Source organism: Podarcis raffonei, chromosome 1 (assembly GCF_027172205.1).
Source record: "Podarcis raffonei isolate rPodRaf1 chromosome 1, rPodRaf1.pri, whole genome shotgun sequence".
In the NCBI taxonomy this organism is placed as follows: Eukaryota; Metazoa; Chordata; class Lepidosauria; order Squamata; family Lacertidae; genus Podarcis; species Podarcis raffonei.
In genome coordinates, this window is record NC_070602.1 from 57,084,584 (window position 1) to 57,145,531 (window position 60,948).

At 42.9% G+C, this 60,948-nt stretch overlaps 2 protein-coding genes across 2 annotated transcripts in view; both read left to right on the plus strand.

Annotated features, from left to right (window-relative positions):
• Positions 1-3,956, plus strand: part of ELF5 (E74 like ETS transcription factor 5) — a 21,940-nt gene extending 17,984 nt beyond the window's left edge. The window contains exons 6-7 of the mRNA XM_053388192.1: positions 2,145-2,340; positions 2,878-3,956. Of these exons, the coding sequence (XP_053244167.1) occupies positions 2,145-2,340; positions 2,878-2,974 (293 nt within the window). The 3' untranslated portion in view covers positions 2,975-3,956. The remainder of the gene's footprint in view (positions 1-2,144; positions 2,341-2,877) is intronic.
• A 27,070-nt stretch (positions 3,957-31,026) lies between these two features.
• Positions 31,027-60,551, plus strand: LOC128413739 (catalase-like). The gene is made up of 13 exons (XM_053388142.1): positions 31,027-31,234; positions 47,045-47,216; positions 48,018-48,128; positions 48,662-48,792; positions 49,960-50,064; positions 50,844-50,969; positions 51,255-51,446; positions 51,562-51,714; positions 54,943-55,081; positions 56,019-56,149; positions 57,760-57,867; positions 59,662-59,748; positions 60,404-60,551. The coding sequence occupies exons 1-13, from the start codon at positions 31,169-31,171 to the stop codon at positions 60,407-60,409; spliced, it is 1,527 nt and encodes a 508-aa protein (XP_053244117.1). The 5' UTR covers positions 31,027-31,168; the 3' UTR covers positions 60,410-60,551.
• Positions 60,552-60,948: the final 397 nt, after the last annotated feature.

Consider the following 60,948-nt stretch of genomic DNA (forward strand, 5'->3'; position numbering starts at 1 on the left):
GAGACGAGTTTCGTTCTCACAAGTCTGCCACAGGCATATATCCCTTTACTGCTTTTTTAAAAAAGATCTATTTATTTGAAATTGTTGAATAAGCTGTAATATGTGTGTGTGTGTGTGATTTTTTTTTATAAAAAACCCAGCTCTTATTATTTGATCTGATTTTGCAATTTAGTCTCAAATATAGCAGAGCAAAACCTGAGTTTATTATGTACGCATACAGACTCTTCTTATTAAAATCTGAAGTGGGGCCATTACATTTCAAGTTCTGATTTAGGGAATAGAAGAGGTTCAGCAGAAATTATCAGCATTAGCTTCCTGCAGGTGTAAACCTCCTTGAACTCAAGAGATGATGACTCAAGCACACTCATAGTTCATTCATTTCCTTAAATTGTTTGTTCTCCAGCTTCATGGGGATGGGGAGTTCAACAGTTAATTTCAATAGAAGTGTCAACACTCAAGCACAGCTGGGTATCAACCCATAAGCAATGAGAATGCCATAATAATCACATTGTACATTGTATATACTGTATGTATGTACCGTATTTATGCAAATCTAATGTGCCATAGAATCTAATGCACACCTCAATTTTCAAAACCTTGAAAACAAAAAAGTATTTGCTGGCACCATCAAATCTAATGCACACCCTAATTTTTGTGAGGTCATTTGGCCAAAATGGTGCACATTCCATTCAAGTAAATATGGTATGTATAGTGATGGATAAATGAGATGAATCAATATTAATACCAACAGTTGTGCTGCAAAAATGAGGGTACTGAGAAATGAAAATATTTAGGGGAAAATATCTAAGGGGGTCTTTGTCCATGGAGTTTTCTTGGCAGGGATACTGGAGTGGCTTGCCAGTTCCTGCTCCAGGTGGATCATATTTGGTCAAAACTCTCCACTATGACCTGTCCGTCTCGGGTGGCCCTGCACAGCATAGCTCATAGCTCCTCTGAGTTATTCAAGCCCCTTTGCCACGACAAGGCAGTGATCCATGAAGGATCATGGGCTCCATGAACATTGCAGATGGTGACAGCAGTCACGAAATTAAAAGACGCCTGCTTCTTGGGAGAAAAGCAATGACAAACCTAGACAGCATCTTAAAAAGGCAGAGACATCACCTTGCCGACAAAGGTCCATATAGTTAAAGCTATGGTTTTCCCAGTAGTGATGTATGGAAGTGAGAGCTGGACCATAAAGAAGGCTGATCGCCGAAGAATTGATGCTTTTGAATTATGGTGCTGGAGGAGACTCTTGAAAGTGCCATGGACTGCAAGAAGATCAAACCTATCCATTCTTAAAGAAATCAGCCCTGAGTGCTCACTGGAAGGACAGATCGTGAAGCTGAGGCTCCAATACTTTGGCCACCTCACGAGAAGAGAAGACTCCCTGGAAAAGACCTTGATGTTGGGAAAGATTGAGGGCACAAGGAGAAGGGGACGACAGAGGATGAGATGGTTGGACAGTGTTCTCGAAGCTACCAGCATGAGTTTGACCAAACTGCAGGAGGCAGTGGAAGACAGGAGTGCCTGGCGTGCTTTGGTCCATGAGGTCACGAAGAGCTGGACATGACCGAACGACTAAACAACAACATCTAAGGGGGTAAAAATATTCAGAAATAGCCCAGTGATGACTGAGAATGCCCAGAGGCCATGGAATTCTGAATGTCCATATGTGGGGGGGAGGGTTTGCAGGAGAAAATATTACAAAAACCAAGAGGAAACAAAGTGAATGTATTATCCTGAAAGTATGATTGATGGCTGGAACACTAAGCAGAAGCACTCCACATTTGTTACAGGTCCCAGTTGTCACTGCTGATATTTGAGAACCGATTGTGGCTTCTACACAGTAGTGAGGAAACAGCATTTTGCATGTGCTCAGTGGCATTATTACCTTTTAGTCTTCACAAGTCCCTAGGGCGACACCTAAAGGGGTCTAGTCAAATCCTGTTTAGCACTATCTCCAGCCAAGCATGGTTATTTTTGTAATGGCCCATGTCAGCTTGCTCTACAGATTTGCAGTGTAGTGTGCAACTCCCCTTCCCTGCATCATAGTCCTCCTACCCAAATGGAATTCTCAAAACCCTTGCTTCTGAAATGAGTTTTTACTAGTAAAAGCTATGTGCTGCTTTTAATTCTTGTAGGTCTACAGAGCTCTCACTTGTGGGAATTTGTAAGAGACCTCCTCCTGTCTCCTGAGGAGAACAGTGGTATTCTGGAATGGGAAGACAGAGACCAAGGCATCTTTCGAGTTGTTAAATCAGATGCTCTAGCAAAGATGTGGGGGCAAAGAAAGAAAAACGATAGAATGACCTATGAAAAACTAAGCAGAGCACTCAGGTAAGCTATTTATTTAATCGGTATTATATAAGACAGCTGATTTCACAGTTTAACTCGTTCCAAATATATATATATATATATATTTATGCTGTATAATGCAAAGGTCATGAGACACAGCTATGGCTCTTTTGATTAAAGATAGGATCATGTTGCCAAATCTGTGAGTTGAATAAATGAGGATAATGAGACATTAGTCAACAGATCATTTGCCAACCTACCCAATGAATATGCCGCTTAATACTATTACCTTACCATTTCCCTTGGCAACAATCCTAGAATTTGACTCTGAACTGTTTTCTTAGGAAAACAAATGTAATGCACAGTGTTTCAAAAGGAGGGAGTTGAACTTCAAGGTGTCTGGGAAAGTGTTGAACTCTGAGCAGTTTAACTGTGCTGCATGTGTGCAAGTTCCCCTTCGCCAGAAGACTAGAGTGATCTCTCAAAAAGAATGTCTTATTGACTAGCATAGTAAAACATTTAACGTAGTACTGTATGTTAAAGCTGTTTCTAAGTCCAACTTCAATTTTGTTGTTGCAGATACTATTATAAAACTGGTATTTTGGAACGAGTGGACAGGAGGTTAGTGTACAAGTTTGGAAAGAACGCACATGGATGGCAAGAGAGCAAGCTATGAAATACCCTTTTGCTTCAGACTCACTGTCAAATATGCAACATGAAGTCACCAAGGGAAGCTCTTTGCAGGACCTCTCTAGATTCATAACTGGATAAAATAGCAACAATAGACTTTGAGGATTGTATTGGGGAATTCACTGTTCTCCATATTTTTTGGACTAGCATCATCAAATGCTTGACACTTATCAAAATAACACCCAAAAACTGCTCTGTAGACTTATACCATAGTCTGGGGCTATATATGTAGCATTGTTCCCAATGCCAAGAAGAGCAGCAGTTTGCCAGTCAGGGCTCCCCAGAGCATCTTCTAAACTGTGCAGGAATTTGTAACTCACACTTTATGTGGTGAGATCAATGAGGCAGCAAGAAAGTAGAAAGCCTGCGGCAAATGCAGTTACACCAGAAAATGTGAAGAAGGGACGCAATATTTCCAACCTATCCAAGTCAATAAGAAAGTACGATGAACTTAGCTATATATCAGATTCCCTCACTGAATCCACAGTTCTGTCACTTTAAAAAAGCCAAACCCATAGATTTCAAAAGAACACATGCTTGAAAACTAATTTCAAAATGAGCCCATATATTTATCAATTTTTATCAACTCCACCCCCCCCCCCCCCGTTTCTGGTGCTTCCATCACTGTATGCACTTTAGTGCAAATAGTTATCACTTATTCATACTCTGTTAGTGGGCTGGTTGGTTATAGTAAGTCAAATACTATCTGACTGCATATTGTCCTACATTCATTTTTATGGAGTGGAGTATATTGAGCATGGGGATGGCAGAATATAAATATTTTAAATAAATTAAATTAAAAAATAAAATGAGAGTCTATTTTACACACAGAGAGACAGACAGACACACTGGAATTTGTGAAAGCAAAATACTGTGGTTCTGGTCAAAGAATAATGAAAAATAAGTTTGTTGGAACACTGCTGTAATCTAGTAGAATAGTGCTGAATCATGTTGTTGTTTAGTCATTTAGTCGTTGTTTAGTCATTTAGTCAGGCACTCCTGTCTTCCACTGCCTCCCACAGTTTGGTCAAACACTGAATCATAATCCCTATTAAACTCAGAGGACATACGTGCATGAGTTTATACATTTTCCTGCCACTCATATTCTTATGTAACTAGCATGTCTTTTCCACTCCTGCCTTCAGTGAGGCTCAGAAGCTTATGGCATTTCTATATCAGGCACTTAAAACTGTGATATCCCCCCTCTCCACTTCCTAAAGAGCCTAGAAGGTTTTTGGTTTTTTTAGGGCAATGAAGTTTCATTATTTGTATTCCTAAATCCCTCCATAACATTTCATGATCATTCAGTTTGTACAATTAAACAGATTTGAAACATTTAAAAATATTGCACAGCCATGCACTTAAGACTATGCAGGTACAAGAATTCAGGCTATATAAATCCTTCTGAACATATATAACAGATTATGAATAGAGTGGTTATTTTTAAAGCAGTGTATTTGTACTATAACCTAATAGCAATTACGTATGCCTTTTAGGTTCAGGATTCTACCTCAGGTGGTGCTTGACCAGTTTAACTGTGGGTTTTTGTTCATCTTTAAAGCAGCAGGGCTTCTGCAAACTCACATAGTCCTCTCCTACCTTGTCAGTTTTAGAATTCGCTTTAATTCTTTTATCCTTTAATGATGGACACATCCTAAGCACATTACGTGGAACTGAGTTACGCACAAGGAGCTGGCAGAGATAATAAATCCCTTTTGGCTAGTGGATATTTTATCAGGACTCAAACCCACCCAGGCCATCCTGCTATGGCCAGAGAAAGGAACTGTGGGGATTTCAACCAGACCAATGTGGAAGACTTGTAAGAACAATAGATCAAAGCTGGTTAAAGTGTACTCCCTGATCCTTAACAGATTTTAAGTCAAGTTTGTTCACTGATCTGAGCAATTTAGGGATTTTTCTGCAGGTGCTGGTTTCCAATTGAATGTTGACCTTGTATCTTTCCTTTTGGCTCACTTCATCCCTGCCTTACCATTTGATTGTAGCTAGGACAAAATGGCATCCTTTCAATGAAGCATTTAGTATGGTGATGTCTGCCCTCTGTGTTACTTTTCCCAGTCTGTTGTCCTTTTCATGTCATAGGATGAGAAATCTGGCATGCCTCATTTATGTACTGTAATTTTGCCCAATGTACCAAACCTTCCACCCCATCTAGTTTTTAGTTATCTAAACTAAACACTGAGCATATTTTCAGTGAGGTCACAGTCAACTGCACTTTATATGGGGGGAAATGCCCAGTTTATTGCACAACACACAGCACCAAGACTGAGCCACAACATATATTATGTGCATCTGTTTCTCAAGAATTTTTACACTTCTCCCTGGACGCCTTGCTTTTAAAGTTACTGAACTAGATTCAATTTTGATTTCAACAGCGGAATTTTTGTGGTGCTGGGTAAGGGGACACAGAGAATACGTCACATTTATGATTTTCTTTTTTAAAAGAAAGCTCAACAGAGAAGGCTTATCAATAATATAGTTTACCACATCTGTGAGGTGCCAGTTCACAGGACTCGCACTGCTTTTTCTATGAGCATGTGCCCTTCTAGTCACTGCCAAATTACAAGTGAATTCTGCATTATATAATAATGGGCTAAATCCTGTGCCAAAAAAGCTGCGTCTTAATTCATGTGAGTTTTCTCCACACCTTGTTAGTGGGTGCTTGTGACTCTGCTTTGTAAAGCTTTGTTTTATTTATTAATATGACGGTTCCCAGCAAAGGACAATTGTGAGGCTGCACTGCCATTCACAGGATCTGGTTTTGACATGTTATTGCAAACATTTAAAAGAAAATGTATTGTGGCTGAGATCTAAATGAAGCATACAGTGATTTCTGCACACCATCAGAGAAAAGGTCCGGAGCTGTATATATAGGACTTTCAGCTATGTTTCCCATAGTTATTTGCAGGTCAAAACCCTATTCACCTAGCAGGGCATCTGTCTTATAAAATAATAATAACAACCAGTGCATAATTAAACCTTCCTTTATCCCCACATTACAAGTGAGGCTTTCGAAAATAGTTTGCCCCACAGCATACTGGGGTTGTGTGAGGAGCTGCAATTCAAAGGAAAAATGCATCTAAAGAAGCTCCTGCATTCAGGTCCCCAAATTGCGAGCAGTGCTGGTGTGATGGTGTGCTATGTTCAGGCCTACCGGTGTTTTAAAGAGCATTCAACCATCTTGGAGTTGGCTAAAATTGCACTAGAATTTTTTCAGGTAGCACAGAATACATTCTTGGTGAGCAACACCTTGCCACACGAGGCAAAGGCAGTTTAAGGGGGCAGAAGCCAGTGTGGAATTCTACATTCCTTTCAAAGCAGCAGTAGAAGTCACATTCCATATAAATTTATGATGTAGAATGAAGCATGGGTGTGAAGTGTGTGTGTAAGAATATTAAATCCTGTACAATAATTTTGGATTTGTGTATTTTCCAAACCACTGTAGTTTGTAAAGTGTGCATAAAAAAATGTAATTGTAACCTGCGTCATTTATGTTGGATGTTATTTTACAATTCATTGTATTTATTTTTATTTATTGAATTTATATACCATCATATACCTGGAGGCCTCATAACGGTTCACAGAACAGAATTCATGCCAACCTTTTTCCTGAGCCCACCCCAGATTTGGAAAGCCTGTGTCATTCCCAGTGATGTCACCTCTGATTACCTCAGCATTAATTCCATGCACCCTCCAACCTTAAAATACCGCTCCACTATCCTTCCTTTTCCCTAAATGTACCTCTAGGTGGAGCAGCAGTGGCCAAGTGGGTATTGCCTTTCTCCTTTGGACTTTCTGTTCTCCCTCTAGTGCCTGAATGCTGCAACAACAGCGTCACCAGACTGTGCTGCTGGCATTAGGAAACATAGTTCTCATCTAGGCCATCTGCTCCCCCCGAGGGTACTCAATGGTACACAGTACCGGCATCCCAAGTGTGACACTTACTGTAACAACTTCATGGTGTGTATTGGCACCTTTAAAAAGCACTGGGGATGGTTGTGTCCATTGCAGGGACCCCACTACGTAGATTTGGGGAAATGAACGAGTTCTTCTGTGCTTCAAATTACAATGCAATCCAGAAAAGAACTTTCAGGACTGTAAGCCCTGCCTCAATTCAAGTGAAGCATCATGAGCCGTCAGGGGCATTTGTATTATGAGCCTCTAAGTTAAAGACTTTGTTAATTTCAGCTAGCATTTTATAAGAGGCTCATAAGTGCAATTCTGACCGAAGAAGGATAGTTGTCATGTAGAAGTACACCTCAGTGTCATGTGCAGAGTTATTGCCTGAAATTATCCCGGTGTACAGTCATACCTTGGATCCCAAATGCCCTGGAACTCAGACGTTTTGGCTCCCGAAAGCCACAAACCCGGAAGTGATTGTTCTTGTTTGCAAACATTCTTTTGGAACCCAAACGTCCAATGGGGTTTCTGTGGCTTCTGATTGGCTGCAGGAACTTCCTGGTTTTTGCACATCTTGAAGTTAAATGGACTTCCAGAACGGATTCTGTTCAGCTTCCAAGGTACAACTGTAAATACTGTGGGATGTGACATCTCAGGGAGTATAGTAAAATGCACTTCTCTCTGATATAACAACATTACATCATAACCAAGTGGGGACATTTTCAGACAAAAACTTCTCCAACTGCAAATTTGGGCCAGCTCAGAGGTTAACTGAGTTTGTTTGTACTGTTTTGGATATATGAAAAAACAATAAAAAAATATTATGAGGTGGGGAGTTGATTGTGAACCTTCTACATGTCATGGGTCTTCTTGGCCTCACACATGCACACATACACTCCCACCACCACATGCAATAGAATTTATATGCTCAACCTAAGTTCTGCCCACATGGTCTATCTTCCTCATTTTGTTACAGAATGATCAAACATATAATTGCTTCATACGCACATTAAATTCTACATAAATGCATGCCAGGTCATACATGACGCCTTCCGTCCAATGGCAAAGGTGAGCATGTAAGCCAAGACACAGTTCTTTGCCATGTGTGCTGGGCTACAACATAGACCAATCCTAAAATAGCATAGCCACATCTTCAAATTGTGCTACTTTGAATATTATACTAAGCCAGCCCTATATTTGATGTGGTGACACATAAGTGGGCCTGAGCAACAGGTGCTTCCAAAGCAGTCAACCTTTCTGTTGTGCCAATGTGCATATTTCGTATTCTTCAACATCAACTTTGTTGGACTGGTCATGTTGTGCTGATGCCTGATGATCATCTTCCAAAGCAACTACTCCATTCCGAACTTAAAAATGGAAAGTGTAATGCTGGTGGTCGACAAAAGAGGTTTAAAGACTGTCTCAAGGCAAATCTAAAAAAATGTAATATAAACACTTACAACTGGGAAACACTGGCCTGCGAGCGATCCAGGTGGAGAACAGCCTTTACCAAAGGTGTCATGGGCTTTGAAGACACTTGAACTCAGGACGCAAGGGAGAAACGTGCTAGGAGGACGGCACGCTTGGCAAATCCACACCGTGATCAACTCCCACCCGGAAACCAATGTCCCCACTGTGGAAGGACGTGTGGGTCCAGAATTGGCCTCCACGGTCACTTACAAACTCACTGTTAAGAATGTGTTCATGGAAGACAATCTTACTCGGCTACAAGTGACCACCAAAGAAGAAGAAGAACAGAGTTTTGTTGTTTTGATGTCATTGGCAGTGGAGAGCCAATTTTGCAAAGTCTTATAGTGCTTGGGCATTACCAGTAAATCGCAGCCTGGAATGGCTATACCGCTTGCCACATGCAACATGATGAAACACAGCATGCTGCCATTCTTGCAAATATTTCACCAGTGCTGCTGGGCTGGCAACTTTTGGGGCTTCTGCTTTGTAGGGGGGGAAGTGCACATTATATGATGAATGCACAGCTACACATAAAGTGTACACCCATTAGAAAGCCACAATCAGTTATGTTTAGGACATGTGACAATGTACAGACCTTTTCCTATATGGAAGTGAAAGCCAAATAGGACAATTATCATGTCTAGAGCAACCTTCAGAATAACGGTGCTAAGTAAGAAAATTGACACAAAATGTACAGCCATCCTTCTGTCATAGAATTGCTCAGGATTAGCAAAGTCCTGTGAAGACAGGCAGGGCAATTGCTTGAAAATCCAGAGCTTACTCCGGTGTTTTCAATTATTGAAGAATCACATCAAACGATATGGAGAAAGGAGAGATTTCACTGCCGGGAGCCTGGACAATACCCAATGAATTTGATTATTGTACATCAGCAAGGAATGGCTTGGTGATGCCACTTTAGACATGCATTCATTTTGCACGGTAAATTTACTGACAGAGAGTATATTGTAAGCAGTCTGAGAAAAGTTGCGGCTCCTTTCACAGAGTGAATCAGCATCTTGCTAGATATGTTAAAAGGTTTCATACAGTAGTTAAATGCTTGGTACTGCTATAACAAGTGCCTCAAAGTCTCATGATAGTCATGCAAAAGTTCAAATGACTGGCAGGGACCCAAAAACCTACTTCAGACGTACACAGCAGCTTACAGGCCCACAATGGAATTTTTTGCACTTTTTAATTCAAATAGAAGGGTACATCAAACTCCCCAAAGTTTGAACAACATGTGGAACTGGAAGGGTTTACTTTGAGAAACATAAATTCCTCAGCTCCAATGAGGAACTATTGGCATTGTTCTTTGCATCAAAGATGATTGCTGCACACAAACAGTTTAAAATAAAATAAAAAATTAATTCAAACTCTGGATGGATTTTATCAAATTCATCATACCTGCCTTTGAGTGAAACTTGGTAATTAAAAATAGGAACCCAGGCAGTAATATAGAATTGGTTTCCTGCACTTCCCAAGTAATTCAAAAGAGCAAATATTCACATTTTCTCCTTAAAAGAAGCTGATATTTCATTGGATTTTGACCTTTGTCTTTCATCAACACATTGGCATGATTCAGACATAATACCAAACTGGTTCAGTATTATCTGAAAATAGAATCATAACATGCACGCTTCCTCCCCCAGGTTCCTCTTCTTCCTGTGTGTCACGATTTCTTAACTTACTTTTGAGTTCTCAACAAACCCTAGAGCTCATCCAGACTTTCTTTTGTGCTGTGTTTCTCAGGCATAGGTCCATGCTTTCCAGGTCCATGTCTGAGCGGTTGTTGATAGGAACAAATGGCAATCAGGTTTCCCACAGATTTATTTTTGTTCCAGTTCAGCAGTAAACAGAGGGTTCTCCCAGGGAAAGTGATGGGGGTGTGTGGAACCAAACCCTTGGATATGGACCTGCAAAGTGTAGACCTGTGCCTGCAAAGCTCATTTTGATCGAACCTGAGCTCTCTTCAAGCATTACAACATGAAGGGACACCCTGGGAGGTTAAGGTTCTTAATGGCATGAGCCACCTCTGCACGTAAAAGAGACTCCCAGTTGTCAGTGTTACAGGTGAAGATGGTGAAACTGGTATGAACTGTGAAACAATGAGGACAGGGCTAAAGGAACATCTCTATCCTTAAACACCAGAACCTCATATTCCAAAGATATGCTTACCTATGAATTTGTTCTTTTTGTGCTGACTTGGCTTGTTCCTATGTTCAAAATTAAGCATGCTGAAATATTTAACTGTATATGTGCCTTTTGACATGTTCTGCTTTCACAGCTGAATATGCGAATTTGTCATCCATATTTGTCTGTCTTCATTGGGGTGCTTACATGCTGTCACCAGCAGATGGAACCAGATAATTGAAAATGAAAGAGAGAGTGGAGGAAAAGCTGCTATTCTAGGCTGCATCAACAGAAGTGTAATGTCCAGATCAAGGGAACTATTATGCCTTGGTCAGACTACACCTGGAGTATTATGTCCAGTTCTGGGCACCACAATTTACAAAGGATATTGACAAGCTGTAATGTGTGCAAAGGAGGATGATCAAGATGATCAAGGGTCTGGAAACCCAGCCTTTGAGGAATGGTTGAGGGAAATGGGTATCTTTTGCCTAGTAAAGAGGAGATTGAGACATGATAGACATCTTCAAATATCTAAAGTGCTGTCACATGGAAGATAGAGCAAGTTTGTTTTCTCCTGCTCTGGAGACTAGAACCTGAACCAATGGATCAAGTTACAAGAAAGGCTATTCCAAGTAAACATGAGGAAGAATTTTCTGACTGTAAGAGCTGTTCAGCCGTGGAATAGACTCCCATGAGAGGTGGTGTACCTTCCTTGGAGGTTTTTAAGCATTTTAATACTTCTGTCATGTACAATCTAGTTGAGATTTCTACATTACAGGTGATGGGACTAGATGACCCTCAGGAACCCTTCCAATGCTACAATTCTATGATTCTATCTCCCCTCCTTTGTTCTAGGTGTCGATCTTTATTCCCCATCAGCACACACCATATTTCCTGATGTAGATCTTAACCACCCCACCTCACCCTTCTTCCCTGGTTGGGGTAGGGATATTATTGCCAGTTTACCTTACTGCCCAAATGTCTTGGGCCAGCATGGGTGAATACTTAATAGCTTTATCATATGGTGTCTGCTTGTTATCATATTGAAAAGCTCAGGTTGAAAAATTGTTTCTTCTAGGTATTCAGTATTTTTAACAAAAAAGGCAAAAAAAAAGGTTTTTAAAAAGCAAAAAAAATGCAAAAATTACTACAGGCATACCTTGGAGATATAGTGGTAGCTAGGGTTAAGAACTTAATTTGTTACGGAGGTCCGTTCTTAACCTGAAACTGTTCTTAACCTGAGGTACCACTTTAGCTAATAGGGCCTCCTGCTGCTGCCGCGCCGCTGCACGATTTCTGTTCTCATCCTGAAGCAAAGTTCTTAACTCGAGGTACTATTTCTGGGTTAGCGGAGTCTGTAACCTGAAGCGTCTGTAACCCAAGGTACCACTGTATTGTGGGTTTGGTTCCCAAAAGCAATTCTAGGGTTGCCATATTTCAAAAAGTGAAAGGGTTTTTTTTAGTTTTGTCCAAAATTGTTCAGCTTCTTTTGCAAAATCTTTTTTTAAAAAAAAAGGTTTTGAGCTATTCTTAAGGAAATTCACAAAATCTACACTTTCTGACATTTCCCCCCGGACATTTCAGCAAGTTCTGCCCAGTTCTACCCTGAAGCAAGTCACACAATCTCTTTGGTTTCCCAGTGCGTATAGTAGTCACATTCGCATTATAATGCCGTCTATTAAGCCAGGCCACACTGCCTTCACAGACAGGAGGGGGAAACCCAGCTGCAGCCCTAGAGGGACTGGGCTGCCTTTATTAATCAGTAAATCAATTTTATTGTTTGTAGCCAATGGCCTGCCTGTAGTTGCACCCATGTCCTCGTAAGGCACAGTATCTGCAAAGCATGATAAAATGAAGTGCATAAAATGAGGAATGCTTGCACTTTTAAAGGGCAATGCCTAGTACAAAGGTTGCAAGTTGCAACTCCCAGCCATGTGAGAACTTTAACCATTTTCATTCCATGTTTTTTATCATGCTAACTCTGGCTTTATGTTGCATTTGTGACATCTACCACTATTTTTAATATTTCACTCTTGGAGAGTGGGCAATAAAACTTCTTTTAAAAAAGTACTTTCAAAACAGACTCCAGTTGCATTAAAATAATTATTATTTTGTTATAATTTGTTATAATTTTGTTACTTAGGGCACAAGCCTACTGTGCCTGGAAGAACATCTCGGGGGTTGTCAGAAAAACACAGCTTTCCTGCTCCACTCATGGAGAAAAAGAGACAGGCAACAACCAATTTAGGTGTGTCCAGATGAAACATGATTGCACATATGTGCACAGCACTGAATCTGGAAGTAACCCCAAAACCTCATAAAGACATGAAAATGGGCAGAACAGGGAGGAATGGAGGCAGGCAGAAGGAGCTTATGCTTACTCTACTGATGCACATGAAGGTCCAGAACCGCATAATCTTTATTTTCTGTGCCAATATTACAGATACAACACAAATGTCCCAGGAGGAGAACAAATTCAAATGGAATTCAGGACTCTAACAGACTCAGGAAATGAAAAGGGCTGAGGGGCGAAAGCAGCTCTGCAGTGGAGTCTTGAGATGAGTCTTTCTGTAGGCAAATGGTGCCCCCCCCTTCCATCTTTAAGCAACACACATTTCATAATAATAATAATAATAATAATAATAATAATAATAATAATAATTTATTTATACCCCTCCCATCTGGCTGAGCTTCCCCAGCCACTCTGGGCGGCTTCCAAAAAAATATTAAAATACTGCAATACATCAAACATTAAAAGCTTCCCTAAACAGGGCTGCCTTCAGATGTCTTCTAAAAGTCTCGTAGTTGTTGTTCTCTTTGACATCTGGTGGGAGGGCATTCCACAGGGAAGGCGCCACTACCGAGAAGGCCCTCTGCCTGGTTCCCTGTAACTTAGCTTCTCGCAGTGAGGGAACCACCAGAAGGCCCTCGACGCTGGACCTCAGTGTCCGGGGTGGAGACGCTCCTTCAGATATACTAGACCGAGGCCCACCTACCACAGCTGACAGCCAAGGATCAGACAAGAGGAGTTCCAAGATTTGGGGTGGGGGCATGCTGAAGAGCGACTTGCTGGAGGGAGCAGCCAGTCTCGTCCATCATGATGCTTTCTGAGAGCGAGGCACTGGCCAAAGAGGGCTTGGGAGGTCCAGAACGTAACTCCTGTCCTCTCCCCCATGCTTTTCAACATTTACATGCAGCCGCTGGGAGAGATCATCAGGAGGTTTGGGCTGGGTGTTCATCAGTATGCGGATGATACCCAGCTCTACCTCTCTTTTAAATCAGAACCAGTGAGGGCGGTGAAGGTCCTGTGTGAGTGTCTGGAGGCGGTTGGAGGATGGATGGCGGCTAACAGATTGAGGTTGAATCCTGACAAGACAGAAGTACTGTTTTTGGGGGACAGGAGGCGGGCAGGTGTGGAGGATTCCCTGGTCCTGAATGGGGTAACTGTGCCCCTGAAGGACCAGGTGCGCAGCCTGGGAGTCATCTTGGACTCACAGCTGTCCATGGAGGCACAGGTCAAATCTGTGTCCAGGGCAGCTGTTTACCAGCTCCATCTGGTACGTAGGCTGAGACCCTATCTGCCTGCGGACTGTCTCGCCAGAGTGGTGCATGCTCTGGTTATCTCCCGCTTGGATTACTGCAATGCGCTCTACGTGGGGATACCTTTGAAGGTGACTCGGAAACTACAACTAATCCAGAATGCAGCAGCTAGACTGGTGACTGGGGGCGGCCGCCGAGACCATATAACACCGGTCTTGAAAGACCTACATTGGCTCCCAGTACGTTTCCGAGCACAATTCAAAGTGTTGGTGCTGACCTTTAAAGCCCTAAACGGCCTCGGTCCAGTATACCTGAAGGAGCGTCTCCACCCCCATCATTCTGCCCGGACGCTGAGGTCTAGCGCTGAGGGCCTTCTGGCGGTTCCCTCATTGCGAGAAGCAAAGCTACAGGGAACCAGGCAGAGGGCCTTCTCGGTAGTGGCGCCCGCCCTGTGGAATGCCCTTCCAGCAGATGTCAAAGAGATAAACAACTACCTGACATTCAGAAGACATCTTAAGGCAGCCCTGTTCAGGGAAGTTTTTAACGTGTGATATTTTACTGTATTTTTGGTTTTTATGGAAGCCGCCCAGAGTGGCTGGGGAGGCCCAGCCAGATGGGCGGGGTATAAATAATAAATTATTATTATTATTATTATTATTATTATTATCCTGCGCAAAATGAGGATTGCCTGTAGCCTCTCATATTCCCATGCCTCCCCACTGCAAACATGGAACCCTCCACTGCCCTTGCTGCTCCACAATCTTTGAATAGTGGTAACGGGAACTTTTCAGGGCCAGATCAGGAGTGGACTGGGTCCACCAGATCCACAGCCCTCCCAAGCCTCTGGAAGGTGAGGAGAAAGTATCCAAGCTCTGAAAATGCTGTGTTTAGCAGGAGGAATCTTGGTCAACTTTAAGGAGACTTGAAGCTTTCAAACTCTAGCATCCAGTCTGGGACAGGGAGGATGGGGGAGGTACACAGAAGGAGAAGGCAGCTTCCAGGACTTTGGAAGCTATTTTTACTATGAGTTGTAGGAGTGGAATTCAGGGCAGGCCTGGTCCACCTAGTTACTTTAAACAGTAAGTAAAAGGGTGAAACCTGATTGCCTAGTGGGTTTTTATCTTGATTTATTCCAAATTCATATGGAGGGAGCAGCATGCTTACCATAAATATGTGAATGTTTTTAATTATAACTGTTGTTTCTAGAGTACACAATAATAGAAACATAAGTTAGGAATTCCACTTCCCTTCGGCTGCCCTGCTGGGACTCTTCACCTTTCCCAGCAATCCTGTTATAATCCTCTTTCTTTTTTCTTTTCCTTTCTCCTCCTGCGATGAGGTTTCAATATTTTAATGTTGTATTTTAATTTTGTTTTTAAGTTGTATTCATTCAATTTGTTTTTATTATTGCTTGGCTGGGGAGGGCGGGGTATAAATTAAAATTATTATCATTATTATTATTATTATAAAAACTTAAGATGAGCCTGGTGTATCAAGCCAGTGGCCGATCTAGTCCAGCATCCTGTTCTCACAGTGGCCAATCAGATACGCCTGTGGGAAGCCTGCAAGCTGGACATGAGCACAACAGCACTCTGCCAACCTGCAATTCCCAGCAACTGAAATTGAGAAGCATATTGCCTCTGACAGTGGATGAAGAAGGTAGCCATTGTGGCTAGTAGTAGCCATTGATAGCCTTGTCCTCTATGAATTAGTGCTTCATAATCTCTTTTTGTTTTAACAACCCTGAACAATTTGGTAAACTTGGCCACAGCACTGCTCACCCCTAACTCCAGATGCTTTATGAACAAGTTAAAATGCACAGGTCCTAATACTGAATCTTGGGGGACTCTACTTTGTACATCCCCGCACTTCTAGAACTGTCCCTTTATTCAGACTCTCTGCTCCCTGCGACCTAGTCAATTCCTGATCCACAAGAGGGCCTCTCCTCTTAGTCCATAACTGCTAAATTTACTCAGAAATCTTTGGTGAGGCACCCAGTTGAAAGCTTTCTAAAAGTCCAGATCCACTTTGACAACCAGATCCTCTCAACTAGTGCTTCTTGACACTCTCAAATAATTCTAATAGGTTTATAAGAAAAGATTTGTCCTTGGACAAGCCAAGCTGGTTCTGCTTCAGCAAGGCTTGTTCTTCTATATCCTTTGTTATTTTATCCTTAACAATACTTTCCACCAGTTTTCTAACTGGTCTGTCATTTCCAAGCATGTAATTTCAAATATTTTGAGCCCCTTTTAGCTGAATATCTACTTTCAGAGTTATATGAAGAAGAGAACTGGGCTGTGCTTTCTGCTGTCAAAGCAGTCAGCGAATTAAATGAGACAAACACTCCACATTTTGCTGTCAGAGGAAGGGAATATCTGTACTTGATTTGCATCTGGGCCCCCTAGATTTTCTCTAGATTTTCGCATCTCCGCTCCTCCACATGCAGCTGCTGGGTGACCTTGGGCTAGTCACACTTCTCTGAAGTCTCTCAGCCCCACTCACCTCACAGAGTGTTTGTTGTGGGGGAGGAAGGGAAAGGAGAATGTTAGCCGCTTTGAGACTCCTTCGGGTAGTGATAAAGTGGGATATCAAATCCAAACCCTTCTCTTCTTCTTCTTCTCTGAGATGCTTCATAGGATAGGATATGGGCATCTCTAATTCCATAGGTTGGAGAAGGAACTGGCAACCCACTCCAGTATTTTTGCCATGAAAACTCCATGGACATTAAAAAGGAGAAGCTTGGGGGACTCGGGCACACTCGGGCTCATGGGGTCACAGAGAGTCAGACACGACTAAGACGACTGAACGACAACGAATTCCATAGGTAATAAATAAATAAATAAATAAATAAATAAATAAATAAAATTGTCCAGTAGCACCTTAGAGACAAACTAAGTTTGTTCTGGATATATGCTTTCATGTGCATGAACACTTCTTCAGATACATCCGAGGATGTGGACAGGCTGCTTGGACGAGTGAAACCAACCACCTGTCTCTTTGATCCTTGCCCATCCTGGCTTATAAAAGCTAGCCGGGAAGGGCTGGGCGATGGGCTTCGTGGGGTGGTGAATGCTTCCATCCGTGAGGGAGCCTTCCCAGACCCGCTGAAAGAGGCAGTTATTAAACCGCTTCTTAAAAAACCATCTTTACATGCGGCCACGATGGCCAACTATCACCCAGTCTCAAATCTTCTATTCATGGGCAAGGTGATTGAGCGAGTGGTTGCTGAACAACTCCAGGCACGCCTGGAAGAAGCGGACCATTTGGATCCCTTCCAGTCAGGATTCAGGCCTCATCATGGGACTGAAACTGCCTTGGTCGCACTAGTTGATGATCTCCGGTGGGCTAGGGACAAAGGTGAGAGCTGTTTCCTAGTTCTGCTAGATCTCTCAGCAGCGTTTGATACCATCGACCATAACATCCTTCTGGACTGTCTTGAGGGGCTGGGAGCTGGGGGCACTGTCATGCAGTGGTTCCACTCCTTCCTCCTGGGCCGTGTTCAGAAAGTGGTGATGGGGGATGAGTGTTCAGACCCCTGGGCTCTCACTTGTGGGGTGCCTCAGGGTTCTGTCCTCTCCCCCATGCTTTTTAACATCTACATGCAGCCGCTGGGAGAGATCATCAGGGGGTTTGGGCTGGGTGTTCATTAGTATGCGGATGATACCCAGCTCTACCTCTCTTTTAAATCAGAACCAGTGAAGGCGGTGAAGGTCCTGTGTGAGTGTCTGGAGGCGGTTGGAGGATGGATGGCGGCTAACAGATTGAGGTTGAATCCTGACAAGACAGAAGTACTGTTTTGGGGGGACAGGAGGCGGGCAGGTGTGGAGGATTCCCTCGTCCTGAATGGGGTGACTGTGCCCCTAAAGGACCAGGTGCGCAGCCTGGGAGTCATTTTGGACTCACAGCTGTCCATGGAGGCACAGGTCAAATCTGTGTCCAGGGCAGCTGTTTACCAGCTCCATCTGGTATACAGGCTGAGACTCTATCTGCCTGCGGTCTGCCTCGCCAGAGTGGTGCATGCTCTGGTTATCTCCTGCTTGGACTACTGCAATGCGCTCTATGTGGGGCTACCTTTGAAGGTGACCCGGAAACTACAACTAATCCAGAATGCGGCAGCTAGACTGGTGACTGGGAGTGGCCGCCGAGACCACATAACACCGGTCTTGAAAGACCTACATTGGCTCCCAGTATGTTTCCAAGCACAATTCAAAGTGTTGGTGCTGACCTTTAAAGCCCTAAACGGCCTTGGTCCAGTATATCTGAAGGAGCGTCTCCACCCCCATTCTACCCGGACACTGAGGTCCAGCACCGAGGGCCTTCTGGCGGTTCCCTCACTGCGAGAAGCCAAGTTACAGGGAACCAGGCAGAGGGCCTTCTCGGTAGTGGCACCCATCCTGTGGAACGCCCTCCCACCAGATGTCAAAGAGAACAACAACTACCAGATTTTTAGAAGACATCTGAAGTCAGCCCTGTTTAGGGAAGCTTTTAATGTTTGATGCATTACTGTATTTTAATATTTTGTTGGAAGCCTCCCAGAGCGGCTGGGGAGGCCCGGCCAGATGGGAAGGGTATAAATAATAAATTATTATTATTATTATTACTGTAAATCACACATGTAGAGAGTGCTATTTCACTTAGGTCCTACTTTTGGGCTTCCCATAGGCATCAGGCTGGCCGCTGTGAGAACAGGATGCTGGGCTAGATGGGCTGCTGGCCTCATTTATTAGAACTCTTCTTAGATTTGTTTAGTGCATATGCTTCAGTCTGTCACTGAAATTGCTAGGATTCAATAGAACTTAACTTCAGCTGCAAATATGCCTATTGTTGCTTAGCCAGAGTACCGGTAATTATACCGGCGGGGTATAAATTATTATTATTATTATTAGTAGTAGTAGTAGTAGTAGTATTACACTGAAATTACTCTCTAAGGTGCTAATGGACAATTAAAAAAAAATTAATTTATTTTGACTGTGTTAGACCAAGACAGCTACCTACCTGAATCCATAGGTAATAAACATTGAATTGAATACAGAGGGACTCTCCTGTCACTTCTCATTTTATACTTGCTAAGTGACATAGTCTGTACAATAAAAATAGCCTTGTCAGTTTAGTTAGATGAGAATGAATAAAATGAAACTAAATCCAGATGTGAGTATGGTGGATGGCCAGATAATCTAGAAATGTCTGAGTTCACATGGCCTCTTAAAGGATCAGGTTTGTGATGTGAAAGTAACCTTGGGTTAGCCATTATTCCTAGCTGCCCAGGTGGCAGCTATCAGCTGGTTCACCAGCTACACCACTTCTTTAATTAACTGCAGCCAAACACAGTTTGTGTGTGTTTTTGGAGTTTTTGCCAGCATCCCAAAGAAAGTAAAAGTGCACCTTTTTCAATGGCACTGAACAATCAAGTTGAAAATCAAACAAAATTACAGAAATCTTGAAAGTTGCATTCATTAATAAACTGTTTATATGACCAAGTCCAATTGATTAATGCCATCTTTGTCACAGGAAATACACAGGACTGTATCACAAGCAGATGAAACAAAAGGCAAGTTGCTCACTACCCTACTTTTTAGCAGCTAAACTTTGCTCTCCAACAAGCATCAGTTCAGCAGTTCAGCTGCAGTCTAAACAGCTGTAGTGGCAAGCAAGACACACTATATGCCAAATGGCCCGGAGTTTGTTGATACAAATTGCTTACAGCTATTTTCCATACTAGCTGCATGTGGTGCATATTCTACTCATCTTCTCTCGGGTTATTTTGGAGACTCACTTGTGTATGTCTGTGGCTAGGCTGCAAAATATTTGAATTGTTGACGATTCTGCTCCTTGTTCCTGGAGCTACCTCCTAGTTTGCAGTAATGAACAATAAATATGAAAGATGCTGAAGAATCTTTTGTACAGAGGGATGAAGAAAGACTAAGCGAATATGCTTTGACTATTCACTTGAAGGTGCGGCTGTTTCTCATCACAGCCAAACCCTTTGCACTGCTTGCAGATCTGACCTACATTCTGCAGAGAAGCTTCACGTGAGGCGTTATAAAATCATTGTAATCATACATAATAGCTATATAACCACAACTGTTTTGCTGGATTAGATATATTGATAAAGAGCAAGCATGTGCATGCTTTAAAAAAATTTAAATGGAAAAATAGAATGACTCTGTTTCCATTTTCTTCATGTCCCTAAAATGAGGGTTTCTCAGTCCTGAGAGGTCACAGCAGAACTGAAAGTGATGAAAGGGTGGATATTTCAAGACAGGCTTCTAAAAGCAAAACAGTATGATGTTGCTCAATGGCCTTTTAGTAAACAGGGAGAATATTGACTCCAATCAGAAGTGGGGAGAACAGCCCATATTCCCTTTTTATACAGCTGCTAAACAGTACAAGAGGGACACGGGTGGCTCTGTGGGTTACCACAGAGCCTAGGACATGCCGATCAGAAGGTCGGCGGTTCGAATCCCCATGACAGGGTGAGCTCCCGTTGCTCGGTCCCTGCTCCTGCCAACCTAGCAGTTCGAAAGCATGTCAAAGTGCGAGTAGATCAATAGGTCTTCTGGTGGGAAGGTAAATGGTGTTTCCGTGTGCTGCTCTGGTTCGCCAGAAGCAGCTTAGTCATGCTGGCCACAAGACCCAGAAGCTGTACGCCGGCTCCCTTGGCTAATAAAGCGAGATTAGCGCCGCAACCCCAGAGTCGGTCACGACTGGACCTAATGGTCAGGGGTCCCTTTACCTTTAAACAGTACAAGAAGTCTGTCCTCTGCATCTGGACATCCTACTGTAGCAGAACCTTTTCCCAACAGTATGGCTAGCTCCCCTACACAAAGTTAGCCTCCTCTTAGGGATACACTTTTACCATTTATTACATAAGAACCGGATACTGCATTCCAAATAATATTTAAAATGGAATGAAATTTATTTTCTGTGGGAAATATCTCAGGATAATCCACTAAACAGCTCAGTATTTAAAATACCTGTGGTACTATAGTTATCAATGCTGGGCTTGCCACAGTCACCTGGTTGGCCAGGATGCTGGATTACATGAACCATCGGCCTGATCCAGCAGGCTCTCCTCGTGTTCTTCTGCTACCACACTAGCTGATTAGAGAGCTTACCGTGATAACAATCAATAACTCATCTAGGTGTGGATATTTCTTTTGTAACAGTCTCTAACACAGTCATATAAGTACCTGGAACTGGGACACATGAGAAACTTGTGTCTTCTCCATTAGCGAAGAGCTGATTTGTTTATGAACAATACCAATCCTTGAGAAACTCAACTTTTTACATCCTTCCATTCTGATAACTGCTCTTTGCTTCCTGTTACTTAACCAGTTCCTGATCCACAGGAGGACCTCTCCACTTATTCCATTACCACTAAGCTTGCTTAGTAGTCGTTGGTGAGCTACATTGTTGAAAGCTTTTTGAAAGTTCAAGTATACTATGTTCTTCATGTCTTTTAAGCATTTGGCATTGTGTACCTCATCGAAACACTAGTATTGGCGTAACTTGTGTCACATCCACACCACACATTTAAAGCACATGGCTTTAAAGAATTTGGGGGAATGTAGTTAAGGGTCCTGGGAATTGTAGCTCTGTGGGGCGTAGACAAACAGCTTGAACAAGAACTAATTCATTCAAAATTCAAAACAGGTTATTATCTACTTCCACAGATACTGACATTTTCTATTGCACAAATTAGCAACAATGAGTCTTCTGCCAACTAAAGGCCCACTGAACCCTCTAAAATGCCACTCCTGGGGGTTATGGAACCATCCCAAGTTGTAGGGCCTGTGCAGGTTGCAGCAGGGCTACAGAATCGGCAGACTTGGGGAACCGCCTTGCATGAGGTGAAGCATGCTGTCAGGCAACTGCCATCGGAAGGAGAGGAGGAGGAGAGGCTCCACGACGATGCTGGAGAGGGGCCAAGTAGGGAGAGAGGCAGGTCTCCTGTTGGGGAAGAAATTCAGCGTGACACCAGGGATGGAGGGGGGCCAATGGGGGAAGCGGAGAGCAGGCTCAGAGACTCTTCACTGGACACCAGCGGAGAGAGCACAGGTCCTCCGCTACCCACGCCCACCCTGCGCAGAAGGCTTCCGCGCAGGGAGGCTAGGAGGAGACTGGGCGTCAAACAACTTTTATGTTGGAAAAGGTTGAAGAAACGCCCACTGTCGGATTCTGCCAGTGACTGAGCAGCCACGAAGTGAGGGGCTGTCCAGCCAGGAAAGGTTTAACCAGGCCACCTACCCAGGAGTGGCGGCAACTTACGCATGAGCAACCCCATAACCATTAGACATGCCTTTTCACTTGTGAAAGGCATCTTAAGGTCCAAGCTATAAACTGTTATGAGTGGTAATAATCTCTACATTAAGAGATGGGTTGGAATTTGAGCAAACTCATAAATTTGTAAATTTAGCAAGGGCTGGAACTAATACTAGCTAGCTTCCTCATGAAGCCAGTCTGGCAAGGATAGGTCATTGAAGAAAGAGAAGACTGATAATGGCCTGGTTTGTTTGATAACGGTAAGACATTGGCAAAACATAAGACCCTCTGCCCAGTAGCTTTTGGGGTAGGATTGCCGTTGGTCTGGTGTAAGCAGCTGGACAAAATACCTTTCGCAATGGAATTGGGAAATGGAGGCTGCCAGGGTGGCTTTGAGGGGGATGCTTGAAGTGGAAGGAGAAGGGTTGTTTTCTGCAAGTACAGCTGGGAAGGAGAAGAAGGAGGTGAGCAAAACCCCATGGAGGGACTGAAGGGCAATAGCCATGCTGGGTGGCTGGAGCAGGCCATTACAGAGAGACACGGGGACGGTGCTTAGGATCCCTCTGAATGCTGGGAAGACAAGCCCCTTTTGCTTGTCCTCTGTGCTGTGAACGCCATAAAACTCAGGTGTAAATATATCTGAATAAACCATATTTCTTAAAGACACTACAGTTGCCACCATGCTTCACTGCAAAAGAACACAACCCCTGGTTAAGTGCCAAAGCCCCTGGAATCTTGCTACTGCTCAGCAGAGATTGGGGTGGCTTGCAACAATACAATAGCAAAATGATTTGGATAGACCTAAGCAGTAAGCTTCCAATGGGTGTATATTATTCATAATATTAATACTTATGGCAGTGTATTATATATACAAGCCACAGAAGCATAAATTTGTTTTATTTATTTTTTTTATAAAAATTTTATTGGCTTTTCAACATATATTATAAGACATTACAAACAACAAACACAAACAAACAAACATAGAAACATGTATAATTTCATGAATTTTTTTCATGTACCCAATTTCAACGACTTCCCCATGCCTCCCTTTTCTGCATCCCTATTTTAAACTTTTTCAGCAACCCCTGATCTAAATTACTTATAAATTCCTTTCTTTAACCCTTTTCTTTCCTCTTGTCCAATCATTTATCTCTGCAAATCTGCTATGCTTTACCCATGACATTTTAACACTCACTAATTTTACAACAATTTTTAAGATAAAATTTAAATTTCTTCCAATCTTCTTCCACCGTCTCTCTCCCTTGGTCACGGATTCTGCCCGTCATCTCCGCCAGTCCCATATAGTCAATCACCTTCGTCTGCCACTCTTCCAGCGTGGGTAGTTCTTGTGTCTTCCAATACTTTGCTAGTAGAACTCTTGCTGCTGTTGTAGCATACATAAAAAACGTCCTATCTTTCTTTGACACCAATTGGCCTACCATGCCCAGGAGAAAAGCCTCTGGCTTCTTATGAAAGGTACACTTAAGCACCTTCTTAATGTCATTATAAATCATTTCCCAGAAGGCCTTAATCCTTGGGCACGTCCACCAAAGGTGATAGAAAGTACCTTCAGTTTCATTACATTTCCAGCATTTGTTATTGGGCAAATGATAAATTTTTACAAGCTTGACTGGGGTCATGTACCACCTATAAATCATTTTCATAATATTCTCTCTTAAGGCATTACATGCCGTGAACTTTATACCGGTGGTCCATAACTGTTCCCAGTCAGCAAACATAATGTCATGACCAATGTCCTGCGCCCATTTAATCATAGCTGATTTAACCGTTTCATCCTGTGTATTCCATTTCAACAGCAAGTTGTACATTCTTGACAAATTCTTAGTATTGGGTTCTAACAATTCTGTTTCTAACTTTGACTTTTCCACCTGGAAGCCGATTTTCCTGTCCAGTTTAAAAACTTCATTTATCTGATAATAATGAAGCCAATCTCTTACTTTAGACTTCAGTTTCTCATAACTCTGTAATTTCACATTTCCACCTTCTTGTTCTATAATTTCCCAATATTTTGGCCATTTAGATTCCATATTAAGTTTTTTAACTTCCTTAGCCTCCATTGGTGACAACCACCTAGGGGTTTTATTTTCCAACAGATCTTTATAACGAATCCAAACATTATATAATGCTTTCCTAACAATATGGTTTTTGAAACCTTTATGAATTTTTACCTTGTCATACCATATATATGCATGCCAACCAAACCTATTATTGAACCCTTCTAAATCCAAAATGTCTGTGTTCTCAAGAAGTAGCCAGTCTTTCAGCCAGCAAAAAGCTGCTGCTTCATAGTACAGTTTTAAGTCCGGCAGGGCAAACCCCCCTCTTTCTTTTGCATCAGTTAATATCTTAAATTTTATTCTGGGCTTTTTGCCCTGCCAGACAAATCTCGATATATCTTTCTGCCACTTCTTGAAACAGTCCATTCTGTCCACAATCTGCAATGTTTGAAACAAAAACAGCATTCTTGGCAAAACATTCATCTTAATAACAGCAATTCGGCCTAACAAGGAAAGTCTCAAATTCAACCATATTCATAAATTTGTTTTAATATAGATTTCAAACATTATATGTGCCTTTACTGCATCCACATAGGATTGATATTGGAAAGTGTTTTCCAACTGTAAGAAAAACTGACCCATGGAATAAGTTGCATCATAAATGTTATTCAACTTCCCCCTGGTAAGTTCTGTCTAAAATAGTTCATGCCTAGAACATCTTGCAAGTGTGCATTTTGATTTTGAACTAGACAGCCCTAAAGGTATGGTCCAATTATCCAATCAAATGTCGCATGGACAGGATCCAAATAAATGTGTCATTAGTTTTGTATAGTCAAGGTAGTGTCTTTCCCTCCCAACAGCAGCCCAAGGCAAAACACTTCAAAACTACTTAATAGCGTGGATGCCAACCAAATATAATAAAGATCAGGGGCTGGATAAGACCACTGGGGTTCCCATGTAAGCTGATAAAAATACAATAATCAACCAAATACAGGGAGTATCAAAAGATAATATGGCTTTAGGAAGAGCAATTATGTGGGTGGGGTAGGGTGGGGTGGGGTAGGAGAAAAATAATCTCACAGTGCAGTGTCTCTAAAGTAGCTACTAATATTTTCCTAAAGAAGCAAAACTGGCAGAACCTATTTATTATAATGAATTGAGGAAAAAACTGTTTTTTAATCAATGTCAGAATGACAATATACATAGATTTATGAAAATATTACAGATGAGAGGGAGTTGTATTATTGTTGGCTAAGTGCAAAGGGGTCCAATGCCAAAGGAAAATAATTTTTAGGGATGCCTCAGAGGTTAATTTTGTTGATGAACCAGTCACCTTAATGATTATCTGTTTTCTTTTTAATTGTGCTTTATGATTTAATTTTGTGCATCGTCCTGATACTTTATTATCATAGAATTGGAAGGGATCCTGAGGGTCATCTAGTCCAACACCCTGCAATGTAGGAATCTCAACCAAAACACCTATGACAGATAATCCTCAACAGAGGCAACCTTGCTCAGCTGCCTTTCAGCAGTAGGCTAGGCTTTTTAACCCATAGACAGAAACATGGGTTGGGGTGGGTGGTTGAGAGCTGGAAAAAACAAAATATATTTTTTTCAAAAGGAAAGGAAATAATAATAGAACTCTGTTTTAGCCCCCATGGTATTTCCTAGTTGCTAATAATTGTTAGTTCCTTCCCTCGAGTTATTTTGCCCCTCCGGATTAAGGATGATAAATTGGCAAATCACGGGTTAGGTCTTGTTTGCAAAGTAGCTTTCTCTCTTCCCAAACGTATGCTCAACAAGGTATGATAACGTTGACTTTCACTAAATTTGCAACCCTAATCCCACTTAACTACTATGTCATAAAATAGTACATTGTTTAGTGTGGGTTTGGTAATGAAGTCAAATGAGTAATAATAAAAGCTTACTGTCAAAGTTACTGTCAATGTTAAGATGAAGCAGATGCAGATTTATGCCAGCTGCCCCTTCTGAGATGCAGCAGCTACTACCACCCAATGAGAAGACCTAGATGGGGTGTTTGCACCTACTTGTGTGGGTCAAACCACTTGCTCTGTGCCACAGTGCTGCATGCATACCAATAAGCAGCAGCAACTGCAGCTGTCTTTCCCACTTGCCACCTTGGGTTGATGCGGTGGAGACAATCGGACCTGATGAACCCTCCACTCAAAAAAAAATTCTGTCCAGAGAAATTGGGCAACTGTATGCAGAGGTGGCACCTACTTTGACAAGCATTTGTTCTTATATGCAGAAGGGCTATAGCTTGGTGATTGAACATTTGATAGCATGCAAAAAGGTCTCAGCTTCAATACTCAGCAGTTCCTTGCAAGACTGGAAATATCACCTGCCAACACCTTGCAGAGTTGCTGTCAATCAATGTAAACAATACACAGGCAGATGGATCAATGGCCTCACCTCTGTATAAGTCAGCTTCCTGTGTTCCTATGCTCACATGAACATTATCATGTTTTACCTTTTCTCGTAGAGAAAGATAATAAACAATGGAAACCAACATACAAGCTTGAAAAGTCACCACTGAGGTATCCATACTGTTGTATGCCACCCCAATCTCTGAGTGGGGTGAGATTCCAGGGGTGCCAGCTGTTTACCCAAGTTTCGGTGTCCTCGGAATGAGGGACAGCAGAGACTGTGGTGTCTTTATTACCGGTATATGTGGTTTGTTTAAACATATATACAACCTGAGCCTATGATGGAGGACATGGGTGGCGTTGTGGGTTAAACCACAGAGCTTAGGACTTGCCGATCAGGTCAGCGGTTCGAATCCCTGCAACGGGGTGAGCTCCCGTTGCTCGGTCCCTGCTCCTGCCAACCTAGCAGTTCGAAAGCACGTCAAAGTGTAAGTAGATAAATAGGTACTGCTCTGCTGGGAAGGTAAAGGGTGTTTCTATGCACTGCTCTGGTTCACCAGAAGTGGCTTAGTCGTGCTGGCCACATGACCCGGAAGCTGTACGCTGGCTCCCTCGGCCAATAAAGCGAGATGAGCGCCACAACCCCAGAGTTGGCCACAACTGGACCTAATGGTCAGGGGTCCCTTTACCTTTTTAAGGTTTTGTTTCTCCAACAACAACAGTCTTGGATTCAAACCGAAATCAAACTTGGCTCTTCCCCAATGCTTCTGCCTGCCACCTGCTTCGAGCCAAACTATCACACACAACTCTAGTTTTTGCCCTTCTAACTAACAGCTAGTTGAGGGAGTATAGGGACCACCCATTTGTTTTCTAGAACAGAGCTACTTTCTTTGTTACCTTAATGACTCATTACCAAGAAGCAGACCCGGTTATTCCAACAATTGAATTCTTAATTTATTTATTTTTACGATTTTCAGTTATATACATTTCAATAGTTTTACAGTTATTTTAACATTTCAAAACTCAACTTCCTTCCTCTTTCTGCGGTTCCTTAAATTTATTTTTATCATCTCCTGCATATTCTAAATTAACTTAAGTGCATTAACTTAACGGCATATTCTAAATCAACTTAACTTAACTTATTATTAATCTACTTTAATTATATACTCTTATGAAACTGCAGGTTATTACAATGATCCTGCCAATGTCCTTATCTGTTTACAATTTGTTTGTAAATATTCAATAAACCATTTCCATTCTTTTATAAAAAGTTTGTTATCTTGATTTCTTATTTTTCCAGTAAGTTTTGCCATTTCTGCATAGTCCATAAGTTTTTGTATCCATTCTTCTTTCATCAGGACTTCTTCTTCTTTCCATTTTTGGGCAAAAAAACATTCTTGCCGCTGTAGTCGCATACATGAATCAATTTATATACTGTTTAGGTAGTTCTATCCCTATAATTCCCCAAAGGAAAGCTTCTGGGGTTTTTTTAAACAAATGTTATTTTAAACATCTTTTTCAATTCAATATATATCATTTCCCAGTAAACTTTAAGCTTACTACAAGGCTACCACATATGATAGAAAGTGTTTTCTTTCTCTTTGCATTTCCAACACTTATTCGATTTTGATTTATACATTTTTGCCAATTTACCCGGTGTTAGATACCATTTATATAACATTTTTAGGTAGATTTCTCTTAAACCATAGCACACTGTAAATTTTATATCTGTATTCCACAATTGTTCCCACGCTTCCATATCTATATTATAACCAGTACAGTGGTACCTCGCAAGACGAATGCCTCGCAAGACGGAAAACTCGCAAGAAGAAAGAGTTTTCCGTTTTTCGAGGTGCTTCGCCAGACGAATTTCCCTATGGGCTTGCTTCGCAAGAAGAAAGCCCATAGGGAAATCTCCGGGGACCTCTTTTAAAATGCTGGCGGTCGGGAGCAAAGACTTTCGCCCACCGCCGGCCTTCAGAAGAGGTCCTGGACCTCTTCTGAAGGCCGGCGGGGGGCAAAAGTCTTTGCTCCCGACTGCCTGCCTTCCCGGGATAGCGGAGAAGCGCAGCGCGTTTCTCCGCTATCCCGGACGGCTTTTGAAGGCAGGCGGGGGGGAGCAAAGACTTTCGCCCACCGCCGGCCTTCAGAAGAGGTCCTGGACCTCTTCTGAAGGCCGGCGGGGGGCAAAAGTCTTTGCTCCCCCCCCGCCTGCCTTCCCGGGACAGCGGAGACTTCTCCGCTGTCCCAGGCGATCTTAAAATGCTGGCGGGTGGCAGCGAAGCCTTTGCTGCCGACCCCCAGCATTTTAAAAGCCCCCGGGACAGTGGAGGCTTCGCTGCCGCCTGCCAGCATTTTAAAATCGCCCCGGGACAGCGGAGAAGTCTCCGCTGTCCCGGGGGCTTTTAAAATGCTGGCGGTCGGCAGCAAAGCCCTCATGTCCCCGGAGCTTGCGGGGCGGGAGGTGGGGAGAAGGGCTTTTCTTCCCACCGCCAGCCTTCAGAACAGCCTTCTGAAGGCTGGCGGTGGGAAGAAAAGCCCTTGTCCCCCCCCCCCAGCCTTCACAAGAGGTCGGGGGACAGACTGTCCCTGGACCTGGTCTGAAGGCGGTTTCCATAGGAACGCATTGATTGATTTTCAATGCATTCCTATGGGAAACCGTGCTTCGCAAGACAAAAAACTTGCAAGAAGAAAAAACTCGCGGAACGAATTAATTTCGTCTTGCGAGGTACCACTGTATCTATTGCCCAATATATCATTGAAGATTTTACTTGCTCATCCTTTGTTTCCCATTCCAGTAATATCTTATACATTTTAGATAGCACTTTAACATTACATTCCAACAGATCTCTCTCTAATTGTGATATTTGTTCCCCAAACCCTCGTATCCTATCTTTCTTAAATACTACATTCAAATGATGATATTGTATCCATGTTGTTAACTTTCCTGAAAAATCCTTAAATTCTTTTAATTTAAACTCTCCACCCTCTTATTTTAATAGATTTCTATAAGTTGTCCAACCTTCTATCATATTCCTCCTCTTTACTGCTATGGCTTCCAATGATGAGAGTCAAAGTGGTGTTTTTGTCCCAAATAAATTTTTGTATTTATCCCATACTCTATACAATTTTTTCCTAATTATGTGATTTGTAAATCTGTTGTGTACTTTCACCTTTTCATAGCACAAATAGGTGTGCCAACCAAAAATATTATCATGACCTTCTAAATCTAAGATATGTGGATTCTCCAGTGTCATCCATTCTTTCAACCAACAAAGACAAGATGCTTCATAATATCATATCATATCTGGCAAGAAGAATCCTCCTCTGTATTTTGCATCTATCAATATTTTATATTTTATTCTTGGTTTTTCTCCTTTGCCAGATATATTTAGAAATATCTTTTTGCCAAACATTGAAACAATGTATTGAAAAACAATTATCTGTCATCTGAAGAGGAAAAAAAGGCATTGGGTAGCTTCCCTTCTTTTGTATCACTTTTTCTTATAGTCCTGTCCAATTCCTGGTTTCTCTTCAGTTAGCATAACTCTTTCGCCTTTTACCAACAATTGAATTCCTGCAGGATCCAGCAGTTAGAAGGAACTCAGACATACAGCCTAACACACATCACAAACTTGCAACACTGCTATAAAGGTAAGTACATTTTCATCGCAACATTTCATTTATTTATTCATTAAAAATATTTATACACCACCATATAGATCTTTATCACAGCAGTTTACAACAATATAAATACATAAAACAAAACAAAAAAAACAATATAATAAGAAGTTAAAAAGCAAAAAGAAATTAAAACAAAATATTGATAGACTGTGTGTGCGTGTTTGTGTACCAATCAGGAAGTCTATGTTACTTTTTTTCTGGTTAGCTTTAATTTTTACGAGAATTAAAGCTAAGGCTGCAATTCCAGACACGTCTGTTCCCTATTCCGTTTCACCGACCACACTGGAGGTTGGGAAGAGATTCCTCTCGGCAGCAGCTGAAGAGTTCTTGACTATGATTAGATATTTAGCTCTCTGCACATAGCGATTGCCCATTGATGAAAACATGTGTTGCAAGAAGGACCGATGTTATGCAAAGGGAGATAATGATCACTATACTTAATTGGTGTTCAGAGCAAAGAAAGAAAAGCTCCACTTAGCTGAGCAAGTAAGTCCAAATAGAAAAGGTGTGAATTTTACTACTTACCAATAGCCGTTGGGGAAGGAGCGCCGCGAAAGGAGCTCTGGCCAATCAGGAACGAGAAGGGGCGGGACTTGGCGCTGCTTACCTTTCCTTGCTCTCGCATCCTGCGCCTCCTCAGCGCCGGGCAAGAGGACTAGGTGAGCGCGGAGTGCGCTGCGCGCGAAGCGGGAGTCGCTCCGCAGAAGTCATTCGCCTCCTTCCAAAGAAGCTCGTCGCTGCCAAAAGTCATCCTCGCGGCCCTCTCGAGAAATGGCCGAGAGCCGGGACCCTGCTAGTGAGCAGCTGAAGCGCTGGCAAGAACTGCGGGGCTCGCAGGTACCGAAGAAAGCCCCCCCCCCTAAAAACCCATTGGCACGTTCCACGCAGCGCGCGCGCTAAGTATTTGGTCTGCATTCAGTGGACTTAAGTAGCAGCCTTAGGACGCAGTTAGGCGGGCGCGACCACCACCTGAGAGGCGGCGGGGGTGGGGTTGGATGGGGACGGTTGGTAAGGACCATAGGAGTGGTGCTTCCCTAGACTTAGAGTGGAGAGTTACAATCCACTGTCAATCTCGGGTGCTGTTAACGGGAAAGAAGGAACCAAGTGTCCAGTGCTCTTTGGGGTGGGCGGGCCCAAGTGCCCACGAGGGCCAGGTGAGCCCGTTGGGGCGACCTAATAGCTGTAGAAGGGAACAGGGCTTCAGTGTCCTTAATAACTAGGCAGCAGAGTGAGCATAGTCTTTTGGGAAGATAAGCTGCAAATAGGTTGTTTAAACGTGGGCGAACTTCAATCAAAAATGTTCAAAGCCAGGGATTTCTGTTGGCATCAACTTTAGGCTGCAATCTTGGAAGCCCCATTGAAAAAGATGGAATGTGCTTCTGAGTAGATATGTTCAGTATTATCCCCCCACCCCTTAAATTTATCACCCACTTTTCCTCTGTCATGAATGCAAAGCAAGATACTTACCGTGTTTTTCGCTCTATAACACGCACACGACCATAACACGCACATAGTTTTTAGAGGAGGAAAATCCGTAGGCATGCCACCTGTAGGCATTTCCTCCATAACACGCACAGACATTTCCCCTTACTTTCTAGGAGGAAAAAAGTGAGTGTTATGGTGCAAAAAATACGGTAGTTCACGGCTGTCCTGAGTGGTCAGCCATCCAGTCACTAACTTCACACAGACCTGCTTAACTTCAGCTAAGGGACTTCGTGACCCTTTGGACCAAACCCTGGGGCTGTTTGATGCTCTAAGCTGGCTCATTGGTGCCAGGGGGGATTTTGGTAATATGGTGACCTGAGCGAGGACAAGATTTGGTGCTCCCCCCCCAAAAAAAAAGTTCTAATTTTCACAATAAGTACTTTGATACAATTGGTTCTAATGATTGAATACCACTTTCTGAGTTGCGCCTTGTGATGTGCTGTGCCAAGACCTGCTTAATCTTGTTTTTAAGTTGTATTCATTCAATTTGTTTTTATTATTGCTTGTTAGCCGCCCTGAGCCAGGCCTTGGTTGGGGAGGGTGGGGTATAAATAAAAATTATTATTATTATTATTATTATTATTGAAGTGCCTCGCCTCTGTGCCTTGTGCCATCAACCGCACCACCCTAAATCTGGCGCTGTTGCTGCACATCAGCACATGCAAATGTTAAATGTTGGGGTTGTGTGTTTCAGACTATTCTTGTTGCCTATTTTTAAGGTGATGTAACGAAGCCAAACGGCATTTAAAGATGGGCTTACCTTTGTGTGAGTGATGCTACCTGTGTTCTAAATTGAAATGTATGTTGCATATGATTCTTAAAAAGGCACCTATTCTCTAGTGGTAGCCTTTGAAGAATTTCTTCCTAGTTTGTGGGAAGGCTCGTATCTGACCTGTTGTGACACTATTTGAATTCTACTTCAGCAACTTATTTCATTTTGCAGGGGAAAGTCTCTCAGAAATGGACCCTGGAAATGGCTGTGCATACCCTTGTTGTTTACTGATACAGTTCCATACATTGGCATTGTAACTGAAAGATTAGCCAGTTTATTTGCTATAAGAGAGAAGCTTCAATGTATTATTCTTTAGTTTGTTGATAATCCTAACAAAATACATGAAAACAGACCACAAAATAATACCAAGTACATTAGCTATCAGATTCTAGTGCCCAAGTGAATCTTTATGCCTTGGTAAATGTAGCAAATTTTAATACAGTTTGAATGATTCTACTGAAATAATTTTAACCACTACGGTAGCGGAAATACAGTAAAGAATGTGCTATATTTCTGTTTGCACTCACTTGTATAACAGCAGAACCTCTGTGATAGATACATTTTTATCATATACCTCCTAGACTTTAATGCAATCAAAGTGTAGGAAGTATATGATTAAAGCATAGTTATGCAGAAGTACTGATTTTATGCAAGTTAAGATTATCCCACTGCCTGAGGAGGGGGTGAAAATATTTAGTTTACTACTATGAACTAAGGAATATTTAATATGTCAGTTTACAGATTTAATAGAGCATAGAGTAATTTAATAGAGCATTTATTTAAGGAATTTATATCCAACCTTTCAAAAAGTTCCCATGATAGCTTACAAAATTTTCTAATTACAATACCAGAATTTTAAAATATGGATAATTTCATGACTTAATTATACTTGTTGACCAGAGGAGTGTATAAGCATATGAGAAAATGTGTCTTCCCGGAAGAATCCACTTCTCAGTTACACCTGTCAATTACAGAAGTCCATACCTTGCTCTTTGAGAAACGTTGGCATATAGGACCAGGGCTTTTAAATTTTACTTGTAAAAGGGAGACAAAGGCAGGGATTCTTATTTTCTGAAAAGCTTTTGATCAGCATGTGCTGGTTTATTGATTTTATCATTTTTAATTGAATATTCCCCACTTTTACTTCTCTAATAAAAATGGAATTTAAATCAGATGGTAGTTATTTTAAGACTACATGTGATAAGAGTTTTATAAAGACTGCATAATGCTGAAGTCTAAAAAGATTGAATCCACGTCTGCAGACTCTTAGTCACCATGAGTGAATGTAAATACATATTCCTTAAGCTATTTGGGGTATGAGGAGCAGCTTTATGTCAACCATCATCTACTGCTATTTGTATTTCACATCTGACTTACTGTATAATATGCTATGCAAGTATACATGGGTGTTCAAAATTAAGTTCCATCAAGTTCAGTGGGACTTACTTGCAGATAAGCTTGTGCAGGCTGCAATCCTACATACCTCTATCTGGGAGTTAGTCCTACTGAAGTGGAAGTTCTGAGTAGCCAAGCAAAGACATTCACTGTTAATTTTAAAATTCCAGAGATTTTGGAATATACATTTTGGAATATATTTACAGACTGAATATATGTTGTACTATTTCCAAAATTGGGGTGGTTGTATGAAGGCATGTGCATGTGGTTTTTACATCATTTTTTAAAAAAAATATAATTTTAAAAACAATTACCTTAAGTTTTTTTTTAAAAAATCATCAAAATGAAACATGTACGTACAGTATTTTACAAGCAAATGTGTTTAAGTCTTGACATCCAAATCTTTTAAAACTAAATTCATGACTGTCAAAGGGATTGGATTAAAGCATACCCCAATTAAAGTAAATTAAAGCTTTGATTGAATTATGGGAGAAATTACTTTTGAAGTCAAGTATTTTCATTATGTCACTATTTTGTATTTTTGTGACAATTTGTGAATATTTGTTACCACTGACCTCCTAACATGAACACTTACTTTCTTCTAATGAAAGAGACTAATGATTGTTTCTGGAAAAGACTCTCCTCCTGCAAGAGAGGGGAGTGGTTGTGGTTGGGAGCCGGACTCCGCCTCAAGCAGGGGGCATTAGCCCCCTGCCTGCCACTCACCTGGCTGGCGCCCACGCCCACGGGCAGGCACCCAACCAGGTGCCTGCGAGGGGGCGTGCATAGCAGCCTAAATTGCTGCGGCGCCAGCCTTCCGGCCTCACTCTTTGTTGTCCCGTCGCGAGTCACCCACCCTCCACTCCCTTAGAGCTCAGGGTCTCAGTTTTCTTTTGGCCTTGCTATGGACCTTAGGTTGGTCACCCTGGTTGTCCCGGGGGCCTGGTAGGAATTTTTCCATTTGGCATTAGGCTTTTTGGTTTTTTCGCCTACCTCGTAGCAATCGTCACAACTTTCGTGGTATTGGTGGGTAGGTTAGGCATTGGAATAATGTGTTGTGGTGTGTCAAAGGGCTAGGTGTTGGCATCGCCTGCGCCTTCAATTTTTGGGTATTCCGTTAAAGGAATCCGGCGGTCGTGTATTCTGTCCGATGCCTGCGTGGCGGGAGGCCATGGCACGACCCTCGGTGACATCAGGGGAGAGCTTATAGTTGGATTAGCATCAACAGGCTCCACCTACTGGTGAATAAACCCCCCTGTTTTAGACTCACCCCTCTCTGAGGGGGTGGAGTCAGCTGATGTAATCCAATGCCTAAGCCAATACCTTTTCACTTGCTGTAATCAATAAAGTTGTGGCCTTTTCTTGCCCATTAACCTTATATCACATGTCCTTGTGTTTTCATTCCACTATGCGGGGATTGGGTCCTCGAACCACAAGTCTGAGCACTTTGGACAAGCTCTTAAGAGCTTTCTAGGCTTATCCAAAAGGCTTGCACTAGCTCAACAGCTTTTTGACTTTGCATTGAACAAATGACTTCATATTCTTTGGGCTCATTGAACTAGTTTCATGGCCCTTTTGTTTACTTGAAGACTGCTAGCCAATTTTGATTGGTATCTTTGCATGTTTATGGAATGAACAAGCAGATTAAAATTATGTAGTGCAAAGGGTGTATATGCCACACAAAAATTTTTGGAACATGCTCCTTAGTTGTAAAGCTGGGTTCTCTTTGTTGTAGTAAGGAAATAATATATGCATTCAAATGGAGAGCTTGATTTAAATTAGTTAGCTATATCTTGTATTTAAATCACTAAATTGAATCACACTTATTTAAATTGGCCCACTCTGGTCTGAATACTTCTTTACAAGGTGACTGCAAACTCATATTGTTTGGAAAAGCATAGAATTTTGTTGAGATTCATTGCAATGCAAATGAGAAAACAGACTACAGCTACACCATTGCTGAAGTGATAAAATCGGAGCCTGAAGTTTGGAGGTGGAATGGTTCCTCTCTGTCACCATGTTCTTAATAGCACCTGTGAAAGTACAGGTAACATAAATTGTTATGGATAGACAAAGGATTGGGTGGAGAGAGATGAAAGATGCGGTTCATTTGTGTGCCATCCTAAAGGCATTTTGCAACCCTCTGTACTGTATTGAACACCATCACATCGATTCATACACAGAGAGAGACAGGATATCATTTAACACTGTGTAAGCAGAATTCCCCTTTTCCTCTACAACCCTCTGCTGCATAATCTGCTCTGAGGGTCCCCCAACCCTCTGGAGCAAATGTGGAGGTTCATGGAGGGCCACAGAGTGAGGAAAGGGAAATCCTGTTGCACAAATGGAAATCTGGTCCACTTTTAGATGAGACCAGAGATATAACCCATATTATTAACCTTCTGTCATAGTATTGCTGTTAATAGATATAGCAGGGCATGCTATAAGAAGAACCTGCCAGATCAGATCAGTGGCCCATCTTGTTCAGTATCCTGTTGCGTGGCGAGGCCCTGGACCCCTAGCTCCTCCGAAATAAATACACCAACACAAGTATATTGGGTTAATGGGATAAATAAGTGTTAAGTTGTGGGTGAACATATCAGACGACACAGCGATTCTTCAAACAGCTCTTCTTTATTCAGATGCCAGAACTGAACTGAAGGGCTCAGTCAGCCTGCTTATATAGAGCTCCAGAACAACGTAACTGTTGCAACTTTCTAAAACTATCCAATCACTGAACGTCACTTTTGATCCTTCATTTGCATAACTATCTACAGTATCCCCCTGCTGGCCCAGGGTGAGAACTTCAGTACATAACATAAGGCCATAACTTTATTGGTTACAGATGTGAGCGATTTGGCTTGGGCAATTGGGTGAAGCAAGACTACCGTATTTTTCGCACCATAGGACGCACTTTTTCCCTCCTAAAAAGCAAGGGAAAATGTGTGTGCGTCCTATGGAGCGAATGCAGGCTTTCGCTGAAGCCTGGAAAGTGAGAGGGGTGGGTGCGCACCGACCCCTCTCGCTCTCCAGGCTTCAGGAAGCTATCCGCTAGCCGTGGGAGACCCAGCTCTCCCACGGCTAGCGGAGCGCTGCATTAATCCCGAAGCTTGGGGCGTGCGGAGCTCAGCGCGCCCCAAGCTTCTGGGTGCCGGCAAGGTCTCCGCTAGCCGTCTAGACCTTGCCGGCACCCAGAAGCTTGGGGCGCGCTGAGCTCCGCACGCCCCAAGCTTCGGGATTAGCGCTCCGCTAGCTGTGTCTAGGCTGCGGATAGCAGCCTGCTTCCCGGAGCGTCGGGCGCCCTGAAAGCAGAGCGCCCGGCGCTTCGGGAACACATCCGCAGCCTAGGCAACCCTGCGGGAGGTCCCGCAGGGATGTCTAGGCTGCGGATAGCAGCCTGCTTCCCGGAGCGTCGGGCGCCCTGAAAGCAGAGCGCCCGGCGCTTCGGGAACACATCCGCAGCCTAGGCAACCCTGCGGGAGGTCCCGCAGGGATGTCTAGGCTGCGGATAGCAGCCTGCTTCCCGGAGCGTCGGGCGCCCTGAAAGCAGAGCGCCCGGCGCTTCGGGAACTCATCCGCAGCCTAGGCAACCCTGCGGGAGATCCCGCAGGGATGTCTAGGCTGCGGATAGCAGCCTGCTTCCCGGAGCGTCGGGCGCCCTGAAAGCAGAGCGCCCGGCGCTTCGGGAACTCATCCACAGCCTAGGCAACCCTGCGGGAGGTCCCGCAGGGATGTCTAGGCTGCGGATAGCAGCCTGCTTCCCGGAGCGTCGGGCGCCCTGAAAGCAGAGCGCCCGGCGCTTCGGGAACACATCCGCAGGGTGGGGAGCCCTGCAGGAGTTCCCTGCAAGGCTCCCCAAGCTGCGGATAGCAGCCTGCCGCCCGGCGGGTGGGGCGCCCTGAATCAGAGCGCCCCTCGCGCCGGGCAGACATCCGCAGGGTGGGGAGCCCTGCAGGAGTTCCCTGCAAGGCTCCCCAAGCTGCGGATAGCAGCCTGCCGCCCGGCGGGCAGGGCGCCCTGAATCAGAGCGCCCCTCGCGCCGGGCAGACATCCGCAGGGTGGGGAGCCCTGCAGGAGTTCCCCGCAAGGCTCTCCAAGCTGCGGATAGCAGCCTGCCGCCCGGCGGGTGGGGCGCCCTGAATCAGAGCGCCCCTCGCGCCGGGCAGACATCCGCAGGGTGGGGAGCCCTGCAGGAGTTCCCCGCAAGGCTCTCCAAGCTGCGGATAGCAGCCTGCCGCCCGGCGGGTGGGGCGCCCTGAATCAGAGCGCCCCTCGCGCCGGGCAGACATCCGCAGGGTGGGGAGCCCTGCAGGAGTTCCCTGCAAGGCTCCCCAAGCTGCGGATAGCAGCCTGCCGCCCGGCGGGTGGGGCGCCCTGAAGCAGAGCGCCCCTCGCCCCAGGCAGACATCAGCCAGCCCCACAAGCTCGGGGGACAGCAGGGAGGCGCAGCGCCACTATCCCGCTGTTCCTCGACCTGGTTCGGTTTCCCTGACCTGCTTTTGGGGGGGGGGAAATAAAGGGAAATTTTTTTTCCTTTATTTCCCCCCAAAAAAACTAGGTGCGCCCTATGGTCCGGTGCGTCCAATCGTGCGAAAAATACAGTATATCTTGACTCCTGCCTGACTGCAGGAAGTCTCTTAAGGGTCAACCACCAGAAGGGGGAGCCCTATGGTGTACATCCATTGAGCATCCCCAGGGTCACCGTTGGGGTTGTGGCATGGCCCTAGCCCAACCCCAAACTTCAGACAGGAACCACACCCCTGGATCCCTTTAACAGGATACCCTTAATGTGGAGGGGCAGGTGGAGAAACAACCTCTTCTCCCATAATAAGGCTTATCCAATGCCTAGCCTTACAAAGTTGTGATGATTGCTACTAGGTAGGCAAAAACCAAATGGCTAGTGCCAATTATGCCAAGTGGAAAAAGTCCTACCCAGCCCCGACAACCAGGCAACGACGTAAGTCATAGCAAGGCCGTAGTCAATCCATGCAAGGAAACAGGGTGGGTAGGCTGGGAGATCCCACGAGTGGAGGAAAACAAGGAGGCTGCTTCCCTGGCCACACCGCAATTTAAACAGGCATAGCCAAACCCATTGGTTGGCTGGGGGCGTGACACGGCCGGGGATACTGATGACGTAGGCGGCGTTCCTCTGCCCACTCCAAGATTGCTGCGAGGACCCGGATTCCCACCCACAAAGCAGCCAGCTCACAATGCATCCTTTGCAATAAAAGAAACCTATCCATGAAATAAGTTAAAATATGGTAAAAAGAACCTCAAAATGCCAAACAGCTAAAGTTCGTGTTGCTATAACCATGCCTGGCTATCCACTGTTTCCTGAAACTATTAGCAAGTTTAAATCTGCGGAGCTCTTTGCTTGCCTTGCATATCTCAGACATTTTTATTAGATTATGTTGGAAAGTCTAAATAATTTTTTCAACTCCAGCACATGGAAAACATGTTTATATACATTTTGAGATGCATTTCATCCTTCTGAAGACCTGTTTCCCCAAATAAATTGTGGGAAATTGATGCATTTCAAGAGGTGTGAAGATGCAAAGCATAGCTGTCATTTGACTCAGTGATAATTATTTTCATTTTCAAAGTGTGTTTTGCAAGTTATAAGCTTCTCTACCAACTTTGCCACAGCTAATTTAGAACTCATATATGAACTGATTACGAGTCTCTGTACAACAAGCAATATTGCCTTTCTAAATCTTGTGACATGTTTAAGTGGTTTTGTTTTAAATATCCAACACCCAGGGGCTTAATATGGTTTATTACAAAACTCCTTTGAAATGACAGTGGTCATAATGATATGGGGATGATAAATTCACATAAACTGTCCTTTTAATCTCAGGCAAATAGTCTTCATTGCCAGGAACTCTTCAACAACTGCTTACAGTAACTTCCCTGTTTAGGGAAGCTTTTAATATTTGAGAAATTATTGTATTTTAATATTTTGCTGGAAGCAGTGGCGTAGCGTGGGTTGTCAGCACCCGGGGCAAGGCAAGTAATTTGCACCCCCTAACCCATGGATTTGCGCACCCTAACCCCCAGATGTTGCGCCCAGTGCGGCCGGCCCCCCCTGCACCCCCCATGCTACGCCACTGGCTGGAAGCCACCCAAAGTGGCTGGGGAAACCCAGTCATGGATGAGGTATAAACAATAAATAATAATAATAATTGAGGAATGTCACTGTACCATTAAGAGTATCTCTAATGACCATTCTGTTCCTGTTGAGTCCTTTATTTCCATGCTGGTGGGAATGCATGTCAACTTTCAGGGTTGATTTCCTACCGTTTTTTGGTTTTTTGCATGCATATTAGTATTTTTCGGTGGCCATCTTGCAAGGTAACTCCTTGCAGATTCATCTTCCCCCCCTTTGCTTTGTTTCCCCCATTCCTTTTTGTCTTAGCTTTGCTTTGTTTATTTTAAAACATTTTTGTACTGCTTCTAGTGGGATAAATCAGCCTCATATAATCAACACGCCTAATTCTAATTAATGCACAAAGAGGTTAAGACCATAAAGTAAGCTAACCTGCCACATCACTCCCCCTCACTTTGGGACGAAGGGTTACCAAACCCTTTGATCTCTCACTTCCACCACATGATCCCTGCTAGTAAGGAAGTCTAAGCTGGATGCTCCAAGCTTAGACCACATGACTTAAGCAAGCAATCTTTATACAAAGCGTGTTCTCCTTCATGGAGAGCACGTGTTGCGGTGGGGGCCGCCAGGACACTCCAAAGTTGGGGGCGGGCTAATTGATCATTGGCCACTGATGCGATTGGGGCTTCCCCTGTTGTTGGGATGAAGTTAATGTTGCCATTTGTTGATTGACAGCCAGAAATGCTAAAACTCCTTGCACGAGGCTAGGGCTTCCTCTTTTCGCCCATGCATCAGATTGCCCATCCCTCCCTCCGTAGAATAGGGTTGTTCGCTTTGACCTTGCTATGCCTGTCATGGGGTCACCTGCTTTGGGGCAAGGGCCCAGTAGGATTTTTGTGCATCTGGCTGATTGGCTGGGGCCATTTGGTTTTTGCCTACTGCGTAGCAAATTGTCACAACTTGTAAGGTTGCGGTTAGGCATTGGTTTATGGTTTGGTTGGTTGAGGGGCAGTGGTTGAGTGCCTGCCCTTGTTAGGTTGAGTGCCTGCCCCTCTAATGCTGCTGCTGCAAGGGATTCCGTTAAAGGAATTGGGGCCTAACTATTGCTTGTCCACTCTGTCAAGGGGGCTCGGGCCATAGCAATGAGCTCCTGGTTGCATTTGGGGGGAGGGCAGGTTCCCTGCTCCGTCGCTACCCCCAAGTGTATTCCCCTATTCTGACTTTCGCATCATGCGGAATGTCAGTCTGTCCCCCATGGTGGGGGCAGATAGTCGCAACCAATGCCTAAGCAACCACTCACAAATTTGTATTTTAATAAAGTTGTGGCCAAAATTATGCCAAAAATCTTAAACAAAAAATTCTGTGTGATGTGTGAGTTATTGAGGTGGCCCTGGGGACCTTGACACGCAAATAGCTTAGAAGCTCTCACCATTTTGGAACCTAAGTTATACTTCCTGTCTTTCTTTGCTGCTGTATGGGAAAGCATATGAATCTGAGTAGTTTATAACTCACCATTTTTAACTTACCAAACATGTGGTTTCTTTCTATACTATGGGAAGTGGGAAACTTTGGAAGCAACTTAGAAGGGGATATTTTAAAAGTCTAACAACCTATATTTCCACCCTTTGCTTTGCTGCATGTTTTGTGATTTTAAATCTCTGCTGGGGTTCTCTCACCAAATAGCACTTGCCCCAAACCTAGATCTAGGCATCCAGGGAATTCTCCTTTTATTTTACTGTATCTGGTTCCCCCACCCTCAGCCAAATTAAACCAACTCTGTATTAATTTCTGTATCAATTTCAAAAGTGAGTCACAAATGAAAAAAGCAAGAAAGAAACTTCCATGGCACAAACTTTTCCAGGCACCTTGTCTGCATCTTCATGTCTTTTGCTATTACAGACTGTCTTCCCTCCACCTCCTCCACTTGGAAACCATAGTAAGTGACACAAAGAAATCTGCTAAAGGAATCCACAATTCTTTGGTGGCGGTGGTTGTCATTGTTGGCATCCAACTGTCTCAGGAGAAAATGGAGGAGTGCACCTTTGGGGGTAAAGTCAAACCATTGGTGAGTTTCTTGGTCATGTACACAGAATGGAAGGAGACAGGCTCGCTGAGGATCTCTACGAGAAGCTGGCTTCAGGCACTAGGCATGCTGGCAGACCAACTCTGTGTTATGAAGATGTCTGCAAATGTGACATGATGACTGGCAACAATAACCCCGCTGTGTGGTCTAAACCACTGAGTCTCTTGGGCTTGCTGATCAGAAGGTCGGTGGTTCAAATCCCTGCAACAGGGTGGGCTCCCGTTTGCTCGGTCCCAGCTTCTGCCAACCTAGCAGTTCGAAAGCACGTCAAAGTGCAAGTAGATAAATAGGTACCACTCCAGCGGGAAGGTAAACAGCGTTTCCATGCACTGCTCTGCTGTTGGTGTTCCATTGCGCCAGAAGTGGCTTAGTCATGCTGGCCACATGACCTGGAAAAACTGTCTGTGGAGCAGACAAATGCCAGCTCCCTAGGCCTGTAAAGCGAGATGAGCGCCGCAACCCCAGAGTCGTCTGTGACTGGACTTAACTGTCAGGGGTCCTTTACCTTTTTTATGGGAATCCCTTGCAAATGATCACAGTGCCTGGAGACAGTCAGGTTGGGTATCCACAGCAGTGACCAGAGGAGGAATGACTTCTGAGAACTGCGCAGAGAGAAGAAACACCACAATACACCTGTAGCAGAAAAACTGGATGCCTTCATTTGCCCCATCTGCAATAAAATATGTCTCTCCCGTACTGTCAAAAAGCGAGTTACCAGATGGTGCAGAACAGGGACCAGGTCACATCTACTGTGTACCTAAGTAGCTGCTTGTGTCTCTTGGCTACTAGAATCTGGATGATCTGCAAATATTTTCATGACAGTAGAATAATAGTCCGGATTGTTAGCTTTTTTTAAAGGAACAGAACCCCCAATTTCTGATTGCAGCTCATGCAGCAAATGTATTTGTGTGCATAAATATAAACTGCTCTCTGTCTGAAATTTGAGCCATGTTCTTGCAAAGATTTAATTTAACACTAACAAATAATATGTCTGTTACTTAAGTGCAAAAGGGTTATCTACGCTTAATCGTAAGTGGGTTGTCCATAGAACATTACTAATGTATTTACCTTTTCAAAGTTTCCTGATCTGCTTCTGTCTACAATATATATGATGCACACTTCACTCCTAGGAAGAAATGTACAGCACAGTTCTATGCCATTCATACAGGATTTCATTGAACATGATCCATATATCTCTTTGATTAAAGCAATATATGTGGGGTTTTCTCAAAACATGTATACTGTGAAAGAGATCAGAATGAGAAATCCATACTTCCCAATGACCCTCAGTGAGCTTCCTGACTGACTGGCAATTTGAAACCAAGTCCAGCCCTCCAGGCACTTTTAAGATATGCTGCATAAAACTCCACAGAAGCACAGAATGCTGCTTGCCTTGTTTTATGTGACTTCAGCCTTAGCCCCGTTTTAAGTAAGAAATACATGATTTCACACTTGTCACTCAAGACAGTTTGACCAAAATATGTTGCTCCATCATTCCGTTTGGAAATTGACTGACACTCCTGTCAGCTGTAGCCTGTCCATAGTAACTGCTTTGTCCAAGTTTCTGTGAAGATGGCACTGCCTGTCATTTTTTAGGGAATATATGTAAATTGTGCACAAAGCTAGCTGAGATACAAGACGGTGTAAATGACTGGTTAGTGTAATTGCTTTAAAAAGGTAAGCAAACTTTTTATTTGTGGGGTGGTTATGGAAAGCAGCAAACATTGCAAAAAACCAAGTCTGTTCTACGTCTGTGGTTCTTGTTGACCAGACAGAACTAGGCAGAGTTTCTGTGAATGTTCAGGTAGGAGAGGAAGTGTGGGGAGCAGGTCCCTAGACTTGGGCTGGGCATCATCTTCATTGCCTCCTACCTAACCCCATATAAGATTAGCACTCTGGGGAGTTTCACTGTGAAGCATCTCATAGTGACAGGCGTTGTCTTGCGCTGGGAAAAGGAGACACCTGAGCCGAGTTTGGATTCTTTTTTCTTCTCTGGGAAAGTGTCTCACAGCAACAAGTACATATGATGGAGCTCATAGAGCCAAATTAGATTATAGTAGCTGTTTCAGGGGAGCGGTAAGTATCTGAATCGCAGCAAGTAGGAGAGGAAGTTTCGTGCCAGTAGCAAATTTCCTTCCAATGCAAATGGAATTGTCTAGACCCCGCAACCACCCCCTCATTGAAGAATAAAACACACAAGGACACAGATATTAGGTTGATGTTACTGGGCAAATTTTGGCCACAACTTTATTGGTTACAGAATGTGAATGGTAATTGGCTTAGACATTGAATGGACCCGACTATATCTGACTCCTGCCCGCTGCGCAGGCAGTCCGCTAAGAGTAAACCACCAGAAGGGGGAGCCCCATCGATGCAGACCAATTCGAGCTCCCTGGGGTTTCCGACAGGGTCATGTCATGGCCCTAGCCCAACCCCCAGCTTTGGACAAGATCCACACCCCCACATTCCTTTAATGGAACACCCTTAAACTTGGAGGGGCAGGTGATGGCCACACCTTCCCTCTCCCAACATAAGGTCAAACAATGCCTAACCGCCACGAGAGCCTAAAGGCTCGCCACCAAATAACCCTCACACCTGTAACCAATGCCTCGCGCCCTCTGCAATATCAGCTAACCAGATATCATTCCCCCAATCGGAAAGGTGTATGCCATCATCACAAAATAGGGCCATCTTGCTGTAAACTATGGTGGGGTGCTCTCTTAACTTTCCCTTGTGATAGAAAAGAAAATATTCGTTAAAAGTTTCTTCGTGTTTTACAGTCACCCCATACCAAGGACAGTGCGTGCTATTATGTTTGGCTGTCTTCCCCCACTGCCCCACCTCCATTCTCATCTTCAAATATCTAGCAATAAAACAAGAATTCTTTCTTTTCCTCTTTATTACTTTTGTAAATTAACATGTGCAGTTATTATATAGAACAGAAGGTTTATTGGCAGAGAGACTTAAATCTGTTGAGTTCATTTGTTGTCCGTGATCAAGAATCTAGGTGTAGTCCTTAATGCATGATTAAAGCAGACATAGAAGATGCAATATCCTTTTAAATCATCTGTAAAGGAGCGAAGGCACCTTTTATCCTCTGAATGGGTGGTGCCAGGGTGATATAACTCCCCTGTGTAGTTATTCCAGAAGACTCACGTGCTCAAGCGGGTGGAGCTGTATGTGCTGTAGGAGACACTTAAAAATTAATGCAAGATTACTTTTGCTAATTTAATCTGCAGAGGTTGATATTAGACATCTGAATTTCAGGATTGTGTTATGGCTTGTTATCTTCCTTGTGTCTGGCTTCCAGTTATGTTGACTACCATTCAAAAGCTCTGTTGGTCTCTCTGCTAGCTATGAATAACCTGCAACTATGAATGTTACTGTTGGCATAACCTGCAGTTTTCTACAGTGAAATTTGGCCTGCATCCATATTTCCATTAGTTAGTTTTAGCGCAGTAGATAGTTGTTTATTAAACAAATTGAATATTGGTTTGTATGTAGCTGAAGCTTGGTTGGCTGAGCTGTGCCCCCAAAGCAACTCACAGCAAATATTCAAAGCACCGAAATACAGAGCTTTGGAAATACAGGCATACAAAACGTAGATCGTGTCAGTAAATTCAAAACTGACAAAAATCAATGATTTGGCAAACGGAAAAAATGCAGTGTCACCAAAAAAAACACCTCACCAACCTAAGCCTAGGTACATAAATACAAAGCAAAATAAGAAATAACCAACAGCAAAGTTTCTGTTCTGTTCTGGCTATACTCCAAGGAGCCAGAAGGAGAGCAGTAGATAGCAAACAGCTAGCTCCCACATCATTCTTCCAAAAGGCAGATGTTGGTAGGGCAATGATGGTAAGCCTCTGGGAAGTACCAAATGTAGGAGGTATTGCTACACTTATGGTGCCTTAGAAGCCATAACTGGGCATTTTGTTTTCAGTGTTCTTTTTAAAAAAGTGTTTATTGAACACATTTACAATAAAGGCAACCCCTGATTTGCATGGGGGGGTTGCATTCCTGGCCTTTGCGTGCATTGGTGGAGTGTGCATAACCCCCCCCCATTGCACCTGCCCTCCCATTCTGCCCCCCCCTGCCCTCTTCTGTGTCTTAAACAATCCGCATGTCAGCAGTCGGATATCAATTGAAAGCATGCAAAATGGTTGCTGCCTGTATTAAACAACCCAAGATATCCGAGTCTTATATTACACAAACAGAATTTGCTATGGAAATATATTATATAAAAAGATACATTTAGCCTTTAGTAATAGACCATGTGTAATATCCATGACGTAGTCGGGAAATTCAATTACTTTTCATGCCTCAGGCTTTAAATTATTAACTTTTCTTAAGTTGCTGGAAAACCAAGCAGTCTATTTTGAAAGCTTAAAGGTAAAGCATAAACACAATTAAGTACTTAATTACTATGCCCTTCAAAATCTGGTGACATTCAAGTTTGGAGGTGCAGCAGGATGTTACTTATTCAACTATTTCTGCCTCAACATTAATTTAATAATGAGAACTCTTTGAAATGGTTTTCCTTTTTTCACATTTCTATTGGTTCTATTGCTTTTTTAACATCTAGATTCTTATTACATGCAAACCTAACCTCTCCTAATAATTCCTATTATAAAATGATTGAGTTTAATGCTGGAAGTAATTTCCCCTGTAGTGTAAGAAAGCATATTACATCATATGTTTGTCAAATTAACCTATAAGCACATTCACTAAACGACAAAAAAAGTAAAAAGCCAAGTGTACTTTTCCTTGTTCTAGTCCTGATGTTTTTTCCCCTTTTGTAATTAGAAACCAGATAACGTGACCACAGGAGCCGGTATCCCAGTGGCAGACAGTTTAAATCTCTTGACCGTGGGTCCACGAGGCCCTCTTTTGGTTCAGGATGTGGTTTTCACAGATATGGTGGCAAACTTTGACCGAGAGAGGATTCCAGACAGAGTTGTACATGCCAAAGGAGCAGGTTAGTGTTAGAAGCTGCTTGTTGTTTTATAAAATGAAAAGATGGAGAATTAAATATTATGAACTGGCTTTGTGTACAGAGGGAACAAGAAAGCAAAGAAGTTCCCAGAATGTGTTTCACTCAGTTTTGTAGTGCTGGACTTAGGTTGTTATACCAAGAACGTGACTCCTGCCGTGGGCCTCAGACAAGCTCTGCATGGGCCTGATTCAGACACAATCCTCAGCCAAATCATGGCCCAGCACCCAGCAGAGTAGCAAAAGCAGGAGTAGTGAAACGACCGTATTCTCCCATCTCTCTTTGGTGTACCAGCACACTGCATGTTGACCTTCAAACTATAGTTAAGCTGAACTATGATTTAAAGTGGTGAGCAAATCAAGGCATTGTGTGAGAGAGTGAAAAAGAAGAGTTGCTTCTGCAAGCATCTATACTATACATAAAGTGTCCTTTTCCTTCATCTGGGGAGAAAATAGGCCAAAACATTAGCAACAATACACCCAAGAAAAGCAGAGATCTTCCCCCAACTTTTCTTGGTCTGTGTATCAATACTTGGCAACTGATAGTTGTTCGAACTTTGCCTGCATTCTGATTGATCTCTACAGTTATCTCCTGAATAGTTTCCCCTTATTAAAAATTAGTTCTCTGTTAATTATGAATCCAACAAAAAATTTGGCCAGTTGTTGTACTTTGTCCTTTATTTGCAGCCTGGAATCAGATATTTTTACTGAAGTACGTGGTGTTTAGACTGCTTGTTTTTGCTTATCTTCAGTTTTTAATAAAAAGCAACCATTTAAAACATTTTAGGAGCTTTTGGCTATTTTGAAGTGACTCATGACATCACCAAGTATTGCAAAGCAAAGGTATTTGAGCATATTGGCAAAAGAACTCCAATCGCTATGCGATTCTCTACTGTTGGTAAGTCTTTAAAAAACATCTCTTTGTGTGTCCATTTTATTTGTGTCATGTGTACACATGCATTCATTAAATGGGTACTTAGAGGAGCTAATTTTGTTAGACTTGTATTATTTAGGAGCTATTGGCTATTTTATAGTGACTCATTGCCAGCTCTCAGCAAACCAAACTAGGAAATGATTGTGCAATAAACTCTTCCCATTCCGTTCTTCTTAAAAATTATAAATGGCAACATAATAGGTACAATCATCAGCATAATCCTTTGAATTGGTCAAGATCATTCCTGGTGCTTTATAACATTCATTAGGTGAAGGCTAGGAGGGTAGTTTACACATGTGATGGTCCTGGTATGTGCAGTTCATGCTTTTCATAGCTGCGTTCTCAAGGCAGCTATGTGAGCCCTTTGCATGACTGGCTTTGAACTTAAATGTTTCGTACTAAATTGCCAGTATTAGAATGGATGCCAGTCTCCAGGGTTGAAGGAAAACTGTGTGCAGTTCTCAGAGTGTTCACGTTTATAAACCTTCCTTTTCTAGCTGGAGAATCAGGGTCAGCCGATACAGTCCGTGACCCTCGAGGCTTTGCAATGAAATTCTATACAGAAGATGGTAACTGGGACCTTGTGGGGAACAACACCCCCATCTTCTTTGTCAGAGATGCAATGCTGGTAGGTCAACTCATGTTTATTTGAGCACCCCAAATAAGTTAAGGGAGAGAGAAAGGCACAAAATACCTGAATCTGTTTCTTCCATGGGGCTTATTTTTAAAAATCAAATTACTGTTCCTGTGCCCAGAGGAATCATCTGCTAACATAAAGTACCTTTCTGTTAGCTTCTGAATGGTCATAATTATTGTTTTTGTCCAGATGTGTATTCTCTGTAATTTGAGCATTGAGGTTGCCTTTCAGTGTTTCATTTCAGTTCAGATTTTTTAATTAAGGTGAGCACATTCAAGTGATGCTCTGAAAAATGAGCTGCTTGCTCAAATGTTTGCAAGCAATATGGATTGCAATATGAATTGCCTGAGAGGGATCGTTGAATCAGCCAGGCTGCCTTGGAGAGCAAGTTCCAAAGAACATTCTAAAAAAAATGAGAAACCTTTATCTCTGAGCACATTCACCTTTGAAAATCATTGGGTGCTTGTGGACTGAAATGGGAGGTGTTCCCTTCTATACACTGGGTTCGGACCATTTAAATCTTTAAAGATTAACGCCAGCACTTCAGATTGTGTCAAGAAAAGCAATGGAAGCCATACAGTTGCTTTAGTGCTGGTGTAATTTTCTCCTCCACTCATTTTGTTAATTAAGGTGACGGTTGCATTTTCACTAGTTGAAGTCTTCTCGTAAAATCTTCAAAGCCAGGCTGCTGGGTGTTGCAACATACATTTTGGAGCAGCTGTAACCAGTATATTGACCAAACCTACCTGAGAATCCAGAAAGCATGATGGACTCAACACTGCTCCCCAAATTACAAACCTGTTCCTTCAAGAGGGGCAGGGAGGGCATAAGTTCCATTGTTCATTGATCCTCTCCCTATGAACACCTCTGTCTTGTCAGGGCCGAGTTTCAGTTTTTTGTTTTTGTGAACAAATGCAGTTTCTCATGAGTTTTGTCAAAGTTTAACAAAATAGGAATAAGCAGGAGGATATAATATTGCAGTTTTCAGGATCTCTTGATGATTGTCCCAAACAATCACTGCTCTCTTGATTGTTTTTAAGATTTATCATTGCTCAGAGTAAGTTCAGATATATTGAACTTGCTTCACAGATAAAAGACAACTTATAATAAGGGATGTACACAGTAATGTATTTTTCATTTCTATTTTGATTGTATTAGTTCATGTCCTTTATCCACACCCAAAAGAGAAATCCTCAAACTCATCTGAAAGATCCAAACATGGCATGGGACTTCTGGAGTCTTCGCCCTGAGTCCCTGCACCAGGTAGGATTTACTCTTTCTATCCCGTTTTTTCTTTGCCTCACTGAGAGCCAGTGTGGTGTAGTGGTTAAGAGTGGTAGTCTCGTAATCTGGTGAACCGGGTTCGAGTCCTCTCCCCCACATGCAGCTGCTGGGTGACCTTGGGCCAGTCACACTTCTTTGAAGTCTCTCAGCCTCACTCACCTCACAGAGTGTTTGTTGTGGGGGAGGAAGGGAAAGGAGAGTGTTAGCCACTTTGAGACTCCTTCGGGTAGTGATAAAGCGGGATATCAAATCCAAACTCTCTTCTTCTTCGCAGACTGAGTCAACTTTGTTTCCTCCGTTTATCCTGTGTGCACCTTGGGACATAATTCTCTGGCTCTCTCAGATGGATTATGTGGAAACGAGATATTGCACTATTGATGTAGGGCAAAGACTTCAGGAGTGAGGGCAGAATATTATGCTGAAAATTAATTATGGCTGGAGCATTCTTCAGTGCAGAGAAGTCCAAAAGTGTACTTGGTTTTAGTTATGTGAGTTTCACTGAGGATAGCCGAGGTAGATTTGTTAGTTTCTTGGTAGTGTCGCCCTCCCTGTGGAACACCTCCCTTCAGATGTCAAGGAGCTAAAGAATTACACAACTTTTAGAAAACATCTAAAGGCAGCCCTGTATTAGGAGGCTTTTAATGTTTTATGGTTTTTTATTATGTTTTTAGATATGCTGTAAGCTGCCCAGAGTGGCTGGGAAAACCCAGCCAGATTGGCAAGGTATAAATAGTAAAATTACTATGCTTTATTTTTAGGTGTCGTTCCTGTTCAGTGATCGCGGCATTCCAGATGGATTTCGTCACATGCATGGCTTCGGATCTAATACTTTTAAGCTGGTAAATGCTGGAGGAAATGCCGTATACTGCAAATTTCATTTTAAGGTAATAATTTCAGTTTTCCTGTTCAGCACTTGTTAATAAACATTTCCTACTTCTAAATAAGTATTACTGGAATATTAACATATTGTTGTTTACTTTACATGGTTTTGAAAATGTAGTTTTGCATTCCTAGTCTTATAAGATTTTCATATGATGCTTCAGTTTCTACATACAGACTGGTCTCCTTAATAATTTTAATATTTTTTCTTTCATTGTTACTAGTATGCAATTCTTAAGCAAAAAAAAATTAATGGAAATTTCTAAGTGATGTTATTTTGATTTTTACAGACTGATCAAGGAATCAAAAACCTTACTGTTGAAGAAGCAGGAAGACTGGCCTCTGAAGATCCCGACTATGCCCTGCGTGATCTTTACAACGCTATTGCTAATGCAAACTATCCTTCATGGAGTTTCTATATCCAGGTTATGACATTTGAACAAGCTGAGGCATTTCCATTCAATCCTTTTGATGTAACTAAGGTAAGCGTAATTCCTTTATCCTACATATTGGATATAAGGAATACAAGTTCTGCATTTCTATGGAAATATTTACGTGGAAACTATCTGTAATAAATTGTATTCTTGCATTTTATAGGTTTGGCCTCACAAAGACTATCCTCTTATCCCGGTGGGGAAGGTTGTCTTAAACAGAAACCCTGTCAATTATTTTGCTGAGGTGGAACAAATTGCCTTTGCTCCAAGCAACATGCCTCCAGGAATTGAACCTAGCCCTGATAAAATGTTACAGGTAAGGAGTATAGTATTTTTATATTTATTTCATAGTAAAAAGCCTTACTGAAATCAATATGCATTATGTCCACAGCACACCCTGATCCACCAAGCCTGTAACTCTATCAACAAAAGAAATCAGATTTGTCTAATATGACTTGTTTTCGGGAAAACTGTGCTGGGTCTTAGTAATCACAGCATCCTTTTTAAAGTGCTCATAGACCAACTATTTAATTATCTGTTCTAGAACCTTTCCTGGTATCGACGTCAAGCTGACTAATCAGTAGTTACCTGGGTCTTCTCCCCCCCCCCTTTTGAAGCTAGAGACTACTTTTGCCCACCTCCAGTCTGCAGAGACCTCCCCTGTTCTCCAAGAATTCTCAAAGATTATAGGCAGAGACTCTGAGATTACATTCTCAAGCTTCTTTAGTACCCTAGGGTGCAGCTCATCAGGCCCTGGAGATTTCAATTCATTTAAAGTAGCTAGGTGTTTCCTAACTACCTCTTTTCCTCTCTTGGGCTGCAGCTCCCTCCTTACATCATTTATTCTGTTATCACAAGGTTGGGCACTGGACAGAGGCAAAGTAGGTGTTGAATAGTTCTGCCTTCTGTCTGTCACCCAATAACATTGCTTTGTCTTCTCCACAAAGCTCATTATGAGCTTTAGCAGCCATCCTGACCTTCATCCTTGTTGGCTACTCGTGTATACTCCTCCTTTGTGATTTCCCCTTTCTTCCATTTCTTATACATGCCCTTAACTCCCAGCTCACCTTTAATAGGTTTCTTTAGCACTGCCTCAGTTTCCTGTGCATAAATGAAGCTATTATCCCCAGTACCAGGTGCTCCCCTGTCATCTGTAATATTGTCCCCTCCCTCCCTTCAGGATTTAGTTTAAAACTCTCCTGTTCAGGTTCACGAAACTAAATCCCATATTTTAGAGCTGTGTGTATCACTGGTGTTTCATAAATAAATATTCAGCAGAATTAATTTTATAATGAATGATTTTAGAGTGTTGTTTGTGTTGTACTTTTGTATTGTTTTATTGTTGTTAGCCGCCCTGAGCCCGGCTTCGGCTGGGGAGGGTGGGATATAAATAAAAATATTTTTATTATTATTATTATTATTATTATTATTATTATTATTCTAATAATCTAGTTCTAAGAGTACTGCATTATTGCCAGTAGAGTTTTTTCCTTCTCTAGGGTAGAATGACTATGTTAATGTACTGCCAATTCAAACGTGTACTGCCTGGAAACATGCAAAATCTACAAGATCTTATTTTTTTCAAATATAAGGCAGTCCTAGAAAAAACACATGATTCTCTTGTGGCCTCATGTGATTGTGTTGTGGGAAGTTTGCTTATTAGCGAATATATAGTAACTTCTGTAGTAAGCTGTTTTAAATCAAAATTAAGAATGTAACTCCACAATGGCTTTCAACAGTCTCGGAGACTACAGTCCCAAAGCAGCTCATAAATTCTTTAAGAAGGTAGTCCTAATCGCACCTGGGGAGAGCCGTCAGATTTATAAACTTGATAATTACCTAGTTTCCACTATGGGAAACAGAATGCTGGATTGAGACCTTTTGTCTTCTCTTGCATGTTCTTATCACCCTGGCAAGAAACAATTCCTCCTTCTATTGGCATTAGGAGCAAGGAACAGCTTAAAATGAATGGATATTGCCACCACTGAAACCATATATAACTATTATTTATTATTGTTGGTTTAACAGAATGTTTTTATTAAGAGTTTCTGCGGGGACTCACAGAAAATAATTTGTACAGATATAAATCACCCGAAGGGACGCGGGTGGCGCTGTGGGTTAAAGCCTCAGCGCCTAGGACTTGCCGATCGAAAGGTCGGCGGTTCGAATCCCTGCGGCGGGGTGCGCTCCCGTTGCTCGGTCCCAGCGCCTGCCAACCTAGCAGTTCGAAAGCACCTCTGGGTGCAAGTAGATAAATAGGGACCGCTTACTAGCGGGAAGGTAAACGGCGTTCCGTGTGCTGCGCTGGCTCGCCAGATGCAGCTTGTCACGCTTGCCACGTGACCCGGAAGTGTCTGCAGACAGCGCTGGCCCCCCGGCCTATAGAGTGAGATGGGCGCACAACCCCAGAGTCTGGCAAGACTGGCCCATACGGGCAGGGGTACCTTTACCTTTTTAAATCACCCGAAACTCTCACACATCAAACAGCACATAAGGACTTTACATAAAAAATATAGTTGGCATGTGTTATGAAATCGGTAAAACAGAGCTCCATCCTAAAGTTCTGTCTTTTGGGTTGTATCTTCCTGAAGATTCAGCTTTATGCTGGCTGGAGGGGAAATGATCTCTTCTTGTCCACTTCTATTCCACAGCCATTCTCTCAAATGGATTGGCACTCAGGAACTAACATTTACAGCCTCTTAGAACGTAAAGTTCTAACTAACAACAAACAAGGAACTTAAAGAGCTAGGAAAATTCATAACTCACTTTAAAACGTTTAGGGAAACCTCACTGCTCTTAATGACTTCAGACCTTACAGAATGGAGACGAATGCTATCATCCAGACTGAGGTTCTGAGATTAAGGTAAAGGGACCCCTGACCATTAGGTCCAGTCGTGGCCGACCCTGGGGTTGCAGCGCTCATCTCGCTTTATTGGCCGAGGGAGCCGGCGTGCAGCTTCCGGGTCATGTGGCCAGCATGACTAAACCGCTTCTGGCGAACCAGAGCAGCACACGGAAACGCCGTTTACCTTCCCGCCAGAGCGGTACCTATTTATCTACTTGCACTTTGACGTGCTTTTGAACTGCTAGGTTGGCAGGAGCAGGGGCCGAGCAACGGGAGCTCACTCCATCGCAGGGATTCGAACTGCAGCCTTCTGATTGGCAAGTCCTAGGCTCTGTGGTTTAACTCACAGCGCCACCCGCGTCCCTCGAGGTTCTGAGCTAGTTGTCCATAAAAGTGACAGCTCTCTGCCTCACCTCTCCTACTGGGTATGCGTCCCTCGAGGTTCTGAGCTAGTTGTCCATAAAAGTGTCAGCTCTCTGCCTCACCTCTCCTACTGGGTATGCGTCCCTCGAGGTTCTGAGCTAGTTGTCCATAAAAGTGTCAGCTCTCTGCCTCACCTCTCCTACTGGGTATGCGCAGCTTTGTTTGAGTGATGTACAGCAGTGGGTTATACATGCACAGCAGGAGGAATGGAGCATCATAATCTCAGCCCCCACCCAAAGAAGAGGACCTTGAACCTTTCTCTTTGATGTATTCTAGGGTCGTCTTTTCTCATATCCAGATACTCACAGATATCGCCTGGGACCCAACTTCCTTCAAATTCCTGTAAACTGTCCATACCGTACTCGGATTGCCAACTACCAGAGAGATGGACGTATGTGCGTTTCTGATAACCAAGGTAATTCCAAAAGGTGTCTTCTGGAAGTAATTGGCAATATCATGTGCAAGGACTTTTTCTTCCTCTGCGTTTGTAACATGGTCTGAATATGTGATCTAATATTCCTTCAGGTTAGATGCTTAACTGTGAGTGAAATCCGTCACAACTTCTGCTCATGTAGTAGGACTTTAATTTACTCTGCTCCTTCCTATAGCCCCCCCCCCCCCGCCCCCAAAAATCTGTTAAGGAGAATCCCCCAACACCTTCAGAACAGATTCGGGGGATGTGCTGCGGTCAGTAGAGCAGAGGAAGGGGAAGTCCTGTTGTGTGAACAGAAGTCTGTTAAAGTTTGTGCCCTGACACAATGGAATATTGCCCTCTGTGGACTTTTACTTTTCTTTTGAAGCATATTTGACCTTATTTTAGCCATATGGATTCATACTTTCTAAAAATCAAAATACCTTTTCATCTATAGAGAAACAAGGAACAAATGCATGAGCACACTGCAAGCAGTCGTTTTGCCTCCAAGCATTTATGCCTACTGGTGGGAAAAATGTAATAAAATTATATTTAAAGTCATGCCAAGGTGATTGTACTGCTTCAAAGATCTTCTGTAAATTAAGCTTTGGTGCTCAACAAAGAGCTTATAATAGGCAGGTAGCTGATCTTTCTTGAATGTTCAACTAGATTCCATTCAGAGTATTCTGTTTATCAGTAAGGACATGCAAACAAGAGAAGTAGTATTTAAGAAATTAAGTAACTGGGAAACAATATCCTGATCAGTTTTCACTTGGACATCAGGATCAAATAGGAATTGGAGAATAAGTGAGTTGAGAGACTCCAGTTGACCTTTTATCTAAAAAGAGCTATTGCTGTACACTGACCTTTTTTTGCAAATGTTGATAGCTAGGTATGTGGCACTCCTAAAACACACATACAAACATATATATTTTTCTAGATGGTGCTCCAAATTATTACCCCAACAGTTATACTGGCCCTGAAGACCAGCCCAGCGTGAAGGAGACCAACATGTTTGTTTCCGGTGATGTACAACGCTTCAATAGTGCAGATGAGGACAATGTGTCTCAAGTAAGCAGAGTAGAAATGGAAGATTACCTTATTTTGGACATGAGTTGAATATACAAGCTGATTTCATTTTAATGAAATGAATTGACTTGCTGGAGACATCTGCAAAATGCCTGCTTTGAAATGGGTTGAAGGTTTTTTGTGATATCGTTCCATCTTGCTGTAGCTTCCCTATGCCATTACTGCATTACCCTTTTGTTACCCTATTAAGTTGTAGAGTTTCATATACCCCCCCACACACAATAGATAAATGAAAGCTCTTTTCTAGGCCTGTATGCAAACCTAGACCTACTCTAGGGAGACCCATTGAAATCAATGAACATGACTAACTCAGGTTTATTAATTTCATGGGACTGCTGTGAGCAAAACTTTACTGGATATAACTCATTGTAACCTGTGCCTAACAGCAGGCAGAAGCTCTCCAACAGAGCACTCCTAGCTACAGGAGGGTGCTGTAAGTTACCCCTATTCCAAACTCTGTCCAGGGGCCTCTGGGAGGAGCTCTGCAGGCTGAGGCAGCAGGTAGGTTTCTGCCAGAGTTTTGAGAATTGGGCCCAAGGTCAAATGGCTGACCTAAACAAGGTTTGGAATAGGTGCAAGTATGTCCTTGTCCTGTCTTGGCCCTCCGTGACCAGGGCCGTCTTACCCATAGGGGTGTGGGGCGCTGGGCTCTCAGGGGCGCCAGGCCGAGAGTCCGGACCCGAGAGTTGAGTCCAGGGAAGAGCCCGCCCATCGGTCGGAGCACCGCGGTGGGCTCTTCTGCTGCGGCAGGCTCTGCGCTGCGAGTTCAGGGGTGACCAAGCCAGCAAGATGCTGAGGCGGCCGGCCGGCTCCGTCCTCCTGCGTGCCTGGGACTGGGCAACCTGGTTGGGGGGTGTGCCGGGTGGATTTTTGCACCCCAGCACCGCATATGCTTAAGACAGCCCTGGCCACCACTGCTGCTTTTTGGAATTAGGCCTGTGTAAATTACTTTGGCTTAAGTTCAACCAGCTGAGCCAAGGTGAGCATCTTATGCCAGCATATGTCGGGCTCAAACAGGATGAAAGGTTTATGCTAATATAGGCCTGATTGAGCACCAGCTCAGCCAGGAAAGCCCAAGATCTGCCAAATGCAAACTTACTCATCCTGGTGGTGGCTTTGGATTGTGCTGTAAATTGAAAACCTGAGACACATCTCAGGAATAAGGCTGGTGGACATCCCTTCTGTTTCCTGTGTTGGTGGTGGAGTTTAAAGTCAGTAGTGAGACTTTCTCTTAGCTCAGTTTTTATTACAGATAGGTAGCCGTGTTGGTCTGCCATAGTCAAAACAAAAAAAAATTTTTTTTCTTTCCTTCCAGTAGCACCTTAAAGACCAACTAAGTTAGTTCTTGGTATGAGCTTTCGTGTGCATGCACACTTCTTCAGATACCAATATCTGATACAGATATCTGAAGAAGTGTGCATGCACACGAAAGCTCATACCAAGAACTAACTTAGTTGGTCTTTAAGGTGCTACTGGAAGGAAAAATTTTTTTTTGTTTTGACTCAGTTTTTATGTTATTTTAGAAAACGTCTGAATAATTATTCAGCACAAGATGCTCCCATAACGAGAGACGAATTTATTTTCATTTAAAGGTACGCATATTCTATACCAAAGTGCTGAATGAGGAAGAGCGTGAGAGGCTTTGTGAAAACATTGCTAGTCACCTTAAAGATGCTCAGCTTTTTATTCAGAAGAGGGCTGTAAGTGAAACTGCTACTTTTATCTGATGATATCTGAACTATCCTTCTAATGTACATCCTACAATAATTCTAGAAGATAGAGTTCTATACAGTGGTGCCTCGCAAGATGAAAAGAATCCGTTCCGCGAGTCTCTTCGTCTTGCGGTTTTTTCGTCTTGCGAAGCAAGCCCATTAGCGGCTTAGCGGCTTAGCGCTATTAGTGGCTTAGCGGGCTTAGCGAATCAGCTGATAAGCGGCTTAGCGGATCAGCTGATCAGCTGATAAGCGGCTTAGTCGCTTGGGGAAAAGGGGGGGGGGAACCTGCAGGAACTCACAAGACATTTTCGTCTTGCGAAGCAAGCCCATAGGAAATTCGTTTTGCGAAGCACCTCCAAAACGGAAAACCCTTTCATCTAGCGGGTTCTCCGTCTTGCGAGGCATTCGTCTTGCAGGGCACCACTGTATAAACATATTGTAAAATGCATAAAAATTTAATGTAAGACAGAGAAAATGTTTACGCTTGAAAAGTTATCCAGCCTTCTAATTACTTGAAGTGCTTTTTTAAATACTATTTAAAATAGGATAAATAATAGCAGAATAGCTAGCACAGTACTTCTAGCCATGGAAAGACAGCCTCCCTGCTTGCTTTTTCAAGTAAGACCTGGATATATTTAGGACTGTTTAGGTCCATGCTTGGCACAGAAAGTGCATGAACAAAGCTACAAACAAAGCAAAAATTACATTTCAACTTTGGAGGGAAGCTGTGTAATACTATGGTCACAGGAGGTAAATTGGAAGCTCTTTCATTCAAACCCAGTTAGTAGTTTCAAATCTCCATGTCAATAGCAGATGGCATAGTTTACATAAAATTTGAGAAGGTAAATTTAAGAAATTCAAGTGTTGGTGCTGACCTTTAAAGCCCTAAAGGGCCTCGGCCCAGTATACCTGAAGGAGCATCTCCACCCCCGTCATTCAGCCCGGACACTGAGGTCCAGCTCCGAGGGCCTTCTGGCGGTTCCCTCACTGCGAGAAGCAAAGTTACAGGGAACCAGGCAGAGGACCTTTCTCGGTAGTGGCACCTGCCCTGTGGAACGCCCTCCCATCAGATGTCAAGGAAATAAACAACTATCTGACTTTTAGAAGACATCTGAAGGCAGCCCTGTTTAGAGAAGTTTTTAATGTTTGATGTTCTATTGTGTTTTTAATTCTGCTGGGAGCCGCCCAGATGGGCAGCATATGAAGAAGAAGAAGAAGAAGAAGAAGAAGAAGAAGAAGAAGAAGAAGAAGAAGAAGAAGAAGAAGAAGAAGACAACTAGATTAGGACCTGAGAGACCAAAGTTCAGATTCCCATTAATTGTGGGAGAAAATTCCCTCTGTGGGTTCAGTATGGGATTGTTTTTAATGTTTGATTTTTTTCATGTTTTTAATATTCTTTTGGGAGCTGCCCAGAGTGGCTGGGGAAACCCAGCCAGATGGGTAGGTATAAATAAAATAATAATAATAATAATTATTATTATTATTATTATTATTATTATTATTATTATTATTTATTATTACATAGAAGAGGCTGCTGTATCAGGCTCATGGTCCATCTTGCCCAGCATCCTGTTCTCACAGTAGCAACCTGATGCCTGTGGAAAGCACCCCAGCAGGATAGGTGCACAACAGCACTCTGCCCACCTGCAGTTCCCAGCAAGTGGAATTCAGAGACTTACTGCCTCTGACCATGGAGGTGGAACATGGGAAGAGAGGGGGCTTTGGATGAAATTTTAATGCAGGCTTATATTTGCTCTTCAACTTCCTTTGCCAATCTAGGTGAAAAACTTTACTGATGTTCATCCTGATTATGGTGCCCGCATCCAAGCCCACCTGGATAGGTACAATGCTAAAGGCAGCAAAAAGGTATGGAAGCATCTTCAGTTTACTTGGTGTTGAGTGGCTAAGGCATTAAGAAGTAACTTGCAGTAGACCAAATGTTTTCAGTAAGTTTCAGTGGCTTGGTTTTGGAAATGTAAAACTGCGAAAAGAACTCCACTCACACAGAATGGCCCCACTGGAGGAAGAGATCATTTTTATTGATTCTTCCTTCCCCGTGTAGACCCCTTAATGCCTCTGTTTTTTATGCGTAAATTCATGAACATAACCACACTTAATTGGGTTGTTGTTTTTTTCAAAAGCAAACATAGCAATCTTGTAATGAGAGTAAAAAAACCAAACTCTGTTTTTATCAAATTTTAAAGTGATGTACATTTGTTATGATGGTTACTTTATTATACCTCAATAACTAGAGTGTTTCCCCCTCTAATTAAAATGGCAGTTCTGAACTTATTAATTAAGATAGAAAATCAATATTGGACATAGGCTGTGAGAATATTGAAGCTTTAAACAAGGGGTAAATCTGGATTTGGTCTGTGAGGCATTTCCACCTTCCACTGCCCTTCCCCACAGCAACTGGACTTTGGGTTATAAAGTGATGCTATGTTTTTATGAAGTCATCAGATTCCTGTTCACCATTCAAAGCTTTCAGATACTTAGTGAGCTTTTTTTGTCTCCACAGGGATGAGTTCAGGTTTTCCAGCTTCTTCCATGTTTGGGCAATCACCTTCCATGCTGTTATGAGAAGGAAACTATTCCATTATTCTAGCATAAATCTTTTGGATCATCATGGGAAACTGACAATAAAGTGAGCTGTGGTGAACACCGAACCATTTTATGTCAGATGAGACTTATTTCTGTATGAACCTCAGTCCAAAAACAAGACACTTTGGTGTGCACTTTTCCAATCCCGCCACATCCTCTCCAACACATCAGGGAAGAAGCTGCTGGGTAGATGTGATGGCATTGTTGTGGATGGAGCCAGCGGCAAAGCAGCTTAAAGGTGTTGTCTCTGATTCTGGTCTTTACAGAGAATGGTTTTTGGCCCACATTACACCAGTCCCCCTGTTCCATCTGAATCCACAGATCAGATTCCCAAATTTGTTTCAGAGAATCGAAATTTTCTGTCTTAATATCACAAATAATTTTATAAAGAATAGACAGCATCCTCTTTGAGTTTGGGGTTGAATTGAGCACTAAGTTTTCAACCGGGGTTTGTTCTCTGAT

Bases quoted from the DNA above. Each gene is read 5' to 3' on its own strand.
- LOC128413739 (XM_053388142.1), top strand. From the start codon at position 31,169: ATGGCCGAGAGCCGGGACCCTGCTAGTGAGCAGCTGAAGCGCTGGCAA. The intron at 47,217-48,017 runs GTTAGTGTTAGA...AAAACATTTTAG, and splicing joins TGTACATGCCAAAGGAGCAG to GAGCTTTTGGCTATTTTGAA. The intron at 48,129-48,661 runs GTAAGTCTTTAA...TTCCTTTTCTAG, and splicing joins TATGCGATTCTCTACTGTTG to CTGGAGAATCAGGGTCAGCC.